This window comes from Diplotaxodon limnothrissa, linkage group LG10 (genome assembly GCF_057381915.1).
Source record: "Diplotaxodon limnothrissa isolate DT_005_m linkage group LG10, D_limnothrissa_male_GT1.1, whole genome shotgun sequence".
Classification (NCBI taxonomy): Eukaryota; Metazoa; Chordata; class Actinopteri; order Cichliformes; family Cichlidae; genus Diplotaxodon; species Diplotaxodon limnothrissa.
This window is the reverse complement of record NC_140605.1, coordinates 23,922,925-23,995,013: the sequence shown is the minus strand read 5'-3', so window position 1 is coordinate 23,995,013 and position 72,089 is coordinate 23,922,925. Positions and strand designations below refer to the sequence as shown.

Genomic DNA, 72,089 nt, shown 5'->3' with positions numbered 1-72,089 from the left:
GGTTTCTTTGACAAACTTTGAAAGCACTCGTGGATTAAATCAAATATTGTTTAAGTGTACACTGTCTCTATGACCTTGGTTCTTTAAACCCATCTCTGCAAATATTAAAAAATGTGAAAGGCTCACAAAAGAAAGTGAAGACTTTTGATGTCATCACAGAATACCTCCTGGAGCTGTTCCATTTGCTTGGATGGAACAAATTTGTCAATAATGTGACAGCTCTCAGTGGGACTTTCTTGGGAAACTGGTAATTCTTTGGGTTTGGATCGCTCAACATTTTTATCACAGAAACAAATGTGGGTATAAAACACTGTTTGTTTGTTTTCTCTACAGAGACTACAAAGTCAGTCCCCCAATCTCAAATATGAGGAACTATAACCGTGATGACATCATTGTCACTGGCCTAATTTTAGGGCATATTTCTTAAGGTTAATAACTATTAGAAATGTATTTCAGACAAGGTATTACTTGTCACATTTAATGATTTTATGGTGAAATCAATATTCAGTGTCATTACACGGCATGGCTCTGTGGATGCTTTCACGCAAGGTACAGTTAATACAGTGTATTATGTGTAATTTAGAAAGCAATATAAGTTTAAGAGGTGTTTATTACAATAATGTGACAGTTTATTATGCTGGACTGTCTATATATTTGTGCAAAGTAGCACTGATTTGAACAGTCAGTGTTCTGCCTGGATTTTTTAACGGTACAGTTAGTATTTTTTTCAGGTTATTTAATAGAAACAAGAATACTGTGCTCATAAGTAAACATATAATAGCATGTAATAACATCTTCCAAAAAAAAAAAAAACAGATGCATTCCCATAAACTTATAATTACGTTATTAAAAATACATAAGAGCGGGTTTGTGGTTTGTGAAAGCCACCAAGTTCCCTCACCATATTTGAATACAGTGGCCAGGAAGGACATCTTTCTTCCAACTAATGGGGTCTTACATATGTGGCTAGAGACCAAATAAGTAGTACCCAAAGGCAGAGGAGAGAACATATGTGCTTGCTTGCTGTGGAGGGACATTTAAATTTGTGCTTGCGCCATCAGAATCAAGATATGAAGGTTCATACCTAAGTTTTATCAGTGGAGAAAGAGTCCCCCTGATCAGCAAAATTAAAACGCAAAGGAAACAGGTAAAGCAACCGGCATCTTAATAAAATGTCATCATCTTCCTCTTCAAATCAAGCTTCAATCTCTTAAAGTCTCCTGAACAAACAAAAATGTGCATAAAAATGCTTATTTATTCTTAATATTTTCACACGTACTTATTGTTTGCAGATTAGATATGTGACCCTCCTGACAAAACCCAGCTTAACAACAACATTAGCTCGTTACAGTGTTGCCAAATCGCTATTGGCTGTCCTAAAAGTCTAGAAGTCAATGTCATCGCCCAATTTGCATAATTGGTCATGCTTATGTAATTGTAACCTGACATAAAGTAAGTAAAAAACACCCTAAATGCATTTAGAAAATATTTAGAACTACAAATGAAATTTATTTTAGCAATTATTGTGTTTTTTTTTAATGCCACAATTCCAACCTTCCTCCTTTATCGGGGGTTGGGACCGGCAAAAGAGAACTGAAACAGGCACTCTGGCAGACTTACTTGTGTGTGTGTGTGTTCTTAAGTAATTTAAAACATTGTCATCCACAAAAAGTAACAGTAAAAGCAGAACTGACTGCTCAGGGCAGGAGCGGCTTCACTCATGCACGATTCATTTGCAGTTTGGACTGTAGGTGTGAACATCTCCTGCTCTGACAGCAGCTGGGGGCAACTGCTGCAAGGACTATCTGCCGCCTGTAAGTGCTTTGGAACGGGCGAAGTGCCCACGGCAGCACCCGCTACTTGTTGAGAGTAAGAGGGATATGTGCTTTCACATCAAAAAGTCGTCATAAGTCTCCAATAACACTAGCAAAAGTCGCCAGATTTGTCGCTAGTCCCTTTTTAGAAAAAAAAAGTGGCTAAGGGGGTCTGAAAACTCGCTAAATGTAGCGATGTAGTTGCTAAATAGGCAACATTAGCTGGTTATAAGCTAACGTTAAGCAAGCTAATGTTAAACTTGCCTGTTGTAAAAATCACACTTTCCCTGTGATAAACAGTTTGATTACACTCACACAGCTTGAGAGTTTATTCACTAAGCATCAGCCTACAACAATCTTACATCCACCTGAAAAAAAGAAATAAGCAAATGCCAGGCGAACAACAGCTTACAATGGCAAAAATAGCAGAGCTTACTGCCAGTTAACCACAGCATCAACAACTCACCTCAGTATGGCTGTCATCGGTCAGAAGTGAACTTCTCTGACTCGTTGACTCATATGGACTCCTTTCACAAAATTTTACAACCTCTTCCAGAGTAATTAAATGTGGATGCTTCTCACAGCAAACACAGCCGTACACAGAAAAGGAAAAACTCATGGACTGGTCCAAACAGTAGTAGCTACAGCTGAGTCTAAATGTATTTGTTTTTGAACTCTCTTGGCTAAATAAATATGTTTGTCCTATAGCAGCAAGGATTATGCTTACATTTAGAGGGGTAGGAAAACAGAACTCAATTCTACTGACATCTAGCAGGGAAAATTTTACACACTGTAAAAGAATAACATGTAATTTAAGAATAATATTTTTTTAAAACAAAAATTATTCGTACTTTATTTCCTCTCTAAATTATAATTATATAAGTATGCTTCAGCTTCCCAGATAAAAGCAGATGGCCTAGAGTTTAAACTCTTTGACACAGAAGTCAAAGTATGACAGCTGCAGTAATTCCAGGTATCATCCAGAAATCAATAACAAGTCTAATTTGTTTTCACTTCATATTGTTTTATTCCAGTTTTACCCATCATTTTTAATATTATCCCTTTTCTCATTTCCATGTTTTTATCATGACTAACCGCTGACAGATATGCCTTTCATATTACAAAAACCAGTTTTGTTCTTGGTGCATTTCTAAATAAAACTTCTCCAGCACACTTTACTTCTGTTAAAATTGGTGATATTTCTGTGTGAGGAAGCCAAGGATCTGAAGTCAAAGAGAAAAAAAACCCAAAAAAATATATGGTTACAGCTTTTCTGTCTGAGTTCATACACTAAGCAGGGTTGAGATCAGGGCTCCCGCCAGGCTCTTTTAAGTCTGCTGAGCAGAGAGATCGTTTTTCATAGACTTCTCACTGCTTGGTAGAGTAAAGATACAAAGACCTGCATTTGCTAGATTTAACGCCAGAATCTTAAGGGTGGTGTTGACATATACAAGTTGGTATCCATGACACTACAGGTTGTATAAATCCTTGAGGGTCTGCGCGTTGTTTAAAGACACCTGAACATTAAACAAAAACATTTATTATTTTCAAGGCTGTATTATAATTATTTAAAAAGAAAAAGTAACTACCACAAAATTAGTCACAGAGTATGTGTAATAAGAATGACAAACCCGTAAAAACATATGGGCCACAACTAAAGTTCCTCCAGCATTTTATTGCATTTTGGTATTCTGGGTTTTATAGCTCAGCCATTTATTGGCAGATTTTTACATGAAATGTTTGGTTGTTAGCAGACTACCTGCTAAGTGCAATTCATTTTTTTTGACAGTTGCAGGAAGGTAATTATCAGTGGTTGTTGTGAGTTACTTTGAGTCCTGCCGGCTGTGCACAATGGGTCAAAGTTTTATGTCCTTTGGCTGAACAACGTGTTATGTAAGCATCCCAATGGAGATGCAGAAAAGAGTGATGACCTTTGGACAAGGCCTTCTCCTGCACAATGAATTGAAATTAAAGATATTAAAAAACACAGGAGCAGATGCAACAGTTCGTCTTCACCACGTGGCTGGGGCCTGTCTGTGTTGAGTTTTGGATAATAGGATAAGTGGAAGAGGATGCATAGATGGCATTGTAAAACACTGAGGTATGCAAAGACGTACCACACTGACTAGACAAGGTAGGACCAAGATTCATAAAAGTAAATCTGTAGTTCTGAACTGGGCTCATTCTTTTATTCTCTGGCTCTTTTTTATTCTCCAAAAGGGATTGTTTTACACTAGTAATAACGTTTCCAGTCAAACCAGGTGTTATACTGAGCATTTCTTACAGGTAATAATGTATGATTAATCATTGCAATATATGTTAGGCACTCATATCTTTGGCTAAAATAACATTTATACTCTATGTGTGAAAGAATTTTAAATTCCAGTTAGGTTGGGACTCTTCAAAAGAACCATGTTGGCCAGAAATAACTGAAGATGTAGTTCTGTGCTCTGAGTCATAGCCTTTGGACATCATTGGGAAACCCTAATACTATCAGAATGCGACATAAACAATTTCCTTGAGAACCTGTTTCCCTGCTGTTTTCTTAACGGCTTAGGTGATGAGTTCTGTGTCTAGAAGGATGCAGAATGTATAGTAGTACAGAGGAAGTAAATAGGAAAAATGGCTCTTTTCCTGGTGTGGTGCTTTGGATGTCATTGAGACAAAAGAGTTTATGGCTGATGGTTGATGTGATGGTGAAGTGATTCCTAGGGACTTTCCATTTAGTTACAACGAGTGTCCTTGCGCTTTCCAAGTGCAAGGACACTCAGTAGGCTCCACTGGGGCTTTTTTCTATAGAAAACATAGCTTTTTTTAGCTATTTTATAAAAAGGACTCAAGATAACATACATTGATTTGCAGTAACATCTTTTGTTGGCACATGAAGTATAAATTTTAGTAAAGCAGAGAAGACCATTTGGAAGTGAACACTCCTGCAATTCTTTAAGTGGTGAACATCGTGATGTGACGGCAGCCACGGGAAGAAAGGAATTCCTCTATAAAGTTGTTCTCTGTAGCAATGAAAGTAGTGCTTGAATTCCCAGTGCATTAACATTCTGCCAGAGGAACAGCTAATCTTGATGGCAACTGTTGTGTAATGATAGGGAGATTTACTTTTGATAGAAAAATGCATCACACTGTAAGTACATCTCAAAGCAGATAAATACGCTGGCAGCTCCACATCTGTGTGTGTGTGTGTGTGTGTGTGTGTGTGTGTGTGTGTGTGTGTGTGTGTGTGTGTGTGTGTGTGTGTGTGTGTGTGTGTATGGGGGGAGGGAACATTTGTGTATTACAGCTTTCTAACACTTCCGCTCTCTCTCTCTCCTCTTTCTCTCTCTGGGTTTAGAATGAAGAGACAAATTCCTAATGGATGAACACAAAAATGTTCTAAAACCTCTCCGCATATCCCAATATCCTCCTGTTTTCACTTACTTGGCAGTGCTATGTAAGCAACTTGCAACACTTCCATTCTGGCATCCCTGTTTTTTTCCCCTTATATGCATCCGTAGTGTCTGCATCAGTGATTTTGGGTTCATATACAGTTTGTGTTTGATAAAGCTTTGACGAGAAGAGAACAAAAAAGCCTCCGAAATAATACGAGAACTGAAAGCAGGAACTCAATGTGATCTACCTTTGGGAGTGGAGATTATACCTGCTTAACGTCAAACTAACCAAATACCATACAAAGAGGCTATGATTTCAGCCAGCTGAATTTGCCCCGAATCACAGTGGAGAGGTTAGATGCTGGCATGAACGTCATAAATCACATTTCTGGGACATTTGTAAGGCTCATGGGCAGCAGATCATCGAATCTGCCCATTAGGGATACATAGCAAACTGAATTTCTAAATAACTATTATTGTTTGTTTAGTCTGGATCAGAACAATTGAGACAGAACAAAATAAGTTGTGTATTTGAACTTTTTTCAAGGTGGCAAAAAAAAAAACCCTGAAAACTTCAATAAAAGATATTGTTTATATTTTATTCACTGCCTCTCATCCCCTTTTGATTTCAAGATCATTTGCCAAACTCAGATGGTGTAGCCTTTCATATTTTCTTTTTTGGAAGAAAAACAACAAAAAGGCATTTTTTTTAGCACTAATTTTGCAGCTGCACCTGTATGTGGTTTGAGATGTATTCAATGCTCGCAGTATTGAATGCTCGCAGTATTGAATGCTCGCAGTATCTTTATCATTAGCCCAAAGGAGCTACCACGAATATATGAAGGCTGAAAGAATAAAATAATGGAAAAATGCATAGCTAATTCAGTCATGCCTTTTGCAGTGTGCAATAGTCCTCAAGTTTCAACATCGGGCTCCTTGAACATTTCCTTAATGAGGAGTGTCAGTCTGTGAGCTGCAGGCTAATTCAGTTGTCACTTAGTGAGAGGTAGGATACAACCTGGACAGGTCACCTACTCACAGGTGCCTTTAAAGTTCCAAGAAAGTCAATTTATTAAAGTCACGTTTCTTTCATCCAGAAAATACAGGCATGACACAATTTATGTGTTAAGAAAAAAACATCAGCAAGAAGGTAAAAGCAAACTGCAGAAAATCAAGAGGCCTGGAGATGTTCCTCTTAAGGGGGGCCCTCATTATATCAGCAGGGATCACTAAATGAAACAGCATGGCACGCTGATAGATGAAGGAGCAATTTCCTGTTGAGTTTTAGTAAAGACATATTTGAAAGAATATTGGACGTTGCCTTATAAAACACAAGCAAAATAAAGAGTGAATGTTAGTTTGAGTGGTCTCCAGTCTGGCCCCAATTCAGATGTGGTTTAAATTTTTAGTATTGTCAGACCACAGAGAGTGCTTTCTCGTGTTCATGTCCGAAAGTGCTCAGTATGGATGGATGTGTTTGCACATTTTCTAGGCTTAATAAACAGAATACCTATCTGGCCTTTTACTCTGGCTGTTTGTGGTGAGGGTGGTGGCTCTCACTTTATTTTAACTAGAATAAGTTTCAGATTTTGTTACGTGAAATTGACTTCTACTGTGTTTGGATTTTTTGCTTTTGATGTTACATCGTTTTGTCTTAATTGCCAGGTTGTTTCTAATATACAATAGTGGTTACAGTAGATCATTCTGTTCTCACAGCTTGATGTTAACCAAGTGGGGCTGTGACAGCATATGTGTGTATCTGTGTGTTCAGTGTTGCCATTATAGAAGACTATACCTCCCCCAGCTCTTATCTAAAGATGACACAACATATTATCACAGCCAGACTCACACATGTCACCCTGTCTGGATAGAGAATGGATGCCATTAAAGATGAGATCATTACTGAAATTTTTCAAGCAGACATGTAACTAAACTAAGCCTTCACATGCCAGTGCTGTCACTGTCCTAATGTACCCGTTTTATTATAGAAATAATGAAATGTGTATATTATAATACAGCATAACTGCGGTGACAGTTATGCTGTGTTATGAAAAAGGTCTACCAACTTTTGTTGCAGACCAAGCACACCCCCTATTGGCAATGGCAATGCCCAGCTGGACAATGTGCCCATGAAAGGCTTCATTAAATGACAAAAAGTCCAAGGCGTTAACCCAGCCTACAAACTCCACAGATCACAATCGGATTGAGTGTCTGTGAGGTGCGCCAGAATAAGCCTGATCCACGGAGGCCTTATTTTGCAACCCACAGTAAACAAAGGATCTGCTGCCAATGTGCCGATGCCAGAAACCCTCACAGTTTCAGATCCCAGATAGATAGACAGATGTCCTGTACTGCAACCTACATTGTTTTGACCAATAATTTCCATTTCAGTCTAAACCAAGTGTGTTAACTCAGATTTCAATGAATGTTACCAAATCATTGACTTTCTAAAGCATAAACAAACTTCTTGTTCAACTTCATGCAGGTGCAGTCTGCAAAGGATATGCTGTCTCTAGAGGAGTTGAGAAAATACCCAGTCAACAAGGACATGTAAGGTTAAGGTGTGGGCACCAAGATAATTTTACGAGTAGGCTTCTAGATTTGGTTGGTTATGAATAACCACATGACTATGATCAACAGCATTTTTTTTTGTCAAAAAATGATTATCTCCGTCTTGCTCACCTTTAAAATGAGGTGGTTAGTACACCATCTGATAACTTACTCATTTTTGAATGTCTGTATTGCAATCACAATCATCTGAGTAATTCTGTGCATGGCTGGAAGACTAGCCATTTTTGTTAGCATGTGGAGTAAAAAGAACAGGCTTGCTAACATGGGTGTGTGGAGCTCCAGTGCTAACTTAAGGCTGAGATAGACCTTAACCCACTGAGTCCTATTTGCCACCGGATAATCATAGAGTTGACATCAGACTGTTTAAGCTTCTGAATGATGGGGCTGGAGAGTGTTAAAAATGGTGTGGAAGGCAATAAAAGCAACTGAGCATAAGCTGCACTGTCCTCAAGATGTTGTAAAACCAAATGGATAATAGCAGAAACAGCATCTGTACCCCACCTCTGTCTATGAGTAAACCGCAGAGGGTCTAGTTTACTGTTCACACCTGATTTCAACACAGACACCATGCATTTCTCCAGGCATTTCATTGTCCAAGTGTTGACAGGTCAGAGGTATTTTAATTGCACAAGGGGGACCTAAACAATGTTAGGTAGCTATGTTTCATGTTGTGGAAGATGTGTGTAGCTGTAGCTGTTTAACACTTACTTTATGTGTTAATCAGGGTCCACATACTTGACAGTATGAGGTTACTAAATCATAACAGGACAAACACACCCAGATGAATAGGATTTTTTGAGGTAGGTCACTGCAGTGGAGACCAGGTGCATCACTGACACGAGGATGCACCAGTTTGGCTCAAATTTCTGCTGTGACTACTGAACCAAGTGGATCTAACCTGACATCTCTGCCTATGTGAGAGACAGTATAAAAAAAGAGATATTGGGATTTTAGCTGGCTTCCTTGCATCACCACAATAAATGTTTGAAATAAGTTAGTCAATATGTCTATTTTGTGTGCACTTAAAAAAAATCTAGTTTAATGTCTTCCAGTAGTGAAATAAATATCCGTCTGCCTTTGACTTAATTGACTGTTTAACTTTAGTGGCAGTTGGGTGTATCAGCATTTATCTAAATTACTACTTCCATCTAAACTAGATCAATACCTCCTTGTGCTGAACAGATTATCTGATGGTGACGTTTGGGCCAAGGCCCGCTAGGCCAGAGCCTATGACAGCTGGAGAACTGCATTAATATGACTGCAGAGGAAAGAGGGATACTGGTCCCTAGAGATGCTCTGTGTGTGTGTGTGTGTGTGTGTGTGTGTGTGTGTGTGTGTGTGTGTGTGTGTGTGTGTGTGTGTGTGTGTGTGCGCGTGCACATGAGCTGATAACAAATAACCTTAAACCCTTTTCTTTCAGGAGGATATCCCAGCTATCATAAGGAGAGAGCCAGGGTACACCCTGGAAAGGTTTCCAATCTGCCTTTGGCAAACAAACAATTAAATAAAAAATAAATAAAAATAAATAAATAAATAAAATAAAAATCCCTGTTTGGCTTCGGGGGATTTCTTCAGTACAGTTGAGTATGGTCAAACAAGTGTTCATCCAACTGATCATAGAAGAATCTAGGTGATTGCCAATTTATTCCACTTTGAGAAATGTTGCAGGGTTGATGAAGCATCTGCCAATTTATTTAAGGTGATTAGTCTACATGGAACTCCTCTTGCCACAAATAAACACATAATAATGTTTTCAAATCAGGTACACCTCATCTTCCATGCAGGTCACACTTGCCAGCTGCAATCAGTGCTGATTGCTGGAATCCAATTTTAATAACTAATACTTAAAAACTAGAATCAGACTTTAGGTGATTAACATTCTGGGTCAATGAGTGTATGGCAAAAAGAACAACAAAAATGACCATAGTTGACCATGACTGTAAACTAGGGCAGAAAAAAGGTGATATTGAATGCCTGAATACCTCTGGAATTAATATAAAGAGTGGAATTTGGAGTACCAGACTCCAGATGAATAGAGACAAAAGAATGTGAGGATAAAAATATTTTTACTTATTTGACTGTACAAACATGCAGTAAACTACTGCAGAAAAAAAACTCAGGTTAAAGATGCATACAAATAAAAGTTTCAGTAAAACCAGAATACAAAACATCGGTGATGAGAACATGTGGCTTCATCTTCCTGCCACCATTTCTGTCAGTTTCCCAAGAACCAGTTTAATTCTCTATGTTGTTGTGTTTTATTTTTTGAGTTCCTCTATCTTTGCTCTTCTGGATTAACATTTAAAAATAATTCAAACATTTTCTCGAAATGGCTGTTCTGGTCTATTTCTGTAGATGGTTGGGATATGGCACAGGGAGAAGAAAAGAGCTGTACTGCAGCGGAATCATTGATTTATGAGTCAGGAAGGGAAAGGCTACAGTTTTTGTATTTAGAATTATGATATTTTTCTTCTTAAGCTTCTTTTCAAGAATTCACTGAACTGTAGTTAGCAAAGATATTTCAACTTTGTTTTATTAATTTCAACAATGACATACAAAGTTAGCAACAGCTAAGTCCATCTTGATTTCAGAACAGTGGTATGTCCATTATACCCTCCAACCCCCCAACCCAAATTCTCCCCCTACCAGGTCTACAATAGACAAAACACTGCAGAAAACCAGTTTCTGCCCACACACACACACACACACACACACACACACACACAAAAACCCAAAAAATAAATTAAAAAAAAAACCAAAAAAAAAAAAAACCAACACCTCAGGACCCATACACATAACAAGCATAACCCCCAAAAAACAACAACAACCACAACTCCCCCCCCCTCCCCCCGCCCCGTAACCAAACAGACAAACAAAAACAAACAAAACAAAAACAGAGAAAACAATAACAGAGAAAGGACCAAGCAAAACAAAAGGAAAAACAAATAGATAAGGTATAAATAAGATTTAAAAAAAAACAAAAAAACATTATAATGTAGCTTCGCTCAGTTCACTGCAGACTCAGGAAGTAAAGTAATAGTGTCGACCAGCAAGAGAAATGATTTCCAGATTTTATTAAATTCCCTAATAGAACCTTTTAGAGAGAATCTAAGTTTTTCCAGCTTTAAGTTAAAGAGTACATCTCTCACCCAATGGTCATGAGTTGGGGGGTGGGGAAGCTTCCACTTCAACAGAATAAGCCTCCGGGCCAGTAAAGTGGTAAAGGCTAGGGCCTGTTTGAGGGGACCAGATAAGTTCAAGTCAGGAGGAATGCCAAAAATTGCAGAGAGTGGGTTAGGAAGGACAGTCTGGCCATATGCTTGGCTAAGTGTGTCGAATATATTCCTCCAAAATGCACTCAGTTTCGAACATGACCAAAACATGTGGACATGGTTGGCAGGCGATAGTCCACATCTGCTACAGGCATCACTGATGGTTGGATAGATTTTAGATAATTTTGCGTTTGTATAGTGTACTTTATAGACCACCTTGCACTGAATCAAAGCATGACGAGCACAAATTGAAGACGAGTGAATCAATTTCAAAGCACGATCCCACTGCTGTTCTGGCAGGGTTGTCTGAAGCTCTTCCTCCCATCTCAGCTTAATATGAGAAATGGATTTGGGGACCAAAGCATCTAGTATTTTATACAAGGCTGATATCAGTCTGTTTTGATGAGGGTTCGTCTGCAGGATGATATCCAGATTTGTTTCTTGAGGCCGATTGGGAAAGTGAGGGAACTGCGTTTTTACAAAATTTCTAGCCTGAAGATAGCGAAAAAAGTTGGAGTTAGGCAGGTCGTATTTGGACGATAGGTCAGCAAAAGATAGAAAGGTGTCCTGACTATACAAGTCCTTAACAGTCCTAAGTCCGTTATCTTTCCAACTACTAAAGGCCGCATCAGTGTTTGAAGGTGCAAAATTAAAATTTTTTGATAAAGGTGTTAGCAAAGACGGTCCAAGTAGCCCGAAGTATTTTCTGAACTGTCGCCAAATAGTTACTGTTTCCTTAGCTATTAGATTATCCCCAACAAGGGTTGGAGAAAAAGGGAGTGGTGAGCTGAGTATTGATGATAATGAGTAACAGCTAGATGCAGTTTCCATTTGTACCCAGGCTGTTACAGGGGGGTCGTTATGAACCCATTGTAAAAGTTTTTGTATGTTAGCTGCCCAATAGTAGTGTCTAAAATTGGGCAAACCAAGACCACCATCACTTTTAGAGGACTGAAGAATAGACTTGCAAATTCTAGCTTGTTTCCCTCCCCATATGAAATGTAACAGAATCTTTTCTAACTTGTCAAAAAATGCCTTGGTAAGAAAAATCGGGACATGTTGAAAAAGATACAAGAATTTTGGGAGGACACTCATCTTTATCAGGTAGTTAGCAAAGATATTGCATTAGCATACTTACACGAAGATACTGAAATGGATACCAAAGCATTATACATATCTCACCTAAAAAAACCTTCCCAGACTGGATTAAGATAAAGAAAGATATAATAAACATGTTTATTAGACATGTCAGCTTGCTAACTGAATACAAATATAACCTGCTGCATGTCATATAATCAATTTATGTACAAACATGCAACAACGCAAAGCAATCATTTTGGAAATAATAAATAAGTGTAAGATATTAATTTACCTGTGTTTACCTTTTTTTTCCTCTGTTATGTTTTCTGTTATCTGGGCCATGCAGCCAGTATTCATCTGACTTTAAGCAGCAACGAACTGACTGGATTTGTCCTTAGTGCTGATTGGTTGTTCTGTATGTAACGCAGACGCAACTGATAGAGCTGTCCGAGGTTCTGATAGAGTGATTTGCCTGGGCTCATGCCTGTAGCATATTAAACCATTCCAAGCAGATGTGTAAGACACCAAGAAACACACAATCATATCTCATCTCAATATATTAATACATTAGTGTAATTGTAATTATAACAGTCTAACACACACACACACACACACACACACACACACACACACACACATACATATATATATATATATATATATATATTCAAAACCTTAACTTGGTGCTTCCGCTTAGTGAAACCACGCATGTGTTGATCCGTGCTGCAGCAACGTGCATCAGTTCCTCTCTGACCCCAGTGTTAATCTGCATTCAGACTGAGGCTTCGCTGCCTTTCTTGGCTTCTCGATAGTGGAGCAGCTTATTTCTTGGGGCTTCGCTGTTTTGTACCAGTCTTGTAGGCCCCTGCCAGTGCTGTCGAAACGGCAACACACACGCACGAAGACGGGCGATACGAAACGAAGCTTTTCGACTCGCGTCGATTTTGTTTTGGCTGATTTCACACCGCCGCGCGCTCGCCTCCAGTCTCGATTTGCAGAACGGCTACTGCTAGCGTGCGTAATGTATCGCAGAGAGGAAACACAGTAAATAGACGGACACGTCCATCTGCAAGAAAGAGGAGACGAAGATGGTGATGATGGCTTCGCCAAAATCAGCCTTCAAATGCTCGATACCGATGGCGAAGCCTTCCCTCCCGCTGAAGCTGCTTTTCTGGGTGTTTATTGTCGTGAATCACTCTACAAGGTAAGATATTAACGCGTATTTTTCTCAAAACCACGACTGTGTTTCGGCCCGTTGGTCAGCATGTTTCAGATTTTTAACAGCAAATATAGCAGTGCCTCCATTCCAACACTGGCGTGCTATTAAGGGGATCCTGAGCCGTTGGGTAGCTGAGAGGATGTAGTTTTGTATTTAGGGGGAAAAACCGGAGCTTTCGGTGTACATGTGGCACGTTTAATTGCGGTTCCAGTTGAAGTGGAATATTGTTAATAATATTAAAATTGCCTCAGCGATACACGCATGCACATTGTATGTGTGCTACACCCTGTGTATCAATGTGTTGTTGGTGTTTTTAATTTAAAAAAAATCCTCACAAAGATCTACAGATTGAATATTTGGCTTTGAAAAGCGAATAACAGTGATACACATTTATACGACGATACCAGTGTCTCCCTCCCAATCTGCCCCGCGTTAGATGTAGCATAGTGGCAGGCTAAGTTGAGTGAAGCTAAGGCTACATTTAGTCTGTTAAGCTGTCTTCAAGTATATTCTAAGAGTCAAAGCCTTGTTATGAACGCACTGGCCGGAGGAGGTCGAAATGGAATAGAGGCCACATGAAAACAATCGGTTGTTATAAAGGCAAACTTGAGGATAAAGAGGGAACCTTTCCTCCCACGTATTTGAAATAAAAAAATAAGCATTTCAAAATGGCAGACAATCACACAGAGAATATAAATATGAAGGCACAATAAGGAAATGGACAGCACATATGCACTGATCCTTGCCCAACACAGGCACACAACCAAAAACACCTGACATTTCTGCTTTAACTGTGGGCCGAAATTGTGTTTGTTACAAAGACAATGAAAGAGAAGAAAGAAAGCTGTGTGGCTGCTCCTGTGACGACTTCATCCCTGTATAGTGAGATAAGAATACTGGAGAGCAAGGGGATGGTTAGGCTCCTCGCATCGGTTTCCTCTTGTGCTGCTGGAGGGTGAAAAATGGAGGCAGATAAATCAACCGACGTTCAATCACCGTCATGCTGGTCAAAACCTTGGGGCTCCTTGCCCAGATCTACATTGTTAGGCCTGTGTATTTCTAATTGTCTGGAAAAGTAAAGTGGTGTATACAATGCACTTGAGTAAATGCTGCTAATCAATATGTGACCATATGCAGACACCTGTGCGGAGGTCACACTTAAAGTATGACTCAAACTATTTTAGAAGTTTCGGTCCTATGTATGGCATAATGATTAAAATGCATCCACTGACAGGAAGTAATTTATGATTCATGTATGAAAGCTCTTTTATAAGACATCAAGGTCTTTGCATGCATTCAGTATTTTGTGCTACTTTGTGACTCATTGACATTTACTATGTGTAGTGATGTCAGACTGCATCACAATACGTTAACCCAGTCAGTTACTCAGGTAGTGCAGTCAATTACTGTCACAGATCAAATTTTGCAGAACACCCTCAAGCAGAAGAAGGGGGAATTTGGTTGCAGATTCTTTGGTATTTTCTTCTATGCGTGGGTAGGTAGGTGTCAGATCTATAACCAGGATCCACTAGAAGATTTTCAGGCGAGGGATCATGGGAAGAGGGCCTCGACATGATGGAGTGATGTCAGAATGAGCAAAGTCTGGTGGTACTTACATTATGTGCCATCCCAGATGATGATTTTGCAAACTCAAGCATGTTAGGTAGCAGATGAAATTCGTTACATAAGTCTAATTTATTTATTTGCTTTATATTTTTAACCTTCTAGCATCAGTATTTATTAACTTCCTGACCTCCCACTGAAGTTGGTGGGACTTAATTGATCCATTTTGTACAGAACAAATGTAACATTATATCTCACTCAATCCATTTTGTGTGAGTGCACTTAAGGCCTGAAGAAGAAGAATGCTTGGATTAACAAAGAAAGTTGATTAAGACGTTACGTTGATCTAATTCTTGGACTAGGTGTTGTCTAGCCAGCTAATCTAAAGAAACCCTGACTATGCTGAACTTGAATGCTTCAGTTCCCAAACACTTGGTAACAAAAGAAGATTTAATAGAAGGAAATGGTAAACACGGTCCTGTCTTAACTTTCTTTAAACATGTTGCTAGCATAGTCAAAATGACCTTATAGCTTTCAGTTACATTTTAGAAAAATGGAAAGAATATATAAGATAACATTTATAATGCACACTGTGGTAATTTCTAAAGGCTTTCTGTGTTTCATTGTGGGACAAACATAAAAAGCTAGTGCCATTTATTCAGCACTGTGATTTCTAAGGCAACAAAAGCAAATTAAACTGTAAGTTGAAAGATATATTGATGCTGTCTGTTTATTCAACTAGCGCCTTTGTAGAGTTCAATTTCTGACTACAAAAATCTCTCAGGCAGACGTATTTTCTGTACATAGGATGTAATCTATGTCCATTCAATTTTTGAGCTGCTGTTAAGTATTAATAATATGGGAAACATTTCACTACACATTTTATGCTAATTGTATAAAGTAGCTGTTAGTATGTTAGTATGCCCATTGCAATTATCCCTATCTGCCACCGATTCTCATCAGTTTGTCGGTATTTTTAGACAGAATTCCATCGAATTGGAAACCTACAGGGAATTAAATGGTCTGCCAAACTGCCATACATCATCTGCTTCTTGTCACTTGGAAAGGGTCAGGAGTTTTGACAAACTGCCATGTATTCCATAATTAACATCATGTGAATTTGTGTCTTAGAATTCCTAAAAGTCAGTTCATAGCAAAGACATGTTGTCATTTTTATTTTATTTTATTTTTTCTGCCTATAGTGAAGACAGTTTGACAGGTCAGTAAAAGAAACAGGCAACACTCATGGTTACCTTTCTACAACTGAGAAACTCTGGTAGATATTGAAGTCAAAGAAATTTTGGAATAAAGGTGGGAGGGCTTAAGTTGAAGCACTTTGGCCTCCTGTTGTTATAGACACACATATGTATTTACATATATATATACACATATATATATATTATATATATATATATATATATATATATATATATATATATATATAAATAAAACACCCAGCACGCCCCTGCGGGCGGTTTATCCTTCAAGCTCGGGTCCTCTACCAGAGGCCTGGGAGCTTGAGGGTCCTGCGCAGTATCTTAGCTGTTCCCAGGACTGCGCTCTTCTGGACAGAGATCTCCGATGTTGTTCCTGGGATCTGCTGGAGCCACTCGCCTAGCTTGGGAGTCACCGCACCTAGTGCTCCGATATATATATACACATATACATATATATATATATATATATATATATATATATATATATATATATATACTCACTTTTAAAGAGTCTAAATTAATAGATTTTGGCGCTTTAAGTCTCAGTCATACAGGCCTAGAGACCATGTGACAACCTCTGGTTGCTAGGGAAAAATGTGTCTTGGCAAGTGGTTGCTGGAGGTTGCTAAGTGAAATTGGTCTCAAAGACACAAAGAGGGTGCTGTACCAAAAAGCTTCTTGTAATTAGTGTGGTCACCTGTAGTTTGCATTCAGCTGCAACACAAGTTGAAAAAATGAGCAGCTTTTATTTGGAAGATTAATTCTATTTATCGTTTGAGTAACAAAAATGCAATTGCGTCGTGGTTTTCAGTGTAGCGTGATATACCTCAGTGGACTAGAAAAATAAACATTTAGTGTCTTGGCCAGCGTGACTCAGGCCTTAGCTGTTGGTTTCACAGACAGACAGCAACAATCACAGTCACAGAATACAAATTTTTCCCGCTGTACTTGTGTTTGCCATGGAGCCAACAACTGGTTTCTAGGCCTGTGTGACTGGGATTTAACTTAATGTAAGTGAAATTATTACAGAAACGGCTCATTATATTCGCCCACTGATCAAAATCTATTAATATGCTCTAATCTTTGTAATGTGGTTTACAGTGGATTGGTCTGTAAATAGATTGGTTGTATTAGGATCCCAGAATGCAGTTAAGTAGAGCAGTTAAATCCTGGTAATTGGATGTTAATATTACAGCATGTGAGTAACACAACTTCAGTTGTTCATTTATTTAAATTTCCAGGTTGATTAAAGGAAAAACAAAATATAATATTTGAAACGTTTAGAGCCATATGATTTGTCAGTAAAATATCATTACTAACAAAATACAACTGTATATTTTTTCTTTCATTAAAGGTAGAGTCTGTGAAAAGTGTTGCATCAACAACATCATGTACAGAAGAGTTTGTTGTGTTGTTGCCAAAGGTGCAAGATAAATTTCATGTTGAGTAATAAGGATCATGAAGGTTCATTAGATCATGCTGCTTTATTGGCTGCAGTTTGGAACATATGTGGTAGAGTGATAAACTGGATGAGGTCGAAAGCTGCTTATACTGCTGATATTACTGATATTATTGTTCTTGGACCCTCTTGTGAATATGTGAAACTGCAGCAGAGGATACTTCACTATTGCTTTGCATGAAACTTGAGATGAGAATTTAATTGAAATTCCAATACTGTCGTTACCACAGTCAATACCAGCACAATTATTGAAGTGCACATGCATAAGTATGAACCCAGATATACACATGCAGCATGCATGTGCAGGCACTAACACGGGGCTCTCTGTGGACCTTCAGGTACAGAATTAATAGGCAAACCCTTAGATCTGCCTGTAGTGAGGAACACATGGCTCTTCCTTTGATCTACTCATATTTGGAACATTTCCATATACACAGAGATATTCTGTGAGATGAATACAGATGATTAAATTGCAGCAATCTGAAAAACTGCATACTCCATCTATCTATCTATCTATCTATCTATCTATCTATCTATCTATCTATCTATCTATCTATCTATGGTAGATATCCCATTCTTTTGTTTTGGTAATATATGGCTCTTAATGGTATCTAATGTAGGAGGACTGCTGTTCAAAACATTAGTCACACCCAACTGAAGAACACAAGAAAGCTATCAGTGCTTCTACCCTTGTGTTTTACCATGTTTTTTTCATTCTTTCTCATTCTTTACTATTTTATTCAGACATCTCCCCATCTAAAGCCTCGTTGAAAGCTCACAAATATTTCAAGGTTGCTTTTCTGGTCTGTTGGCCATCTCCTTGATCTAATCCAGCTGTTGCTAGAGGTGCCCAAGTGATCCTGATCTGTGATGGTATGAGGATTAGAGCCAAGAGAGGAAGTGTCCAACCATTTAGGTATCTTCTCATCTACTTTCTTATCTGAAACTCCCTGTTTTTTTTTTTACTAAATCAGTATGTATATATAAAAGGAAGTGTTGATAAATATTCAGACATAAAAATAAATTATTTAGACATAAGACCAGTAAAACATCATTAAAAGACACACATAAAAACAGAATAGGCTGAAGGCAAAAAAATTGTCTGAAATCAATTTTAGACCAAAATGTTTTTGTGTGCTTATTTTCAAAGCACTCGGCTTTAAAGCAGATTATATATGTTTCTTTGGGACCCTTTTGAACACCTAATATGATATAGGTCAAGTATGTATTTGTAGAGAAGCTAAAAGGTTTTTGTATAGTTTTGCTGCAGTATTTACACAGATCTTCATTGACATTCTTATTGGCCTGCTAATCTCAGGAAAACCTGACCACCAAACTGCATTTCTTTATGTATTCTTTTCCTTCATGAACAAAAACCTTCTGGAGGGCAGTCCAACCACTGATTGCATAATGAACTGCTGTCTTGGTAAATCACACACTAATTACATACAGATTGTGCTCACACAAATTGAATGAAAAGATGTAGTGCAAATTTAGCTTGTGCTTGTATGCCTATAAATCTGCCCTGTGATCTCTTTCACCAACATCCCTCTTCTCTGTTCTTCTCTGTTCTTCTCTGTATGTTACTTACATATCTTCATCTTGCCCACTGGCAGTAAAAATCTTATCTTTTATTTTAAAAATGCGTGTTAATGAAAGGTCTTTTGAAGTATAGGATGTTGTAAGCTCATTAATTGTCCCTTTTATATTACATTAAGACTGCTTTTGTTTTAGTAATATAATTTACCAGGATCATACTTTGGTGTTGGATAGAAGGGAAAGCATTTACAGCTCAAGTGTGGTGGTATATGTGATATATGTGATAAGTCTGAGGTGAGAAAGTAAACTCTGGAAAAATGTCCTGTCCTCACATATATTTGGGCTCCTTAAAACCAGCTTTTCTGACAGATTCCCTTGTTTGAATTTATTCATTGTTTCTATAGAATCACTGACCTGAAAATTAAAGGAGAGTTTTAGCTGTTACTGGAAAAAAATACAGCAAAAGCACACACAAATCTTACACGTACTTACATTTAAAAAGAAAATATTTTGCAGATGGTATTATCGTTGGTATTACTAATACTAACAAGGTTGCTAACTATCAAACTGCAATATTTTAAACATGAACATCATGTCTTGATAGGGACAGAGTGTGAACAAGGCTTCCAGGAAGACTAAATAAATGATTAAAGCCAGTGCCACACGGGATTGTAGCTGTCATATACTTTTATATATTATCTTAGCTGCACATATCTGTATGACCCTCGCTTCATCTTGAGGTCACAATTAATATTTTTTTCCAACAAGACTGAGAACAGCAAAATTATGGCAAAAGCAGATCTGCATTTATGAATGCGTTCATACAAATTCAATTCTTTTCACATCAGATATCAGAAAGCAAGCAGTCTGTTTGTACTCCGAGTTATCTGATCTAAATGCATCAAATGATTGAACTGTAAATACCGGCAGGCTGCTCATCAAAAACTGCCTTAAAATATCAAATATATTCAAAATATCTCATAAGGGTATTGAAAATATATGTCTATAGAAATATGTTTTTCCAAATAGTAAGTGAGCTAACAGATTTTACAGTGAGAACAAATGAAACTGAATGTCATGAAAGTTTAAGAAATGAGGCATTTGCCTACACGGAGGACACGCCTTGTATTTGTTCTTTTATTTAACTATGCAAGTACTTTGTTACACAAAAAATACCAGGAACGAAAAAAAAATATTAAATCAATCCTTTAATCTTTAAAATACCTTTCTCTTTCTGTCTTTCTCACCTAAAGATTTCTGCTTTAAAAAAAAACCCACATGGGAAACCACTGGGAAAGAATCTACTTTGTATCCCTTCAAAAGAATTTGCTGATTATATGCATTTTTTTACTCTCTCCCTTGCAGCTCCGTCCAGAGTGATGACGATGATGAGGTGTCTAACAAGACGTGGGTGCTGACTCCCAAAGTGTATGAGAGTGATGTCACACACATCCTAAACAGCCTACTAGATGGATATGACAACAAACTCAGACCTGACATCGGAGGTGGGCGCTGATTTTTCACAGATAATATGTTTAGTCACAGAATCATAAAGATATCTGGCAAAATTTGTAATTAGAGCTATTCAACAACGAGTCAACAGTACTTAGGCTTAGGTTTTGGGTTAAGAGTTATAATAAAAGTGACTTGTGTTACACTGATGTTACTGTAGACCGAAATGTATAACCTACTGAACCAGGTCTAGATTTGTAAGAGTGGTTGCACAAAGTTTCATTAACAATCCAGAAACAAAGACCTTTAAATGAAGCAGCTGGCAGTGTACTAAACACAAACCAGACAAACACACTTATAACCTCTGTTTAACAACAGAATTAGCCTTATGAATCATTGAATACATAATTCATAATAAAAAAAATAGATTTAGATGTAGTTATAATTATTAAGTCAATTTTCAGTAAAACAAAGCATTCATTTTCTGGTTCACTCATAAAAAGCACAGCCATTTCAAACATAATAAATAGATAATGAAAGTAAAACTTCCTCGCCATAGTCTTAAAATTTCAGTAGTCTTTAGAAATTGTGAAAAAACACTGTTGAAGCTTTATACCAGCTGTCTTTTTTTTCCGAGACCCTTACTTCTCGTAAAAAATGCACATGCATGCAGTACGGTCAGGGAAACTGTCACCATCCTGCAAGTCTGTAGACAGCTATCTTACTCTCTGGAGTCTGACAGACAGCTGAGCAGGACTCCTTGTCTGCAGAAGCCTATCACGTCCATCTGCAAGACCAGATAAGGGAGATACTCAGTACCTTTGAATACTTGATTAATGTGTCAGTGGTTTCCTGGGAAACTCAGTTAAAGTCAGAAATAGTGTTTAAGTGACATAGTGTCAAATAATAAAGCTGCACCAGTCTACATGGTACTATAAAAATTTGCTTGCTCACCCACTATAATATTCATACACATTTGGCACTGTCCAGTGCTGTATTCAGGCAAAAAATGACAAGGATAGTTTATAAAAATCCTTTACTACTTACTTCTCTGCTTTGTGAAAGCTTATACCATCGTTAAGCAATTTTGTTGCAACAAAAGGCCATAGTCCATTGTGACAGATGGAATACAGCACCAGAAAGATTTTGACCTAATTTCAATCATAACTTTATTAAGCATGACTAATGAATTGACCTAAATGATAAATTTATTCTGCGCATGAATGTAGCAGAGTAATGTTGATGTAGCATCAGCAACAAATCCTTTACATTAGTCTGTATTCATGTTTTCCTGTATACGATGTACATTATTATACGTATTTTACAGTATATTTAATACCACCTATAAAGTGACAGGTTTTATGAGGGATGGTCATTATTCTTGATACTTTGAAAGTGGGTCTGTGCTATAAATTGAAGAGCAGCTTAGATGTGCTTTGAGGTGAAGCTGCAACCAAGAGAGCCGCTGCTTAGCTGGGCGGCTGACTGCCACAGTCTTAGCCATCATCTTCAAATGTTCTGTGATCTTGCTCTCTCAGCGCTAGTCTTCCAGCTGCCACCAAGTTACACATCTACACAGGGGATATAATTAACTGGCTGTACTGTCATCTGAGCCAACAACCAACCAGTCATACCAAGGCAAAGTGAAGTTTCTACTCCACTTCTCAGAGCTCTCAAAGTTGTGGATTTAGATTAATTGCTGATTGTGCCATAGCTTCCACCGGAAGTCCATCGTGATGCTGATTTAATTTTAATGGAACTAGAGTGTATTGTATATAAAGAATTGAAGCAATTGGACTGTGAGACAGAAAAAATGTTGTAAGACTCTTAGAGGTGATCAGGGTTTTTTAAAGATCCACTAATATGGAGAACAGAAGCAAGGACTTAGAGTTGTTGTACACTTAGTTAGATGATGTTAGGCTTAAGCTTTAAAATGGCTCGTGATGTCCATTAATAGTTTGTTAGCTAACTGAGTAGTGGATGGATTGGCTTGTTTTATATTGTTACTAGGAGGAAGTTTTGAATTTTAGGAAGACAATAAAACATTTCTTTTCATATCAATGATATATTTTAGGACTGGGCGATATCACCCAAAATTCATATCTCAATATTCTTTAGCTGGATGGCGATATATGATATATATCTCGATGTTTATTGAAGTTATGCAAAAAATAAAATGAGATGTACAGTATTTGATGGCATCCTTTGTTCTTAGACTCATATATACAGTAGTCTGGATGACCGCCATCTGCTTAAAGTTCTTTTTCTTCACATAAGTAAACAAAAAGAAGAGAAAAACAAAACAAAACACACAAACGATGTTTTTTTAAAGCCATAAAGTAAAAACAAAAAGAGAGTTCTTAGTCACACTGTGTCCCAGATCTCACACAGGCACTTTTATTAACATACAGCGTAGATGTACATGAAAAAATTACTCAGAAATAAATTATCAGCATTTATTAAATAATAATGCTCCATAAATTAAATAAAACAATGTTGTTTTTGTGCATAACAAAAAGCTCACAATTGTGCAGTCAAAATCTAAATTAAAAGACACTGAGCATAGTAACAAAGACAGATTTTGCAGCTGCTCTGTTCCCAACTTCTAATGCGTGACTGACAGCCTGGAGTTTGAAATCCTCTTTGTAACCACGTCTCTGAACAGGTGCCATTTGTGGTCCTTAAACACACACAATACGGTAATATTACGTTGAAATACAGTACGTAGTACTCCACGAGGCTCCTGACTACGGCAGCTGTAATGCTCCAACAATCCATCAAGCGGTGCGGCTTCGTAGCTTACCAAAGTCGTACTAAAACATTTTTTGACAGATTGCTGAGCGCCTTGTACCACATAAAAGCGGTTCGCAGTCAGTAAGCACAACCAGAACTCATACATAAGGAGCACTGTCGAGTTTTGGGAAAATGAAAGGATTTTAGGCCGTGCAGCCTCGTGCATGGGGCTGAATGGCGTCAACGCGTGAGCGCTGTTAGCTCATTAGCTGATCTTGTTGTTGCCTGCAGGTGAAGCGATGGGGGAGGGGGAGTTACAAAAGTGGACGAAGGAGAGGCAAACTCGCGGCTCCACAAGTATAATTATAACCTGACATAGACTATATCGATATGAACAATATTGTCACATCTCATATCTCGTATAAAAATATATCGATATATTTAAAAACTCGATATATTGCCCAGTCCTAATATATTTTTTGTTAGTCCCAAAATTTGATGTTTTTTTTAAATTTATGATTATATATGTCCCTTATGATTTCATTGATATATCCCGCCCCACTTATTTACAGGTAACAATATTTGAGACCATTGCATATGTGTCTCATTGTTTTGCATGCATGTGTTTGTGTTCATTCGCGTGCAAACAATGTCAGTAGGGTGGGAGTGCAACACACATTTATGTTTGCCTTTGAGGGACATGGGAAATGGATGCAAACCTGCACTCACTTCCTCAGTCTCTCTCTCACACTCACTAAAGCTCCTACATCAAACCTTGAGGGTGGTTGAGTTTTAACCTGACTGTCCTCTAAGACATAGCAGCCAGTCATCCATGAAGATTAGATAGCAACATGTACAAGTTGATTCAGGCTACCTCAGAGGCTCTAGCAGAGAATGAATGTCCATTTGACACCAGCGTTCTTGTCTGGTCCCTGGCTGCCTAACTTGCTAACCCAGGAAAGGCAATTAGGCCACAATGGTAAAACATAAAAAGGTGGACAAGTGGTATAACTGCAGGTGCAAAAGAAGATAGATACATGCAAAACATGTGCATGCAAAGGTTTTCTTTGAAATGCATTATGCTTAATTAAAAATCAGACTTTGAACATTCATTGTAAAATTATGTAAAATATTTGTTTTGTGAAAAATGATATCAACAGTGAATACATAGAGAATGATTGTGTGGTTCTCAGAAACCAGTTTGATGTGGAAGTTGCCCATGTATTCTTAGTCTAAAGAAAGGAGGTCTGAACATTTATAACACTGAAATAATCTAGGTTCAACTCCTTGTTGTCAGCTAAGGAACCTGCAAAACCTTCAGGTTTTATAGGTTCTTTGAGTTCTTCCCATAGACTTTGATGTAAGGTTGGATGCATGTTGCATAGCTTCTGTGATGGATAGAATCATCTACCTTAAATAATGTATTATTGAGTACTCATGGTGTTTGTTTTTTCCCATTGGTTTGAAGAAGATGTTGCAAATTCAAAGCCTGACAAAGATCCACATCAAAATATTCAATTTTCAACAAACTTGGTGCTGACTGTGTAGATGACCTGTTTTCCAGGTGTGAATTAAACAACATGTTCATGTTTCTCCTCTCACTGCCATCTAACTGAACACTGATATTTTCCAAACACTTTCTATTCACACTTTCACAGCAAAGGGAATCGTCGCCTTCTTTTTCCCTTTGATGGTGACATATAAAACAATCTAACCCTTCTGGAAAATTTTGTGCTACCATATGAAAGATAATTTTTACCCTCTAAAATGTTTTTTCCTGTTCTTCATTGCAGTCAAGCCAACAGTGATCCACACAGACATGTTTGTCAACAGCATTGGACCAGTGAATGCCATCAATATGGTAAGTGAATACATTTTTATTGTTAATTATTGTGAAGCTGGTAGAGAGTGCTTTAGTATGCGTAAGTCTTTAGTGTCATTGTAGTCTAGCATTATGATTAAATTAAGTACATTTTATTTATCTCTAATAGTAAGAAATTAATAAATAAAGAAATATTGAGTTATAAAAGATTTTTATTTTAAATTTAATCAAGCAAATACAAAAGAGTTAACATATTGCAGTTGAACACCTCATATGTCTAAATAAGACAAAACATTATAACAGGTAACAATTTTGTGTTGCTCAGCATGCATGCCAGATCTCACGGCAGTATATTTGAATATGACTGTGTGCACTGGCAAATCCTGACATATTCTGGATTTGTACATGCCAAGAATTGCATCTGAGTCAACTGTCAAAGCTTTTTGTGTTTTGTTCAAGTAAATATACTTAATTTGTTATTTTCTTTGGGTCTGGTTTAAAGGCAAGGGCTTTTTTAAAAAAAATTTCTATCATATCTGTTATGATTGTGAATCACGAATTGCTGCTAAAACCATGATACCGTAGCTTTGCTAAATGTATTTCTGTTAACCAATAGCAGTAGTTCATGAATGTTTCTAATGCAGTTCAGTATTTTTGTTTGTTTGTTTGTTTGTTATGCTATATACAAAAGTTCTAAAACACTGGGACATCATAATGTTTTCTCAAAAAAAAAAAAATCTGTTCATTATTCAGTGTCATAAATCCTATAACAGCGGGGAAGATTGTGGCTATATTTCACATTCGGTGAGATATTGACTTCACACTAATCTTCAGTGGCCCTTTATTTAATCCGATATCACAATAAAGCGTGTAATAGACATGTCGGCCCACCGTGTCCATTTCACACTTTGCCTCTCCAAAACGTGAAATGTACATGCATGCAGAAGTTGCAGCTGAAGAAGATAATTTATTTCAAGCCAACATGAAAATAATCACAGGAAAGTGTTTAAACAGACATTATCCTAGCTTAATCGATTCTGGTGATTAAAGGACCCTGGAATGTACTTCATATGTTTTTACTCACTACAGATTTTGTGGCTTTAAATGTATTATTTCCCCATGATGGTAATGCAGTTTCTGCATGCAGTAATGCGACTTGTGCACGTGTGTCCATTTCACATTTTGGAGAGGCAAACCGTGAAATGCACGGTGGACCAGTGTGTGTCTATTACACATTTTGTCATAATACTGGGTTGCTATATTGCTTTTCCTTAAAGTTTGATACTGTTTACTGTGTGTGTGTGTGTGTTTGTGTTATAATGATATTTTTCTTATGATCTTATGTGAATTTAATGATAATACAGAATAAAACGAATAGAATTGTGTTTTTTTTTAAGTACTTTGTTACTTGCCAAGACAAGTCCGTCCAACATGAGACGCATTACTCTTACACAATTTCACATTTCTGTCAGCCAACATGTGTGGGAGAGCTTCTCAACTTCCAAAAATCCCTTTGCTGGATTCTTAGAAGGAAGTTAGAGTGGGAAAAAAAATGTTTGAAATGCTGAATGTTCACTGATTCATATTGGTGACCCCTTAATGCAGAAGTAACAACAAAGTAGGGAAGCGTGGTCTAGAAGGAGGAGATTGATCCTCCTTGTTATCATTTCATGACATGAGCAATCTGTTCTACACTGTGATGCCATTCCATTTTGGTAAGTAGCTAAAACACCCACTCCGCTCTGGCTAAAGTGATGGAAGAAGAGATGCAATGATGGTATCAGTTAGAAAATGTGTGCTTATACTCACATTAGGAAGTCTGCGACCATGCCTGGCTGTGCTTCTATGAAGAGGGCATTTTGACATGAAAGGTTGACTGATTGCCTCGCATTCATATGTAATACATGTGCTTGGGCCAGTCATTTCACACTATAACATGACAAATGTTGTTAGGTTGGTAGTTTTTCTGAGGAGCACAGAGTACTCTGATTGTACGGGGGTGTGAATCTTGGCATGAATACAGTTTTGATTTCTTATTTATGCAGTAGGAATCTAAGATGGCTAAGTAACAAGTTATAAGGGACAGTATAACAGTATAACAGATGGAAAGAGGTCAAGGTCTGAAAAATAAAAAGAATGAATGATACATTGCTGCTTTGTAGCCGCTGCACCTGAACATTTCTGAGCTGCTTTTAGAGCTGTTTGAATACTAAGAAGAATAAAAAGTTCCCAGGCCTTGAAAGATCCCAGACTATTTATGTTTATCATGCTCAGTGGGGCGCAGATGAAGATCCTCGAAGATCCTAAGTCATTCAGCCTTTCTCTTATCATTATATTTGTACTGTCTGTCTGTCCCTTGTGATAAAAAGGGCTGCTGAAAGGATGGGAATTCTGCCTTGTGAAAATGTTTTTCAAATCTCATTTGGAACTCTTTGGCAAGGATTTAGACTTTATTGTTGGGATAAGCTTTGTCGGAAAGTTAATGCCTCTATGGCCTCTTACACACAAATCCCCAGATTTTTTTCTCTCCTGCTGTACTTCACTTTGAACCTCAGCGCTGAGCCTATCCAAATAACAAAATAAATAACACAGAATGATAGCTCTCTCTTTCTCTCTATTTAATGTTTCACCTAACGCTACACCTGTCACGTTTCACCTATTGCTCTTCTTCTTCTCCCAGAGGTGTATTGCCTATGCTTTCCTCCATATAGTGCGTATGTTCCAACACAGCTGGCATAGTGTCACCGCACTGAATAGGAGACAGAAGGTTTTGTCAATGCCCAGGACAAAGTGCTGCCGAGGCAGCAGGTTATAAGGTTGGGTAATACTTCAGTCAAACAATGGGGGTTATTAATTGCCCCGTTGAACATTTAATTTTCAGGTTGAGGGCGTCAAGCTGGTCTTTTTTCAACAGTGCTCTTTAGCTGCGACAAAAGCACTTCCCGGCCTGAAAAGACACCATCTCCTTTAAGAAAATTGTATGCAAATGCATTTCAGCGTTAAGTTTCCTCTGGCATAGAAAAGTTCCCTCGAGACAGAAAAAAGTTCTCTTTGAGCCCACATTTTTAATTTGGTGTTATAGCATCTCACAGTTTGAAGCTGCATGTTGTTGACAGCGCTAGATGAAATCTTTTATCAGACCTTTATCTGTTGTGTAATGTGAAGCATGTTCAGTTTTTCTGAAGTAAAACTGAACACGACAGTTTGAGTGAAACTGCGTTTTGTGTCGTTAGGAATACACCATCGACATCTTTTTTGCTCAGACCTGGTACGACAGAAGATTAAAATTCAACAGCACAATGAAGGTTCTACGTCTCAACAGCAACATGGTTGGAAAAATATGGATCCCAGATACTTTCTTTCGCAACTCAAAGAAGGCCGATGCCCACTGGATCACCACACCCAATCGCATGCTCAGGATATGGAATGACGGCAGAATACTTTACACGCTGAGGTAAAACGTCAGTGATGCTGGAGCTTCTGATTTGCATGTTTCTCATTCATCTACAACTGACAGATTTATTAAAGTGAATTTTGGAATCTTTGACACCAGCTTAATTTTATCACACTGAATTATTTCTATTATTTCATAATTTATTTATCATTTGTACTTAGTGTTTCATTATTCTGAGTCTTTGGCATTTTGGATTTTGTTCTCTTAGTATTTTGTTATTTTCATTTCTCATTTTCATATGTTGCCTTTAAGCTTCCTAATATGCACAGAGGCCTTAACCTGCATGTAAGGACATTCTACATAAGTAATCTTTACACTGATTATCCTGAACACGCCTTGGGAAATTTTAGCTTCCTGCTTGTTATGGTTAACATTAATTAATGTACAGAAAAATCCATTGTGTTGAATGATTCAGAAAATTGCCTTTTGAGATGGAGGAACACCTGCTTTGGCATGCAGCTTAAAAAAAGCCTTTTAATTTTACATCAGCGTTCAATAGTTTAATTGCTTTAATTTGTCTCAAACCATATAACTCACAATGTTTCTGACTGTAAAACCATGAAACTAACGCATGCTATATGTAAAATAGGTTGATAGATCAAAAATAAATATTTGCACTGACACCACGATACATCAGTAGTGATAATAAGAGAGTAAGTGAAGTCTTCCGGACTCAATCGAGCTGTGATGGATGTTTCCCTATGCAGAACACTGCCTCTCCACTTCATTAATTTAGGGGACTCAGAACTTAACCACTGGTTGTTAATTAGGATGGCCGCTGTGATTCGGTGCACAATGATACAAGACAATAGAGAGTGCGTGGATGGGTAAAGTCATTTAAGGTTATTCTCTCATTAAGAGGAAGTTTAATGACTTCTCCTTCAAACTTCCTCAGGTGTGAAAAAGAACTGTAGCTGTAAAAAAATAAAAAATTTTGAAATTGTAATTAATAATTTCTTGTGTCGTTTATGATAAGGATTAGCGGTTGGTGTGAGCTACCCTTTTTGTAGAATTTTCACATAACAAAATAAAACCAATAATGCCAAAATGTACCAGACTTCGTCTGAAATGAACAATATGACATAAAACAAAACCCATCCCTGGTGACCTGGTGATTAGACTGAAAAATTTGGTTTTATATAGAGTATTGTACAACATATTGCATTTTTGTGTTCATGGAGCTAAATTTCATCTCTCTGCAGGTTGACCATCGATGCCGAGTGCCAGCTTAAACTGAACAACTTCCCTATGGATGAACACTCATGCCCCCTGGAGTTTTCAAGCTGTAAGTCTGACCATATGCTGAAACACTACTGATTTACCCCTCCCTGTCTTCGTCTTCTCAAACAAACACACACAAACGCAGCAAGGCCCTAAACACGTCACATGTGAGCAAAGACTAAATTTAAGCAGTGATTATCCAACAGACCAAATCAAGGAATTAACGCTGGAACCATTTAAGATTTTCATTGGGAGCACTCCAGTTACCTAAAAGAAGGCACATGAGTCATGTGTGTATTTATGTAAATAGGAAAGGAATTATGGATGTAGAATATGTAAAGTATGCTTTAATGTAACTGGTTAGGTCTAAGATTGGTAAAAAGCAACAACAGCCTTTCAATTGAAAGCAAGTGAAACCTTATGAATGTGTTAGAATGTGGAATAAATGAACAACAAGATTCAAAAAACCATTCAGGCATTTATTTATTCAAGCCAAAGGCACTATTCATTTATTTTCCTGAAACCTGTCAGTATTGTTCTAAAAGACATTTTAAAAAGTAACAAGTCCAAACGAGTTAGTCATTCCATGTTAGGACTGGACAGGGGTAAGTTATCTGCTGAAGTCACAGTGGATATATGGAGAGACACACCAGGGGATACTCTCCAGAGAAAATGATTCCTAAATAGCTCCACTTCACAAGAAAGCAGACCTAAAAACGGAACACAAGCCTTCATTTAAATTTGATGAAAGCTATGGATGTTTTTCAGAACTTTGATGTACAGTATGAGCTCAATCTCAGAAGCAGCAGATGGATTAGTGTGCCGCACTTTGCATTCACATTTTATGAACATTTTATGTGCCACAAAGCAACAAAGCATGGTCGATTTTCCAGCGCAACCTCTTTTGCGGCGATTTTGACTGTAGTCAGCCGAGATCAGGCCAAACTTTTTTGCTTCAGGACTTTTCAGACACACAGAGCAGAGTATATTGTTTCAGTTTGCTGTATATTGCATTTTAGTATTTGGATTACAGCGGCTTTTATGACAGCACAACTAGGCCCAAAGTGAATTCATAGGAGCATTATTGTTCCAGCTTATCAAAAGAAGTCTGAATCAATAATGTGTCCTGAATGCATTACCAGTAAAGATGAAGTCTGCCAGCCTCTGTGGCTGTAATGTGGGAAATGGGCAGCACCTTTCATCCCCCTGCTCCTCTAAGGTCAGACATTACTGGATGTCTGAGAGCACTTTAGTGATAAAATCATCGCAAGTTTGCTCTGAAAGCAGTTCATGTGCATTATTCAGACTACTCCCTCATCTGCTACACACAGCTCATCACTAGACTGAAGACTGTACTAGACTGAAATTTAAATAGAGCTGAAAGAACACCCAACTTTAACACCCATACTGAGGGACAGACTCTTACTGTGAGATGGTAAGAACACAAATTCGATACTCACATACATGATTTAATTATGAAAATGCATCTGTTTGTCTAAGTGACTCAGCTGTACTCTATTAAGATTGTTGTTATGATTTGTATAAAAGAGGATGTGCTGGAAGTAATAAAATTATAGAAATCCAACTTATCGCCAGCTACAGAGCTGTGTTGTAATCTTTGCTTTTAAGTGATGTTAGTGACAAAGACGTTTTCGCCCCACAGATGGACTGGATATTTTGTCAACATGTTGTGCTGGAGTCTGTTATATAATGTTTCTTTCATGAAACATTTTATTTGCAAGCTTGCCGACTTGGTGGACACGGATTACTCTAAAATAAAAGACAGCATAGCTATGCAGTCGAGTCTTGAGCTTCTCTCCTGCCTTTAATGAGTTTGAAGTAATCTCCATGTCCTCCCTTTTTCAGATGGCTACCCCAGGGAGGAGATTGTGTACAAGTGGAAAAGGAGCTCAGTGGAGGTTGGGGACATTCGCTCCTGGAGGCTCTACCAGTTCTCCTTTGTGGGCCTGAGGAACACCTCTGAGATTGTCAGGACTGTGTCTGGTAAGAAAATAAGCTGCTGAAAAATTCTAATTAAAACTCTCTTTTATTCAGTTAGGACAGTCAGGGTTTCTCTAGCATGTGAGGACTGCAAGTCAAGCACCCATCATAAATCATGATCAGTCTTTACCCAGCATAGGTAATCTCTCATGTGACGTGCAGTAGAATTTCATACATAAAAACCTTTGAATGCATCAGTGTTTTTATTTGGCGGACACATCTATACATCGTATTACCATAGAAAGTTAATCATTCCCACAGAACCACCACTCTTTGTCCTTGACTGATCTTTAACTAGTTACAGCACATGTGTTGGTAGCTGTTGCTGTCGGGTACAGCGTGAACATTTAGAGAGACAGAGGGATGATCCATCGTGGATTTTATTCATTTTTAGAGCCCACTGCTTCAAGTAAACTCCATAAGGGCTACCTATGGCTCGCTTCCCCTTCAAGATCGATAGACAGACGTTCAATAGAATTTTTTTGCTGCAGAGTGGGATGGCACTTTTCAGTTTTACACGAACTGGATAACAGTATTCAAAGATGGCATCTCATTCATCTCAGGGAATATCGCTCACTCAAGTTTTCTGTCAGTTCTCAGCATTTTTCACCATTCAACATTTTCATCCTGCTTGCATATTTTAGATATAAGATTGGAAATATCTATGGCTATATTTATATTCATAAGATGCCAGTGAGAGACTGATGTATTTAATGGTTGGCAGGGAAATGCGATCCTTGTGAATGCATTAATGCCTGCCACAGAGATTAACTTTAGACCAGAGAAAAGTTCCTTCTCATTAGATTAGCTGCTTTATCCAGAGGGACTGAAAGTTACAGTAAATGTCTGTTTTGTAAATGCAATTAAAACATTCTCTTGTAATCTCTAATGTTAAATTGCTTGGAAGGAAGGGCAGCAATTGCAGCGTCTATTTGCCCCAACTGTCAACTTTTAATTATATGTTTCTGAAAGAGTTATTTAAAAACATGGATGTACAAGTAGTTTTTAGCTTTAACTCCTGTTATATTCATTTAATTGAAGTCTGCTTGTCTTTATCATCGCTTGCAGATAGGACATCTAGTTTGGTATACTCAGTAGGCGTACAGCTTTACAGTTTTTAGAGTCCAGCAGTAAAAAAAGAAAAGTTGTAAAGTGAAACACCTAGTATGGCTGGTTTTAAATGCCCTTAAAATGTGGTTTATTGTTCTCTACCTTTTGTTGTTCTGTTTTTATTTATTTTTTCTTTCTTTTTGTAGGGTAGGTGCAGTTTATAGTGTTCATTTTAAAAGTTATAGAGCTAACATTAGAACAGTTTATAATGCCAGATGGTGGAGGTGGAATGCTCTCCTCTGACAAACAGTTAATTTGGAGGTTATATATTGTGTATTGTTTTTGAAGTGCTTGCTGGGGGAGTAAAAAGCTGTTACTGCTGTTAGGTAATCCATTATTCTCTAAATGTGACAAATAGAAACTGTGACAAAACACCGTGAAGCATCAGATCTTTTAAATGTTTTTTTTTGTCTTTCCTTTTGCCACATTCCTTTTGAACAAAATAAAATTACTTTCATAAAATAAGAATCATTTAATTATCTAACGGCATGCACACTGCTGTTGTAAATCTTTATTTTCAGCTTGTTCTGTGACATATACATACTTGCATGCACTCATATACAAAGTACCCACAGGAGTTACTGAATTCACCCAGCCATTGTATAATTTGCCACAGTTTAGCAGAATGTCACCAAGTGTTATGTGCATGCACACTCTCTGACACACAAAGCAGCATAAAGAGTATTCTGGTGTAAGTAGAGGATGTGCATCACAATGCCAAATGCTTAAACTGTATTTGTGTAAGATAATTTTAAAAAAAAGAAAGAAAAGTCTTTGGATTTATTTATTTTTTTTCGTTTTTAATGAATGAATGTTTAAAGTGACAACATGAAAAGGCAATCTATGTAAGAGGATGAGCTGTAGTGGAGAATTTTCAGAGTCCTCTGCCTCTCTCTCCTTTTGATCTGGGTTGTTATTTCCACAAACCGCCATCTGCTCTCTTGTCATAGCAGAGAACCTTGACTGTGGCTGAGAGACCTCTTGTCTCATTTTGCAGTCAGTTTGGGTATCTGACCTGCTTCAAGATTCGTGAACACAACATCTGTCTCAAAAAGCAGTCAGTTAGGGCATTATAATTACCCACTCATCTCAACTGTCACGCAATGCATAGCGCGGGACTAATACTTTATATGCTGCATCATATTCAGCCCTATTAAGCTTTCTGCTTAGGTTTGAAAATAATAATAATAATAACAATGATTCTAGAAATCTCCAAAGCTGGTGATCTAGTTGTTTCTGCATCATTCCCTTGATCGTTGCAGTTCTAAATCCACATCTTTGAAAGTAGATTTTAGAAAGTAGAGAGTCTGCTTTTTAATTCCACTGCAGTAAATTCAATAGAGAAGTCGTTTGATGTTCAATGCAGTGCATTACTTTTTCGCTAGACACTAAAAGTGAAGTCTCTCTAAAGTAATGTCTTGAATAAATATGATGTAGCCACCCATTGACTTTAAAACAGCACGAGTTCATTCAGGTTCAGTTCACCGAGGCGCAGCTTTTCAAGGTAGGGTCGGTAGAGCCTTTATGACTCTGGTTGTATGTTTGGGATCACTGTCACGCAGCAACATGAAACTTGCACACCTTCCTGATTGTACATGTCAAGTGCCTAAAAGCCTTTGCACAGTAATGCGTAATTTTATTCTGACTTTTGAATTTCATTATATAGCATTTCGTTTTTAATTTTCTCTTTTTTATTTTATCCAAAAATGCATTAAAATGTCACATATATATAATTATACATGTAGAATGTGACATTTATGTATTATATATAAATATAACTATACTAGTGTAATCCTTCTTATGGTTGAAAGATATCCTACAAATGATATATTTTGCCTTTTTTATGTCGTTTTTATGTCATGACGTTGTTTCTCTGGCGATTGCTGCATTTTCTAATTGCAGCAGTGGACTGCAGACTAAAGTGTAGTGAACAGGATGACTGCCCTTCAGTTGGATCGCCGCCAGCTAAAAAGATTATGTGTCTTTGCCCTCCCCGGTGGGTTATAGTTAGTTACAGTTATTCTTTTAAAACCTTATTTTAATTTCATTTCAAGCTCTGTGTTGAATCAGTTGAACTGAGTCGAAACAGGTCAGGTAAGGAAACAGAGGGACACATAATGGTAAGCTAAGCAGACAGGCATTCAGGTGAATTGGCCCATTCCAGACAATGATGACTGTAGCAAATAGCCAGAGGAAGAGATTGCCTCTCATTTTGTGGGACAATCCAATCTCTCCCAGGCTCAACTTGTCACAGCACTGTTCTCCCACACTAATGTATTTGCTTTTTTCCTGAGTATTATTTAAAAAATATATGAATAGATCATAAAAAAGTGCATTATTAAAGAATGATTGAGTGATATTGTAAGTGCAGGGGCTGGGGGCACATGACATCTGCAGTTGCATTGTATCATTTTATAAAGGCTATGTCTGTTTTTATTTGGTTTCTCTTCTGTCCCTCAGCCAGTGTCCAAAGGCTTGGTCTCTCAACTTGTCACGTCACATCAGGGCTCTCTGTATCGCCTGCAAGCCTATACCTGCATGTTCAAACACAAAGACACATGCATTTACATTCATGCACACACTCAAAGGGATACAAGGAAAAAATATTTTATTGTGACAAGCATGAAGGGTTAAAAGTAGACCAGTGGGCAGGATAGGGAAAAGATAGATGCAGAGGATTTGAATGTCAGACAGCCGAGGCACTACGGGCAAAGCTAACCTTACAGTTAACCCCTCAGTGACCTGGTTAAGCATGGTTCCAGAAGCTCCATTCACCCATCTGCCATGCTGGAGTTCAGTGATAATCAGAAGCGCAGATAAAAACAGCAAGTAAGGATGCTGAAGGTTGTTGAATGGGGGAAGGAGAAGACAACAAAATAGAGAGCAGTGAAGGGTGGAACGGAGTGGTGGTTGTAGCATTTATCTGTCTGCAGTAAAACATTATTGCAAAGAATCAATGATTCGCACATTTGCAAAGATCAGGTGCACAGGGATGCGAGGCTTTACTGTAGTTTGGAAGCTTGTGTCTTATTTAAAACATAACAAGATAAAGATATATTGTCGTATCGTGATTAATTGTTATATGCAGTGCGCGTGCAGGGAGTGGCTAAACAAGAGGGGTGTGGCAGTGTTGATACATTAGGGAAGCAAGTGTGTGAGAAGAGAGCGAGAGAACAGAGATAAATGTTGCGTTATGAGTAAAGATTTTTTTCTTTTAATCAAGAAATGATTTTTATTCCAGTTCTGCTAAATCACATCACCTGTGTGTTGCATTTACTTTAACTGTGAAATATCACCACAATAATATTTATAACCATAGTCAGAGAAATGAGCATATAAAGTCTCTTAGATGGGCAAGGTGTTTTTCCTTCCAAGCATAAAGGAAATCAATGCCATTAGCCGTCTTTCCTTTTTGCAGCTAACTTTACTTTCCTTAGTAGTGAATGTGAGACGTTCTGGGCCGGACATGAGGTGGTTAATTTCCTGTCCTTTTAGCTGAGCACAAATATATCCTTTGTGCATCAGCCAGTGGAACATATCTGTGTGTGTTTGACAGTATGAGTGCTTTGGTCCGTGCCTTTGTCCATGAATTATTGCATGTTTTTTTGTGTCCATTTGCTTGCATGCACATTTCAGCATGTGCTCCCAACTGGATATGAGCCTTTTTTTAATGTATTGGAAGCTATTCTTAGAGTGACCTTCCAAAAGCCATGCCGTGCAGTGCAGTGCTGTTGTCTGTGTGCGTCCGCCTGTGTGATTTAGGTTGAGTGGAGAAAGCCCAGGGACACATCAGTGGCCTTCTCCAGCTTACAGAGCTCCTCAGTTTGAAGATGATTCTTTGATGGGGCAAATCTGGAGGCATTGTGGTCGAGAGGAAGTGACTTAGAAAGAGGAAGCAGTCAGCAATGAAAATGCATGAAAACACACATGCACAAGAACACATATATACATTCATATACAGACAGTTGCTTTAAAGTGATAAGGGTTTCCGCTAATAGCATGACAAAGAAAATCAGTCTTGCATCTTTAGCCCTGTAGCTCTGTAAAAGGCATTCAACATCGATTCCTCAGGCACCCACAACTTGACAACTCGAAAATACAGGTTCACCGAAACAGATCCGAACTGTAAAATATTTTATGCTAAATTTGTTGTTTTCCCACGTCATCTGGACTTTTTTCTCCACCCTTCTCTCCATATTACATTTGAGTCATCTTACATACAGAACCCCCAAAAGTTTTTTTTTTTTAGAAGTTATTAATATTTTAGTTCTGTGTTGGGGGTAAATCACATTCAACAGGGTTTTATTTTTAAATATAGATAAAATTATTTTTTAAATATATTTTAAAGAAACATGACAAAGATGTGAAGATGTTGCATTGATGTCTTGCTATTCCAGATCAGGCAAGGTTATTCTTATGTCACATATAGGTTCAACTGCAGAAATTCAAGGCAATGTAAAGATGAAAAATGACCAAGTTTCATAGAAGCTTGTACAGTTGAGACAAGAATGCCTGTCACTGCCTGCCAGGGTTAATTAAAGAAAACATGGAATGAGACAAAAGGCAATAAAACTAACTAAATTGGGACTTTGAATCCCTGATCAAATAACACACAATATGATCCAGAATGCTGTATGAAATTATTTCACTTTATTTTACTTTCTAGTGGATAAGTTGGTGATGAAAAGCAAATCAGCATCATATATATATATATATATATATATATATATATATATATATATATATATATATATATATATATATATATATATATATATATATATGTATGTATATATATATATATATATATATATATATATATATATATATATATATATATGGCGATGGTTCTATCTAAGGCCTCAGTCAGCAAGTGGCTGCTGGAGGATGGTGGCAGTTGGTGTGAAATGGGTTGCCAAAGCAACAGTCACATAAGTCAGTGAAGTGACAACAGTTTGCTAGGAAAGATGTGTGTTCCTCGACAGGTCGGCAAGTAGTTGCTGGTTTGTAGGTGAAATTGATTGGAAAGAAGTGTAGAGTGCTGCTCCGATAATCTCATTGTGATTGCTTTGGTCACTACCAGATAGCAGCAGTCACCCACAGTTCGCATGCAAGATACCTACTTGTCTGCAAACATTTGCCAACTCCTCATTGAGCAGCTTTGAACTTGCAAAAATACAACACAAACCAGAACCTGATAACATGTGGTCACTGGCCAGTCTAGAGCGTGTGTGACTGAAGGCTTAGAGGTTTATAGTTTCTAAAGGGTTAAGAAGCACTGAAACAATCTATTATCCATGCTGTGACTCTGTTGCAGTACTAACGACTCTCCCTAATCCTCTCCTACCCCACCCCCTCTCACTGTGAGTTCTCCCTCTTGCTTCTGGTTGATGGGTGTGATGGGCAGGAGTGGGAGTGAAAATGCTCTGACTCAGCCAGAATTCTCCTTTTGTGAAGTCAAATACGAGTTCAGACTCCCCCCATCCCCTCCCCCATGCTCCATATACACATTCCATACACCTGCCCCATACACTAACAGTATTCATATTTACGAGTGTTGGCTCTATAGAGTCCCTCCGCCTCCAGCCCTTCTCCCTTGTGCACTCCTACAAAGAGATGATTTTTATTTTGGACCTGGCGTATTCCTGTGTCCTACTTTGTATGCATCCTCCCCTCCCCCTCTGTTTATCGCTCTCTTTCTTTCTGCCTTTCTCAGTCAACAGTCTAATAAGCCAGTAATTAACACCTGGAAAAAAAGATGAAAAAACAGGGAATGGGGATAGGCCATAGGAGAAGAGATTGCGTTGAGAAAATAAGACTCTTGTTTCCCTCCTCATTGATCACCTGCATGTAAAAGGCTGCCTGTGGGGACATGAAAGGAACGCAGATTTAGAAAAATAGATTTTTCTGTTTTTAAATCTGTCTGAGATTTTATATTGTCAGTCCAATCTGTGTTAGATATTTGTTATTTTGTGGTGGACAGACCATACAGAACACAGGGAGAAGAACTGAAGACAGTGAGTGATAGTAGCTGGCAGACAGAATAATGTTATCAAAGGCAGCACATTGCTTTGTCTATGCAGCCTGACAAAGTCTTAACATCTTAACATTAATACTTGAGTGTCACTGCCCTCTCACATTTTTAACTGCGTCTAGTGATGCCAAACGATGCTACAACACTAGTGTTATTCATTATTATTTTTTCTATTTAAAAGATTGAGCCAATACCAAAAGAAAACTATTAGTATAAATTATTATGAAGAGCAAAAAAAAAAGTCCATTGTAAGAGAAGATGTAGCATAGATAATGGATTAAGCATTAAACACAATACTTTCACCTTTGGAGCATTAATCTCAACATTCATGCACCGTTATTGTGCTCATTTTTCTTATGTGGTGGATGGAGAGACTGGGGGGTAGAATGCACATGCATGTGTACATGTGCGTGTGCACACACAAATGGATGTGCATGCAGGCACCCTTCCAGTTTGTCTCTCAGAGAGTGCTTTTATGGGAAAAAGGGCTATATATTTCTACCTTCTACAGTTTTAAGGCCAGGGCAATACAAAGTGATATTTTTAATCGATCGTTATGTGTAATGTAGTGGTATGGATGGCCAGAAACTTGCTTTAAATTTCATGTCCTGGGTCATCACAAAGAATTGTGGAGAAGGAGGGATTTTTAGCTATTTTGCAGCTATTACTAAATCCTAAATGTAAAAATGCAAATGAACTTCTGGGATCTCTTCTTGTGACCCGGTTTAGATGGATGCAGATGGTCTGGAGGCTAAAAGCAGCTCAAAGCAGTTCTGCTCTGTGGAGCAATTGTTCCTAGGGCAAGCCCCTCATTGCTCAATAAACTGTTATAAAGTTTCGTGCCAGAGCCCTAGTTATTCTTCCCAGTCAGCTTATTAGCCTTGGGTAATAATCTGCAACTTAGTGTTTCAAAGTAATTAGCCACAAGGCTAGATTTTTTGTGAAATACTCAGTGTCTGGCCAGTTAATATACACCATAAGAGGATAAAACTTACAGTTGCCATTAAACAGAGTAAGCAGACTCCCATGAATAATAATCATAGTGACACCGCATGGCACCTCACCCAAACTCTAAGCACCCACTTAACAGTTTTTTTTTCTGTTACTGTATCAAAACTCTTTAGTATCAATATGTCATATGTGGCATAAGATATTACAATACACATCCTTGGAAGGAGCATGTTATGCTAATAAGGCTAATACACACAAGCAGACCTATTACTGGTAAGGTTAACATAGGTTGCAGTGAAATTAAATCTCAAGTCACCCCAGCTTGGACTCTGTTTACAAAGAGGATTAACCTTCCTTTACATGAATATTTTAGCTTCAGTGAAACTATCCAAGAGGCGCAATGTACATGCAAGATAACTGGAATAATGTGCAAATCTAAGCACCCGGAGCACATTTGCCAAATAGATATATTCCAATAAAAATGCTGTTTTTAAGAAAGTTTTTTCATGCAAGATTTTTAGATTGTTAAGGTATTTAAGACAGCACCACTTAGACTGAGTATACATAAGCATAAATTAGTGTTATAGTTTTGGGCAATAAAGTTCATAAGCCAGATATAATTAATAATACTGAAAGCTTAAAACCAGTTATCTAAAGCTCTTATCTGTAATAGCCCAAAGCTATTGGCAATACAATGAGCACTGATTGTCTTGTCTCACAGAGTATTTCTCTGAGCTTATCCATCCAATATACATTTAAACATCCATATACTGTGGACCAGTATATTGTGCCATTATATCTGAAAATTCTTGCTATATATATATATATATATATATATATATATATATATATATATACATTTTATTTAATTTTTAATTTTCAGGCAGTCGATGATCCTTTAAACCTGACACTGCGATAACATAATATCTAGTAAATGCTGATTAACTGCTCTCAGTGTTTTCAGTCCAAAACTCAAGTAAATAACTGAATCCCTACTTGGACAAAAGCAAGGGGTTAGAATCTGCTCTGATCAGTGAGTCTGTTAAGAAATAAGGAAATTACAATTTCCAAATTTGTCAGTGTCATTTTATGTTCTGATATTTTAAAGCAAGTCTTAAATCTATTGCTGGCATTTCTAAAAGGGATCGGGAGGTACCTATAGATTTCTCTTCAGTTGAATATTTGATGACAAAATCTTAATGCTCTGATGTTTTTACACTTGATTGTTTCTTACTTATGCAAATATATGCTCTGCCACCATGTCCTTGAATTTTAGATTTAGCCGGAAAGCTTTCAGACACTCAGACATAAAAATAGTTTAGCTGCTGTTAATTATTTAAATTGAACAACTTGTTATTTTTGCTGTGTGTGTATATGTGTATGTGTGTGTGTGTGTACCAAAGCAAAACATAAAAGCTAAATCATAAATATGCGCTTTACTATATTACTGAGAACAGTTGCAAATATTCTCCGCTTTTTTTTCTTTCTGACTACATGTCTAGAAGTATCAAGTCAACAGTTCATTCGTGTGTGTTTTTAGACTTTACTTTCCTTTTTAAAATACAAATATGAAGCTAAACTGATTAGCTCCCCTTACTTACGGCTTCTGAAAAAGTCCTCTGTGATTATTAGCCGTGCTATCTCTGTTCTTGTCACCTTTTACCAGACGACTTGTTTATTTTGAATTGTAGTCAAACTGTTTTTTTTTGAAGAAGCACAAATAAGTCTTTCCACTAGTGTCGTGACTGTTGAGTGCGAATAAGTCCTGTCACCCAGCCAAAAGTGATTAAAACAGAAAATGAGACTCGGGGTGGTGGTGGTGGGGGGGGAAGCGATGCATTAAACACTGGAATAAAACGAGTGAGAGTTTGAACTTCAAGCTTATGTAATGAGTGTGAATCGCATCTCTACTCAGTGTGTGAATAAGAAATAATGAAGCCATTTTTAGACAAGGTAAGCTGGGAAACTGATAAAATGAGGGGAGACCAAGAAATAAGTGAGGAATGTCTTGTCCTTGTTTTTAATTATGTGATATGACAGAAATAAACTCACATGTTTTAGATGCCTTAAAGATTCTTTAGAGAAATACAATATTTTACGGGGTTTGAAAAAGGATGAAACATGAACAAGATGTTCTTCATAGCCTCAGATGAAATACTTTCTACACAAAAATGTGCAGCCCACACTGGAATACCAAATTGGCATGATAGGCAGCTGTCCCTTGACCTGCTGTGGCGATTTGATTAATTATAAATGTGTTTCGTACGAGCCACTGAAGCATAAATGAAAATGTAAAATTAAAACTGCGATAATGTAGCCTCTACATTTTCAGCTTAAGGCCTCATTTTAAATAGGGCCCTTGGGTAAATACCTTGAAAATCCTTGCTTAGTGTTTTAAGTTTTATTAATTTGTGTTACCTTTCCCTTTTCTTTTTCTTTTTTTTGCTAAACTGGCCAAATAATTATATGGAAAATAGGTTCGCCAGCTTCTGACTACCTGTCATAAATCCTACAAACAGTCTTGCTCTCAATAATTTGAGAGCTATTAGTGTGTCTGGGAGAGGGATAATCATCTGTCCCTGTCACAGTAAACACAATGTTAACAACAAGGCAATCAAACTGTGTAGACTCCTGCCTGGTGTTTAATCATGCTGCTGTGTTGCCGCAGTTACTCACCATGACAATGCGGTGCTTTTTTTAATCCTTTTTTTTTTCTTCTTTTTTTCTTTTCTTTTCCTGTGACATCATCTTGCCGCCCACTGTCGGGGAAGAATAGCTTCTGTAGGCTATGGAGGCAAAATGCAAAGGGATTGCAACTAGTTAATCACTTCTACATAACCTGTAGTCATGTCAGCGAAAGTGCTGCGTTAACATTGCCTGTTCGTCTTGTTGACCCTGGCAACCAGCCGTGGCTTTACGCTGGTCATTAACAAAACTCCTTTCTTTCTCACAAACGGACAATAGCATCTGCTGTCACCTCCGATATACATGACCCTTGACAGGAGAAGAGCTCAGTAAGACAGCCTGTCAGCAGCTCTGCAGTGTGTCTGGTTTGTCGGCTTTCACTGGATGGCCAGCATGTGCCTCAGGTCCTCCCTGCCCATCCATATCTACACCAATTTAAAGCCTGGCTGCCAGCAGAATGATATTCTCATATGACATTCTTTTTCCCCTAAGGTCAGCAATCCAGAATTAAAATGTTTCATTCTTTTGACCTACTGGGGCTATTTTATAATATTGTATGGTCACACTGATTGTGTATACTCGTGTATCAAACACATAACGATAGAGCAAATGTGTGTTTATAATAAAATGTATCTACTGTTACACCACAGTAGAAGGTTCATACTGGAAGACTGATCCTCTTTTTGTTTCTTGTGTGCGTCTAATTGTATCTAGTGTGTTGTCTCTGCGGCTTTTAACAATAAAGCAACACTCTTTTCTGATGAATGATCGTGCCTGCCGAGTTTTTATTGCTTTTTGTAGATTGCATCAGCTCGAAGTAAATCACTTTTGCCAAGAAAACGTGTGATCCTAATAAAAATAGGTGAAAACATATCTTAATGTAAACAATAGTTTTGAGCTTTTTGCTGCGTGGTTGATTTTTTTTTTTCCCCACGCAGCTGTCATCACCATTCATCATTCCTAAATTATAAACAGAAAAGGTTGGGCTGAATTGATAGTGGTGCAATTATGCAATAAGACTGGAAGGGTTGGCACGAATGTCAGTGAAAGAGTGGCAAAGAAAGGAGAAAGTGAGATTTGTGTGTTACTGGAGAAGTTAGAACATGACGTTGAACGCAATGATGAAGATGAATCAAAGACTTAGTGTATCACTGAACATGTGGATATTATTAGATGCACATGGAAAGTTGTGAGATCTAATAAATAGTATCACACCTGTATTATTATCGGTAGCATTAGCAGCGTTAGAAAGGGAACGCTTTCTAGAGACACTGTGAAGATAGAAAAAACCTCATGTGTTTGAGTTAAAATTAGTTTGAGCACCTCAGTTAGAGGGAGAGTGGACATAGATGTTTAGATGATTGACATTCCAGCTCCAGCGCAGTAGAATATAACCTCATGTACACACACACACACACACAAACACTGAGCTATATCAGAGAGTACACAAGTGGACAAGTATACAAAAACTGAGATATGCAGGAATGCTGGCAAAACCAAACTTTTGTTCTTCCAACAGCAACAAATGTAAAAAGGTACAAATATCAGAAATAATTGAACTTAAAGCATTAGTCTGGTTCTCCTTTGTTGATTTTTTTAAATGCTCCTACAAGATTTTCAAAAATCTCCATGCTGTGATACTAATTCAATTACTGTTGGATTAGATGCTCATTTGTAATTACAAACGTAAACAACATAGACAGTGTAAAAGATGGTCTTAGCTGTTGTAATGTCACCCACGGATTTCTGGTATTTAAGCATTGAGGTGAACATTTAGGAATGCAACATGTGACACCGCACACTCATTGGCTGCTGATGTGTGATTAGCCGTTAGCCAATGAGCGTGTGGATTCATACCACAGATAATTCTTCACACCACTGAATGACACTTTATGGGGGATCAAGTTTAAAATTCTCACACTATTATTCCCACTTTGATTCTCTGTCACAATGGGTTGAAAATATTTCTGTAACACTGATTTTGCATATATTTAATACAAGCATCACCTCTGTGTTTGCAATGTTCGGGACAAGGCTTACAAAGCGCTGCACAACAATATACCTGAGTGTTGTGACTTTAAATCTGAGGGACTAAATTTACTTACAGTTAAAGTACGTTGTGGCGTGATGAACTTAAACTAGCCAGGGAGCTGGAAGCCATTTTGTTTTGAGTGGACTAGAGACATGATTAACAAACTGCTGCAATACTACAGGGCTGTAATGGCAGACGTTCTGATACTAACACATCGCGCTGCCAGAATAAAGGGCATCGGTCGATAACACCTCCTCAGAGTGTCTTTTTGGCAAGTGCTGCGGCCTGTAATGAAACCAGCAAACAGATGAAGAGAAGCATGGAGCAGAAGGGTCTTACACCAACCGACCTCACCCCTGTGGTGGAAACTCCATTATTGTTATGAGTCTGGGAAAATCTGAAGGAGGCTTTGTGCTGCTGACAAAGCTGAAATAAGCGTATAAACTGGAGGCTTCTCAGCTGTCAAGGGTCTCGGTTTTGGGCCCCTGCTAATGTAATATTAATAAAAACAAAACACTGAGCCGCCTGACCCCTGAGAGCAGCCTTTGTGTCTCTCCTGTAATCTTACAAATCCAGTCAGTGCACTGTAATATCTCGTGCACCTGCCTGCATCGATAGAAAACACACATGGCGATATGAACAGTTATAGTTGTGCTGCTGGGGTTATTACACAGTGCTTATTTGATGACGCCATCGATGGCCAGGTGAATGAAAGGGGTGTGTGCTGGAATACATCACGAAGATTTGGCCCTTGTGCAGTTGCTATGAGGTCTGTGGCGATATACAGCCTGCGCATGGCCGCAGACATAATAAACACTGACAGCCTCCTCGCTTTCTCTCTCTGTCTCTCATTAATGGAAAAATACACAGATGTTGGCTGTTTTCCACTGCAGTATGTGTTGTGTGCCCTTTCTCATGAGAGAAATTATTAGCCAGCTGTTCATTCCCCAGCTGCATAGGCTATGGTGTGCCATGGGTGCTTAAACACACACACACGCGCACGGAGATATATCAGAGAGTATATTCCTGCCCCACAGGTTACAAGCCATAGCGAGAGGCCAGGGGAGGTTCTTGACACAGTTAATTGTGTGATGTTAATCAATTAGCAGACATCTGACTGAGCTGGAGGCCAGCAGCGAACTGTCATTAGACTCCCAGAAACAGACAGGTGCATTGGTAGACAGCAAAAAAAAAAAAGGACAGTAGCTATTGGCAAGTAAAGCTGTGTTGTAAAGCTGAGGCAACGTGTGTGTTTGTGCGTGTTCCAACATGACTGTCTTTCTATTTAGATGATCATGATCAATTCAACCTCATTACAGGATGTTAGATTCACATTTGAAAAGTGTGTGTGTGAACATTTGTGCATTTGCGAGTCCTCGCATGTTTGGCACGCATGCTTAGCATGCATTTTAAACAGGCAGGCTAGATCATCCATATTGTCGGGGTCAGGTCTTTCTGGGCTCAGCTAACCTCAACCTTTTAACACCCAACATCTGCTTGAGTCAGCTAGCCAGCCCAGGGATGGCTCATCATCAGCTGGACGGTGGTGTTCATGTTCCGGCTAAATACTGGCAGGAGACAAGCGTTTGTGTTTGTGCATCCAAGCAAGTCCAGCTTCAGCTCTCTGAATCGCTCTGTTCCATTTTAGATCTCAGGTTGCCTTGGGCAGACATGCAGTCAAGACTGTGGTTACACAACATTAAGTATTGAAGACCTAACAGTTTGTCTAATCTATGCTTGGTGTTTCTGTCTTGACAGCATTCTTTGAGCTGCCTTCTTCATAAGCAGACAGTGTGAAATTGCTTAACTCGCACTGGTCCTACAGTACTTCTGTATGTACTGTGAATCAGTTCTTGATACTAATCACTCTTCTCAGTTCTGCATATTTTACACTACATGATAACATAAATAACGCACACAGTAAACTGTATGCTTCGTGTGTTATCTTCCTGATGCCTTGTTATACATTTCCATGCTCTCACTCTTTTTACCCTCTTCTTGTATTGTATGTCTGTCCAGGAGACTATGTGGTGCTGACTGTGTACTTTGATCTGAGCAGGAGAATGGGTTACTTTACAATCCAAACGTACATCCCATGCACACTTATTGTTGTCCTCTCCTGGGTCTCATTTTGGATCAACAAGGATGCAGTGCCTGCCAGGACATCATTAGGTAAGGAAAAAAAACATGATGTCATTGCTGCCTCTGACTGTTTAAAGCAAAAGTATGCAAGTTCATCAGCAAAGAAAAATGAATATGAATTAAATGTTTTTGCTTTTTTTGTTCTTTTATAGATATGTCTCCTTTGTGTAAAAATCACAAGGCTTTATCAGAATTGCTTTAATTCTTTTTTTTTCAATCAGTCCACTTAACCCTGACACAATCTTTGCTTTAATTACTCCCCCTGGTAAAACACATCTGACTTCTGTGGTGATTAGGCAGCACACTCATATTGTAAAACAGTCTGCTCAAGCTTCCCATTTCTTGTTGTTCTTTTCATTTTGTCTTCTCTTTTCACATACGCTGTTTCCAGTCAGGGGCAACACATCTGCTTAGGAATCTAGTGCATCTTGATTAGAAGAGCCTGTCCTAGCACATATGTTTGCACGCATGCCTTAATGAGGCATTAATTATGCAATGCAGAAAGGAAGATGCAGAGATGCCTCGTCAGCACAATAATAATGCAGGTGGCTTTCTCACAGAATGCAAAGAGGCACCCTGCATGTACCAAGGGGAGGGGGGAAAAGGAGAATTTCAAGAGAATTTTTCAGGTTTTGAACTTGCCCTAATGGACATTCTCAAAGGTTTTCTTGTGATGGAGTAAGAAAAAATATTCTTTTGTCAGCTTTTTTTAGACCCTCGAGGCTCCAAAACCTGACCTGAAGTCCATGTGGTGTGATTATTAGTATTAGAAGGAGTAACTTTATGTAAAATAATCCCTTCTGGCCAAAAATCCCCTTTCCACCTTCCTACCATCACTGCTTTGTCTGTCATTAATCTTTCTAAAAATAGGTTGTTTTCTTGTTTTTCAGCCTCTGGAGTCCAGACGTGATTTGCAGTTGTAGTAATAACACAGTTAATTCCCTGCTAAAATTATACCAAGAGGGAAATGTCTTAATTTCCTTTTTAAAACATGATGCAGAAGGTGCGTGGAGCCTGGTGGCTAGGAAGCAGATTAATTCAGATGACATAATTCATAATCCTTCAATGCCATCCAGAAATATATCAATTCACTCACAGTACTACAGTGTTAATCTTGGCGCAGACTGATATCCTTCAGGCCACATTAAATTTAGACATAAATCATCTTCTTTATATACGAAGCGAGTCCCCTAACACGTATGGTCTATTTAAAAGGGAGGAAGAAGGCGGGCTTGTTAGTTGCTTTTTTGTTGGTGTTTGGGGATTGTGATGGTGTTGTTGGTAATCTGCTGTGTATGTGTACTTACAAACACATTTCCTCGTCATGTGCCATCACTCTGCCTCCATCTACATCATCATTAGAGCCCAACAGAGTGAGTAAAAGGGTTAGCAGATGGTGGATATAGCAATGCAGTATGTCACTGTTGTGGTCAATTGCAGTTGAAATGTCATCCAGTAAGTAGCTATGTGGATCAAGGCAACAGTAAAACAGCTGCTCGCTATTCCCACATGGCTATTCCAGTGTTAAGAGCTAACAAATCAAAAGACACTTTTTTTTAGCCTTTTATACTGATACAATATACAGTGCATAGACATCATGCATATGAAGAGAGCATTTTTAAACATATAATAGGAACTTGGGATGTGCAAATTATACATAGCAAGAATAATCGAACTTGTAATCTGTCATTATTTAAAACTGGTCTGATTGTTTTCCTTTTTCCTGTTATTTTATTACCAGGCATTACCACAGTGCTGACCATGACCACATTGAGTACTATTGCCAGGAAATCTCTTCCAAAAGTTTCCTATGTGACAGCCATGGACCTCTTTGTGTCTGTCTGCTTCATTTTCGTCTTCGCCGCACTTATAGAGTACGGCACACTGCACTACTTTGTCAGCAACAGAAAGCCGAGTGCCAAAAAGGACAAGAAGAAGAAGAATCCGGTGGGTGTCTTTCCAAAACTAAACTGAACTTTTTTTTTTCATTTTTAATCATTAGGAGTTTCTCAACTATGGATCTTCGAATTAACAATGAGACCACAAATAACGTTTTAAAATTAAGTGTTTACTATTTCTGTGATGTGTATTTTAAATTATTAGTTAGATAAATGGTCAGATTATCACTTCACATGTTTTTTCCCCTCCCCCACTCTGTTACAGTACTGGAATAAGGTGCAAAAAAGCTCTACAGTGCTTAGAATTCCTAAGACAGTATTTTCCCAATGGCCGCCACCCCAAATTACTCAATGAGTAATGCAAGCAGGTCAAATCTTTCATAATCCTCTACACATCTGCTACAGTTGTAATTTAGATCCAGGTCACATGACAGTTGAGTTGCCTCATACTTTACAAGTCTTAAGCTCCCAAGAGATCATGCCAGCTCAGTTTAAGGACCATGATCTCTGACCTAATATTTTGGAGGATGTTTATGGTATATAGCAAAACTAGCAATTTTTCTCTAATCATTTAAAGTTGATTTGTGTAAGAGGAACAATTTTTAATTAAAAAAATGTTTAAATATACCTCTGGTGGTATTTACTTTATGGCAAGACAAAGTTCCAGCCATTTTTTGGGGGGGAAGGATAATAATTGTTTTAACAAGGCTTTTCAGTGAAAGATATTAGAGCTTAAATCAAGTACACCACCATGTGTTGATGAGAATCATTCAAATGAAAAGTGGTGAAAATTGAGGTGATCTAGCTGTAGGCTCTGTAACTAAGGTTTTGCATATAGTCAGAATGTCTTCCGGGTGAATAAAGGAATAATGAAGTGGAAGGTGTAGTGCTAGTTTGCTATTTCAGAGGGGAAGACCAAGTCAAGCAAAGAGAGGCTTTCTTTTTTTCTTCCATTTTAGTATTTCATTACTATTTGCTGTTTCAGCTACATGTGATATGACCCTTTGAAGAATTTGAAATATTCTCAGGAATTACAATTAAATAAACTACGTATAGTGACACCGACTACAAAGCTAGTGAAGTACTGTGTAATTAAAAACTTGAAGATACGATGAAGTCACAGTCGCAAGGAGTTTGTAAAGCTTGAATTAAAGTGGATGTAATGTTTTCCTAAGGCAGTGCTGGCCTAAGAAGCATGTAAAATACATGTATCCTACCATACATCTCCCCCTGTGTCCGTTCATAATATGTATGTCTCCTTGCAATATATATCCTCTCTTTCCATTTTGAGTTAAATAGTGCAGTATGTGTAATTATCACACATTTTCTTTGTGTTTCTCTTTATTTTTTATGGTTATTTTCTTAATTCTCTGTTTACATGTATTCTGTGTTTTTGTTCTGTTTTGTTTTGTCCTGTTGTGTTACTCTCTTTCAATTCCACATATTCTTTTTCTCCTGTTGGGACAAAAGCTCCTCCGGCTCTTTTCCTCAAAGGTATATTGCCTGTGTCTGACTGCATGTGTCTGCTGCATTTTGGCTCTCTGAGCCCCCAGTACCTCACTGCTTTTTTCTGTCTGTTCTAAAGCTGATACACCTCTCTATATTCCCTCTTTATCTACCTGCATTCTTACTGTACTCCTCCTCATTTACTAAATAGGTATCACAGATAGCATTAAAAAGGGCGCTCTGCAGTGCACAGTGCGGAGGCAGCCAGCCAGACATACTTGCAGTGTTTAAAATTCAAATAAGCATCCCACACATCCCATGTCAGGAAGAATGTAATATTCCAGGCTCAGTGTGGACTTAATTCTGGCTCCCTCTGTCCTGTTTCACTCTTTGTTGTTGTTGTTACCACAGCGAACTAGCAGCTGCTACAATAGCTTCCTCTTCTTTCCCTTCTTCTGCCAGTTAATCTATACCTGTGTGTTTGTTGGGCTTCTCAACCTGACGCTTCCTATAGAGTCAGCAGAGCCTTAACAGACTGAAATAGACAACCCATGCAGTGTGCTAGGTCTAAATTAAATTGGAAACCATTTAAAGGATTAACACACAGTGAGACAAACACCTAACAAGCGTCCAGGGTAGGCGAAAGCAAGCAAAGATTTAAATTTAGCTTAAACCACAAACTGCTGATACTTTTCTAGACTAAATAATTTAAAGTAAGATTAGTTAGATTTCCAGGAATCTAAATGTGTTGTTAAAAATCACCACTTGCAATGTGGAAACACTACTACAAATTATCAGCTTAAGCTAGATAAGCAGTATTAATCCTGAGTGTTTCTGAATCTTTTGTCTTCTCAGAGCGGTTGTCTCCTTTCAGTCGGTTAAAGCTGCAAATGCCACTGTGTTGGTTCTTTGTTTTTATTTCTTTATATCTTTTGCTAACACCGACTCAGCATTGCCCAGCTTGACCAGGCCATGCGGCGGGATGCTGTTAATGCTCCTTCTGCTTGAGCTTCCACTGCGCTTTCTTCAGTGCAACCAATCCCCCTTTGAGAATGGAGCCATAACCTGCTCTGCTAATCCCGTCATTAACTTCACATATGGTCCGTTAAGAGGACAAAATGCTGAAACTAACCTGTGCGTCATTTTGTTGTGGTTATGTATCCTTTTCAAAGGGTCAGCAGATTTTTGCACTAGTGCTGGGCAATTTCAGTTTCAGGGAATGAACATTATTTTGAGCTGTATTTTAAGCTTGTTTATGGTTGCATGCTTACAGCAGATAATGAGGTGTATTAAACTAAAACTGCATTTATATTATTCTTTTTTCTTTTGCAGTAAACATGCCTTTTCTATATACTATATTGAAAAGGAACAAAAGCAATAATGAGGCAGATGAAAACAAAAAGCATTCGCCGTTTTGAGATGGTTGTTAACTCATTAAAAGTGTTTATATTCTCACAAAACAGAATATGAATTTGTGTTGTAAACTATAATTGGAGTGTAAGTGCAGTCACTTATAGACTACACTGGCACTCCAAATATGGAGTGCAAAATTATAGATTATCGTCCCTGTTAGCTATCTATAGTCTCTCCATAATGGAGACAATATCTGAGAAATAATCTAAATCTTTAGTTTTTACAGTGGGAGAGCATACGAAATTCTTGGAGTACACTTAACTAACAGACTCCTTTTAAAGCATGAGGCTGACACCCTAGTTTATCAGCAAGGTCAAGGAAACTTTTGTCAAAGGGAAGAAAAGCATTTAATCTGCCAAGCAGCAAGACTTCCAATTTGTGCAAAGGTGACATGGCATTTGAAGATAAAGGCTAATGAAAATGGTCTATTTGAATACTAATTGTCTCTCTTTAGAATGACAGGACCAACAAGTGACTGATGTCACTGTCCTATTTTAGAAACCTTAACAAATGAAAGCCGTGTGCCCTGCAGTGGTGAGCACAGATTGAAAAGAGGGTTTATTTTAACCCATCTAGTTACAGAAAGAGTAGGTTGGAAAAATACTGAGCTTTGTGCTGCATAATTGCCAGCACATGCTTTCTCTTAGCTACATGATGCATCATAAGCCAGTTACAACATATCTCTTAAATGAATTTTCAGAAAAACATCCATTCTGTTCCAAAATCACTGAGTGTTAAAAAGATCTTTAAAATGTCACAGAACAAAATATGAATAATCATCTGCTTTCGTTGACATTTTGTAGGATTATTTAATGTAATGTTTTGAATGCAGAGCATCACAATAAGAAATGGAGGGCCCATTGCCCAGCACTAGCTTTGTATAGCTGGCAAGTAAAGCAGTATGGACCACTGTACTAAAATTTAACTGATTGCTTCAGCTGCCTATTACACCCTAGCCCAAAGGTGTAATTTGCATCATGGGTTCCATGGGGATAGACCCTTTGTCATTTTAAGCCTCACTAATTACAACTACAGGTGGTAGTTATAGGTCTATTTGTATTTCTTGACGCTAAAAGGGTCCATTGGCAAGTTAAAGGTGCAAATTACATTCTGCTGACTAATGACTGAAAATGAAGAAGAAGACAAAAAATGGTAGCTCAAATGAGGTCCCTTGTTATGTCAGTGAAGTCTTCATTAGAGCTTTCTCAGGTTCTGGTGGCTAATTGCGTCATTTTGTCCTGTTAAATGCAGACACCCACGGTGGACATCCGTCCGCGCTCGGCCACTGCCATTCAGATGAATAACGCCACGCACATGCAGGAGCGAGACGAGGAGTACGGCTATGAATGTCTGGATGGAAAGGACTGCACTAGCTTCTTCTGTTGTTTCGAGGACTGTCGCTCCGGAGCCTGGCGGCACGGCAGGTTGCACATTCGCATCGCCAAGATAGACTCTTATGCACGCATCTTTTTCCCCACTGCATTTGCTCTCTTCAACCTGGTCTACTGGGTCTCCTATCTCTATCTCTAGGCGCAGGTGTGTATCCAGCCTTATCATACAGTCCATTACATTCTACATATGCTCTGCGCCAATGAGTGACTTTATGGAGGAGGGGACCCACTGAAATACCCAGAGATTTGATTATAGCATTTCTTCTATTTCTTTTGTTTTAATCCAATTAAATCTCGTTTATTTTATCAAAGAACTCTGACAGACATTGCAAATGTTGTAGCATTACATTTAACTGGTGTGAAAAGGTTTATAGATGTGTTGAGGAACTATGGATTGTGTAAGAGATCAAACAAAGTTTTGTTTCATTTTCACCACTTTATTTTTGAATTAGAAATTTGAAAGATACGTCTCAATGGGGGGTTTACCAGTTGTTTTATTAGATAAAAGATCATTTCGCAAGAACCAATTAGTAATTCAATAACAGCAGTTTGGATCATGTCAGATCAAGTATTCATCAGAAAAAGTCAATAGGTTTCAGAGGACAATTAAAAAGAAGATCAGAGTGCTTTGCAGAAATCAAAGTGATATCGATGTGTTTTTATAAATGATTATTACTAAATCAAAACAAAAAGAGTGTGACCAGTTTATGGTGAGTAATAATACATAACATCTTTTGCATTGACTGTACTTTTAATTATGTTCATACTTCTTTGTTCACTTACTAAAAAACAAAATCCAAAGCACTTTAACAGAGCTGTTAGACACTGACATGAGAATATTACTTTTTTTTTTTTCAAATTTATTTGTTTAGTGTGGTCAAAGTGTGGTGATGCTGTTTATGGACTTCTACTGTACAGACACTGTATATATTTTACTATTGCATAGTGGTTTACATTTATTGCATGCACCTTTCGGGCCAAAAAGCAACTTATTTTATGGTCTTCTACTGTTGGCTATGGAAAATAAGAAAACAAGCACTAATAATCATTCAGGATACTCTTCTTTTTTTATGAAAATTCAGAAAGTGACACAGTGAAAATGTTAAGTTGAGGAATCCCTCACGATTACAGGTGGGAGGATCATCCCAGGGCAGAAAACTGGTTTAGTCAATTACCTTGCAGCCACTAGCTTACACTTCATCCCTTTCTCCGGTTGCTGTAAAAGTGCATATTTGCAACATGACACCATGCTATTGTGTTTTTAGTTATGGAAGTTTGTCAGAGTGGTAACTGCAGCAGGATATTCAGAGCCTGAGTTTTACTTTTGAGGATACTTCAACTAATCTACAGACAGCTGTAGGGCATTGTGCAATCTTTGCAGTTAAAGGTTCATTCTCTTTGTTATTCTGCTAAGATTACAAGAAGAAAACGAGGCTTTTATTCAAGCGTAAGAACAGATGTAACCTTTTTTTTTTTTATCAAGCATTTCATTTCCTGTGTCTTTGAGAAGAATCACATTGAGAATGTATCTCATTCGTAGTGGGAAGAGATATTCAAAAGGCTGAGAAGAAGTCTGGTATTGTTTCAGTATTTATTTTTTTTCTTCCATTAATCAAATGTCTGAATGTATAGAGAGCAGAAAATAAATGAAACATTTCTGAACTGTAAATGCTATGTATGATACAGTACAATCCACTTTACAGATCCCTTACAGCAGGCACCAGTATGCAACTAATGGAGAGCTCACTGATTGTGTACATAAATTATGAATAAAAAACTGGTCAAGCCCTTGGGATATTTTGTAAAGGGTATATATTTTGTCATTTCAGCATTGCTATTATATCAACGTAAAGTATATCACACCTATTATATTATGGTTTTACCAACCATGTAGAATATTTGGGGGAATTGGGGTATTTATTTATTTATCCATTGCTGGCATTTATTTATTTCTTGAAAGAAAATGCATTTTATGCTCATATAGCCCCTGAAAAGAAACGCAGAGTGCTGTCATTTATATCAAAGATACATTTTTGTTTAGTGTGTCAATGGAGCTTGAGCTTATTTATCTTGTGTTTTGTTGTGATCAGTGTACACTACTCTCACAAAAGCCTGTCAATCTGTTATATTTGTTAAATTAGTGGCTTGCAGCATTACCTGTTGTGCATCTTCTGAGTAGTAGACTTTATTTAATGAAAAATATATATATAAATATACAAAAACAGTTCCCAAGCCACCAGAAGAAGAACATTTGCTTGTCTAAATGACTATTAATTGCGTTCACTTTTCCAGCCATCTCATTGGTTTGCTTTGGTCTTGACATCTGAAATAAATAAAGCATCTCTGGTTATACAAATATATGTATTTACCAGATAATGTCATATTTCTTACAGTTCTTTCCCTTTTGTATTAAATGGTTGTCCTGTTGTGTTACAAAGCTACCACCCAGTAGTCTGAATCTGTCTTCAGTGTATACATATGCTATTTCTCACATCTTTAGGGTTTCCAAGTGTGTCAGTAGCAATGTAAACTGGTCCTCATCAGTGTTTGTTTAAAGAAGTGTAATGGAGTGACTACATCTTATAAAGTGCCAAACTGACACACACTGAATAGAGAATATCTAACTTTAATATCATCATATACTACTTTGTAAAAGAAAAGACATGATAAAAGATGAGGGTTTTCTTTAAAAAAAAAAAAAATGCTGCCCTGCGGGATGGATTAGCAGGTGCCCTGGATTTCTTTTTTTTTTTTAGTTCAAATTTGACATGATGCAGAACCAAAATCATCAGCTATGCTCGAATGAACATGAAACTAATAAAAACGATCAAGGTAAAATGGAAATTACTTGACTGTGTGACGTACCTTATTAATGCCGATGAGAGCGTGTGCTGAGGTTAAAAATATATATATTATGAAATATTTTTCTTTCCATAATAGATGCTTGTTGATTGATTTCTGTTGTTTGTGTGTGCTCTACAGAAAATGTAGAGATAGAAAATTGTGTGGGAGGTACTCAAGTGTGTTTATTCTCAGTAGCGTGCATGCTGAACATGTTTGAGGTTTAAAAGGGACGTTTCAAAGAATTGGGACTCGCTCATCTGCAGGTGAATCCTTAATCCTTTGCTTGCATTGACATGGACACTTAACACTGTACTTCTTTTTGATGTGATTTTATTTCTTTTGGGACCCACAAATGAGACATATATGTGAACAGCACATGTTGATATTTTCTAATGTGTGTATTTTGTCAAACTGCAGAAAAGAAAATAAGCGCTGGAATCACAGAGCCCAGTAAAAGGTATTCTAAGGCTAAACACATTTCACACGATTCTCCATACATACAGTATAATAGTTGTCTCTCATCTATGTAAATTTGGTTATTGTATAAAATGGGCACTGATCAATTCTGTTAGGATCTGCATAATAAATTATATATGTGAAGATAAAAGTCCTTTTCATAAGAAAATTGCACATAGCTGTGGAATTTTACAATAAAATGGTCGCATTTATCAGTGTGTACAGGTTCATTTATTATTATTATCATTATTATTATTATTATCATTAATGCTGTTGTTGTTGTTATTATTGTGGGGTGTACAGTGGTCAGTGTGTTCCCCTGCCCCTGCTTGAATACTCTGCCTTCCTCACACAGTTTATATATTGGGGTTAATTATCCTGTAATAACAACAGAATTATTGAAGTAATCACTGAGCATCTGGATCATTCTTATCCAGTTTTTAAAAATTATTGTTACATTTCAGTCATCTCACATGGGTTTTTTCCACCAAGAATGGAGCCCTTGCTTTTGTAATTCTCTGACTGTACCAGCACTTTCAGTTACTGCCATCACCATTCACCTCTTGCAAGTATTTGGCAGTATCGTTTTCTCAGCTGTTCTCTAACAGCTTTTTGTGCTTAGGGAAATTTTGCACTTTCCTTTACACCTCGCATAAAGATGCTGCCATTGTTTCTTGGAAGCTTGCCTTTTAGTAAACAATCTTACCTTGTCTCTTTCTCGTGCTCTCTTTAATGCGCACACATGCAGTTTTAAAAGTGCTCTTGCAGAACACAAGGTTCATGTTTTTATGCATTTTGTGCCAAAACAGTAGAAACAGTGACACACTATCAGGTCGTGTATTGTTTATGCATTAAAAAAAAACAATTTCTACAGAGGCACTCATTGTTTGCAGTTCCATGCTTGGGTTGCATGTTTAATTTGCCCAAGTCCAGCTGAACCATGCTCGGGAGAACATTTTTCATGTGGGGCAGGGCAAGGTTCACATCACTGGGCCCAGCAACATCAAGCAGCACTCAATGGCAAAATAAGCAGTATTTTGCAGGGTTGCTTACTGCAAGTTACAATCAAGGCCAACAATATTGGACAATCACACCATTGTTGTAATTTTGACTCTGCATACCATGTAAGTGGATTTTAGTGGATGTGACTGAAGTAGAGCTTTAAGTTTTACATGAACTGTTTGGGAATTACAAGAGCTTTATTTATTAATTTTCAGAGGCTCAAAGGTAAGTCAAGATTTGACAAAAAAAAAGCAGTGTTGTGGCCAGGTGAAGCAGATGTAAGATCTGGAGTTGATTCCAAATTGTATTTGTCAGCTATTTGCTGTAACTCTCAACACGGGCTCTAAAGAGATATTGATTCAATTATCATTAAAGTGATAAAACAAAAAGAAACCCATGAGAGCAACCAGAACAACTTGGATAGTGGCCAAAATCAATAATCTGACATATTTTTAAAAAGAAGGAAAGCACCTGTCAGCTCAACAAAACTCAAGTCTGGGAAATCACAGAAGTTAAAATGATCATTGAAAAAATAATTTTCTTGGCTAACAAAACCTGTAGCCAAGTCTTATCATTGCCAGGTTATTAAAACGTAAATTACTCAAAAGTATTAAAAACAATCTGTATCTGTAAAATTATGTCACTTATATATTATATTATTATATTGATATTGATATTTGTATGACCACTAAAGCAAGTTCTGTCATCTTCAACAATGCTGTGGTGGCAATATAAGGGCAATATATTACAACAGTCCTGAAACTTAGACACCAGTTTGTTTTTTTTCCCACTCAGTTGTAAAAAACAAACAAACAAAAAACATTAACCTCCTAGGACCTGGCATCCACATTTGTGGACATCACATTTTGGGTTATTTAGACCAAAATACAAAATTTTGCACTACAAGGACCTGATATCCACTTACGAGGACATAATACTGCCACTGCTCTATCGAAATTTTAAACGAATGTCCTCATATGCGGCTCTCATTTTTCTTAGAAACAAAAATCAGGTTAAAAAAAAAAATCTGGTAATTCTTCGTTTTTACATTCATCGGGTCCCAATCAGCCCAAATATCAAAGAGAAATTAAAAATGCATGCTGTGGAAGAGTTCAGGTCTTAGGAGGTTAAACACTGTAATTTTTATTTCAACTGTGAATCTGTAAATTGCTCAGAAAAAAAAGGTTCACAACATATTTATCTCATCCATTGTGGACACATATTAACATATTTAATAATGGTCTATCCTCTACATCAAATGGCTGAACGAGATACTTCAAGTCAGTTGCATGGATAAGCATCCAGGCAAATTGTTATAATTCTAACAAAGGAGGTGGCTGATGCTTTAAGTTAAAAAACAACTAAGGGCATTTTGTATTAACATGCTTCATGTAAGCCTTACATAACCCCAACAGAAGCTTATTTTTTTTATTTAATGTGTCATTTTTTTCTTTTCTTTTTTTTTTACATAGTAGCACAGTGTGGTTTAGTCCAGTGTCTCTTCCTTCCAGGAAAGTGCACTTGAAACAGAGCAGCAGTTGGCTGCTGGGCCTCTGTGTTGGCACCTCTCTCTCTGGGCAGGGTGGCAGCTGCAAAGGACAGCAAGTGAATCCCTCTGATTATTACACAACCGTCTGCAATGTACCACAGCACCGTGCCATCATAGCTAGCCCTTTCATCAACTGAGGTACAAGCGCTTCAGTCAGTGCAGAGAAGGGAGTACAGGGAGTCCTGTATTAATAATGCAGCCTGCACATGGTTCACTTTTTAGGACTTCACCTCAGTGCTTTGATCCCTGTAAGATATCCAAAATATTAATATTTTGGCACAGATCTATGGGGGTTTTTTTAATGGAATTTTTTCTTTTTTAAAAAGGAGTTAGATTGTCTACTGATGGGTACCAAAAACTAGAAAATAAAGTAGTAAGTGTTTTCTGTAAAATTTTTAATAATCACATAATAATATATATATTTTTATTTGTTATTTAAGCTAAGATATATATTTCTTCAGGTGAAAATGTATGTTGTTTATGTAAAATTTAAAATATAAAGTTCATTATTGCTTTCCAAAAAACACTGTTTCCATTAGCCACAATACCACTTTTCTCTATCTGAAAAGTCAAAGTGCTCTACACAACTTGCACCCGTGTACTTTTTTATCTATGCTGTTTCCAAGTGCTTACTTAGTACTCATTCATCATCATCATCATCATCATCATCATCATCGTTTATTTGTATAGCACTTTAAGAACACACCAGGCAGACCAAAGTGCTGAACAACACAGATCAAAACAACAACCAAATTAAAAATACCATAAAATTCATACTCCGGTGGATGCATCGGAGAGCAACATGGAGTTAGCATCTAGCCCAAGAATATTTGGCATGCAGATTGGAGCAGACTGTGATTAAACTACCAACCTTCCGGTTAGTAGGTGACCTGCTCTATCACCTGAGCTACAGCCACCCCAATGACATATGACAAGGACCTACAGACACCCAAGCATGCAGAATAGTTGGCAACAACTTGTTAACAACTGATCAAGGAAAAATGAGTATTTCTCAACCTGTTGTGAATGTTTGCTGGCAGTCACTGCCTAATCAAGTGCTAAAGCCCCAATCCTGCAAGACCAGAGTCAGGTCAGTAGCCATGAGTCTTTACCTTCTCATCCTTTCTTACATTCCCAAAAAACTATGGTCAGTCACAGCAATCTGCTAGAGACCAAACAACAAGCAAAGAGGTTTTCAGTGCAGCACCGCATAACTCTTTGTAACCAGTTTCACTAAGTGAAAGCCAGCAACCTCCATCAGTGACTTGCCAACGAGTCAGGGATTGCATATTTTTCACATGAATTGTGACCATTTTGGTTTCTGGCAATCCCATGTCTAAGTCTACTGTGAAAATTCCTTACAGACAACTACATGCTGTTTTTGTTTTTTATGCTTTTTTTTTTTTTTTTCTAATAAGGCGATACTGACTTAGATGAAGTAATTAAAGGGCCACAATTTTAACGACAGAAATGTAAATTACCAAAAAGTTTTGAAAAATGTTAAACTCATTATAAAAGGAACCACTTCTTTACACTCATCTTTGTTTCTTGTTTCAAACACCACGGACATTCAGTTATAAAATATTGATTATCCATGAACCATTATTTAGAATATGCAAAGCATTTTTAAAAAAGATTATTATCTGCTTAGTTAAACTGTTAAAGCTTTCTTTGAGCATCTCGATTACTTAAAAGGGATGCCATGTGACAAAACAGAGGAATGCAACACAGAAAATTTAAAAAGGGAGTTCAAGTGAAAGGGCAACTACAGTTCTCTGGACCTTTGCTAATTAATATTATATTGGTCATATAATATTAATCATATTAACCATCTTCTGAAAGCGTAAATCAAGGGAATCGGATTTCAGTAATAGTTAAAGTAGTGACTTCTTTTCGAAAGCAGTGTTGAAAAAGCCGTGATGCTAAAGATACCACCACGTTATATCAATATATGACAGTCTTCATTAGACATGACATTCAGTGACTTTTGAACTACTGAATCAATGATGCTTGTTGGGATGTAAAATGTCAAGCTGAAAATAATATGACCTTTCACATTAATTTAGACTATGCTTCTTGCATTAGCACTGAGTGCTGGTTGGAGTGTTGTCTAATGCCTATGTATGTAATTTTCAACTGCATGTAGAATTTTTCAAATGTTTCTCTCTTATAATATGTATTTATCTATATGTATTAATTGGGTATGTATGTTTCTGCTGGTTTTCTTCATGCCTCATTAACAGCTCAACTGTAATCTGCTTGGGATTAGTAACACTCTGAGCAGGGTAACAGGGGAATGGTTGCATAACTTCTTCCTTTAGCCAAGACACTCAGTATAAACTGGGATTAATTGCCAAGGCTGACTGTCAAGATACTTCAATCCATTATCATCAAAGGCAGATCATGAATGTGATTTTAAATGCACTACATGCGCATAATGCACATGCATACAACTATTTACTAATTACTGACAGAAAGTGTGATACTGAGGTTGTCTTTTTACTTCATGAGTCTGTGAAAGTGGAAGCTTTCAGGTGGCTGGATCCTAACCCAGTCGCCCTAGGGCGAGAGGCAGAGTACACTGTGGAAAGGTCACCTATCTGTCACAGGGCTAATAAAACCATCTGGCTAATATTGTGTCATACTTGTCGCCAAAAAAGCTCTGACCCATTTAGGGGTCCTGTGGAATCTGGCTCCAGGATGATCCTTCAGGTTCTGCTGGTTAAGTCCGTGAGCTGGGCTCAGTCCCACAGATATTTGATCGGATTAGTAATTGGGGAGTTTGGAGGCCAGATCAATGGATGGGGCTCTTTGTCATGTTTTTTCAGTTGTTGCTGAGCTGTTTCTGGATAATGGTGGAGTACACTGTCTTGCTGGGAGTGGTCACTGTTGTCATACAGTGGCTTAATATTTCAAACACACTGTTTGTGATTGGTATATTTAGCTGCCACTACAACATCAACATGAATGCCAAACCCCAATATTTCCAAAGAGTACGTTGAATTTATACGTCTATCTTGGAACTGGTTAGTTACACAGCACTCATAATGGGGTGAGCAGCTGCTGGCACTGAAAGAAAGTGAAATGGTATAAACCATTAATAGGCTCAAAATATAGGTTAGGTTAGTTGTATTTGTATTTGTGGCTCATAATATTTTATCTCTGAGCAAATGAAATTTAAATTCAGTAAAATGGGAGGAGAGAGGAGAAAGGAGTGTGTGTGGAGTTCTAAAACAAGAACAACAACTATTAGTGCTGAATATGATGCTGAAAAGCTGTTTGTCATTCAAAAGGTCTCAAAACATACCCATCTAGGTGTTCAGAGAATCCCTGTTGTGTTTTCAGATTTGAAAAGCCTTATATTTTCAGCTGCTAATTAAGTCTCCAGGGACTCAGACTGAAGAAAAACAAACTGTATTGGAGCCACTTTTACCTTTAGATTGCCACTGTAATCATCTGAAGTGTATAGTGGCTGATGTTGTGTTAAAAGTGTGTATAAAATGTAATTCAATGGAGAGTTAAGAATTATAGTACTTGTTTTTCCACTTCTCCATTTGCTGAGTACAAATCTGACCCACATAGAAAGGCTTAAATCCTCTTCTCTTCAATGTGAGAGCAAACATCTAACACAGTATGACAACCTTGCACAATGTCTTTTTGTAGACAAGGTACATTTACTAGGATCTGAAAGCATCATAAAGCACAGACTTTATGGACAACTTACATTCAATGGTCCATGATGCTTAGAGCTGTACATTGTAGGCTTCCGATAGTTCTTCAGGAAATGTATCCATTGCTTTTATAGTCTGACCTTTAAGGAGCTTTGAAAAGATTCTGGGTTTGATTTCAAAGTTAATAGCAATTTAGATGAAGGCAGTAATTCTAAAAGTCTACATATGTTTTTTTAAAGCATAGAATATACATATACACCTCAGCCACTGGGAAATCATTGATATGGGAAATTATTGATACACCACTGGCTGTTAGCAAAGGGTAATAGGCTTTCTCAGGCAGGTAGATGTTTGGATAATAGTAGAGAAACGTGATGTGAAGATGTCAAGCAGATAAGCATGAATACATGGCCAGTTATTGTGCAAAGTCTTGCTATTTTGCGAGTTCAGAGTGTAAAGTTTAGTAATCAATATAAAGTGGTTGCAAGAAGGAATATTTTCTACTAATTTTTACCTATAGGTTTGGTGTACTGGGGAGCCAGAATAGAAGATATGTTGTTAGTATAGAAACCTGTTGACAGCACCAGAACTAACAACTAAGAACAAGAACAGTGACAACTAAGAACATGTTACACATTTTATGATCCTTCAAAGGTGTAACTTGAAGATAACATTTTTGTCAGTAGAAATTGCAGAACTCAATTCACCCACCCAGGATATGCACTCCTTAGCCTGTGGCAATTGTTAATGTTTTTTAGTAATTTTTGTGTCTATAACATACAAGTATCTTCCCTATAACATGCCCTTAAACCAGGGATGTCCAAATCCAGGCCTCAAGGGCCAGTGTCCTCCAGGTTTTTGATATCACCCTGGGTCAACACACCTAAATCAAATGATTAGTTCATTACCAGGCCTCTGGAGAACTTCAAGACATATTGAGGAGGTAATTTAGCCATTCAAATCAGCTGTGGTGGATCAAGGACACATCTAAAACCTGCAGGACACTGGTCCTTGAGGCCTGGAGTTGGACAATCCTGCCTTAAACCATTCAGTATTTACGTCATGTAAGATTTGCCAAAACAGACAAGCTACAGTTTTGGTCAGAAGTTTATATATATACTCATCATGGGCATGAATGTCATGGTAATTTTGACCTTTTAATGGTTTCCTTGAGAAGTTCATTTTCAAGGGTGGAAAGATGGTAAATCATCCATCTATAATGACTTTAACAAAAACAAGAATTGGATGCACAAGTTTGAATGTATTTTGAATTTTTTCTAATCCACAGAGGGTCAGAAGTATAAATACAGAACGCACTATAAATCGAAAATGAAACTAAAACTGGATTTGTATATTAATAAGCATTTTAGGCATTCATAAACACTTGTCAAAACAAGTCATATACAAGGAGAGCTATAGTATCATTGGCAGTGTGGTAAAAAGGCAAGAGTTAGAAAAATGACTTAAAAACAAAGTTCTAAAATTTAATTACAACACACAAGCAAGGAAGAACTTATTAATGCCTTCACTAAGTCATTACAAATTGATTCGCCAAGAAGTACTAAAAAAACCCCAAAGTCATTCAATTGTCTTTGTGGTAAATAATTGCACTTTTATACTAAACCGTAGAACTTCATGGACCAAGCATACTTATTCTGGTCCTTATTAATATGCTGGCCCTGCGGCAAAACAGAGCTGTAGGTGTAGACATGTTTAAATCTCTAATCTCTCACACTGACTGAGTTCTTCCCTGTGACTAAATCTGTGAAATTAGAACACGGTGTTGCTTTGGGTTACTTTGCAGATAAGAGTACAGTTGATGTTGATTAAAATGGCCTAGGAAGGTTCAGAGACATTCCTTATTTAGAAACTACTTTGCATTCCTTATAGAAATGCATTTTCATTTGTATGATAAAAGATTTAAGCGTGGTTCTTGTGATTTTAAATGACCTACTCTTCACTTACAGCACTAACACGGTAGCTCTCAGAATCCCCGTGGAGCAGCCACCTGTTCTAGTGGGGGGTTTTTTCCTTCCCATCTACAATACACACAATACCACTTCATCACCTGTAAAAAGACACAATTTGTTGGAGATCAAATGTGCTGTAACCATGAGACTTTTGACAGATGTTAACCCTATGGTTTGAAGATAAGTACCTTTTGTAGCTGCAATAGGAAATGTGGTGCACAAACCTTATTCAAAGTTTCCAAAGAGATTTGTCTTGCTAGCTGATTTATAGAAAATTCGATGCTGCCTTTTCAGTGAATCTCAAATTACACCTATTTTAATACTATACAATTCAACATTACCTTTAAATCTTTACATGATCGATCTCTCAGTATGTTCCTCTAACTGATGTTCAGTAGCCATGTCTTGGGTGCCAAAAACCAAGCAAGCACTGGTCACTTAACATATCCATATGGTGGCACACAGCTTGACGAAAGCATAATCCTGTCCATGGCACAGACTGTTTAATTGCTACTCCTCCCATGTCAACCATAGGACTGACTGTTTGATAATTGTGAAACCACTCTTAGGTCACAAAGCCAGACAAATCAGCTAGCTTTAATAATGCAATAAGGAACTAGGAGAATATTTGCAAAAGTAGATGCAAGTGCCAAAACTTGCATGTTTGACACATTAAGTTGAAACATTTTCAACAGCCACCAATTTTCAACATTTTTGATTTTTTTTATCTGTCGTTTTTATCTTAGGAAGCAACTATTTTATTAAAGAATTTCAAACTCTGAATAAAATCAAGAGGTTTTACTATTGATTGATATGCAATTTAAGTAAGACTATGTCATAGTCCTTCTTTTTATGCTTATTTAGCATAAAAATGTTTTTACAATGAAAGCTGCATACACAAACATATTTTTAATATGTCAACCCAGAGGCATGTGACACGGGTTCACCATCTCGCCCAAGAACACTTCAACATACATTGTGCATTGACTATATAACTATATATAGTTCATGCACGTGTGTGTGTGTGCATGTGTGTGTGTGTTATCTGCTAGACACAGATGTATGCAGCTTAATACGTCACTATGTGCATCTTATGTCAGCAATACCAACACTGAAAACTGGATTTCTCCTTCACCGTCAATGTCAGATTCAGTTTTGCCTTGCATGGTTATGCCCATAAGCTTTGAACTGAACAAGAACCCATTGCAGTTACACTACTACTGTGTTAAACATGAACTTCCTGTGGGCCATGGATTCCAAATGGAACTTAAAAAATATGAAGATAACACATATTGTACTTAACCCGTTTGTGCCCAGATTTTTTTCAGAGTTGTAAGGCATATCATTTTATCAGTTGAGTCCCTCTGAATCATGTTATGTATTTATTTTTTCCATTTTGTACTTTTTTTTGAAGAAAATAGCATTTTTATGACTGGCAACAATTGTTGCCAGTAGTCACACAGCTTGTCACTAGGTCAAATGTCACCTAATAATAATAATAGAGAAGTAATAATAATAATATAATAAGAACAAAATAATAATATAGTCATAATAAATAATAACAAAAAGGTGGAGCCTCAGGTTCCCCCTGTATAAAATTCAAAACATCAAACAATTTGAACTGATTTCTTTATTCTCAATTTTTTTATACTCAAAAACTCAACAAACATTTTTTTCTTAGAACCTCTAAAAACATATATACATATATAACATATTTCTTCCCATACATTCCATCATCTTTCATGCATGTTCTACTCAGTGTGGTACTTCTTGAAGCACTCCACATGTAGTGGCACATCACACTTTCCACACGCAAATGATGTGCGTCCGCCGCAGTTCTTGCATCGCTTGTACCTGCTACCAGTGTTGCAGGGCCAGTGGTTCAAATTATCAAACCTGGTGGCATCAGTTATCGCCACCGCCATTGAAGATCTTCTGCCCTGCCTACTTGGCTTTGTTCCATGGCGCAGGAGGAGGGTCTGGGCTACCAGCCTCTGGAAGGAGAGGAGATCCTTCTCCCCGCTTTTCCAGGACCTAAATGAATGACAAAACAAGCATGATAGATGCATGAATGTGCATCGTTTCATCCTTTCTACAACGTCATGCCCCATATGTAGAATGTTCTGTAAAAGCAATATCACACTTGAGTTTGTGATGTTGGTCTGGATATCATCACTGTTGCTCTTGTCGACCGAAGAGCACTAGCGATGACCTCGAGTCAAACATCACCAACTCGATTGTGATATCACTAAATAACATACAGCCTTGTGTACCTGTAATAGCACCAGCTGTTCACCATGGCACTGTTCAGGGCCCAGCTGAAGCATGGCCACCACCACTTCTTGGACCGGATGTTGACTCTGTAGCGGCTGACAAACTGGTCATGCAGGTCCACTCCTCCCATGTGTGTGTTGTAGTCCTGGATACACTTGGGCTGTCTGACCTTGTCCATAGTCCGCTTCTGTTTATTCCATCTCTTCGCCTCAGTTTCGGTGAACTCCCTCTCCATGTTCGACACCACGGTGACCACGCTGTTGTCATTCCACCTTACAATCAGCTTCTCTGCCTCAACCAGATACTCAGCATCTCCTCTGGGTGTCTTCTTGAAGGTCTGGGGTGCTGTGAAGGGAACGTTATGGAGCTGAGTTTGTCGCATCGTGCCACAGCTGCCATAGCCTCTCAGGGTCATCTCATCCACCAGGGACAGGGTTGTGAAGAGGTTGTCGTGGTAAAACTTGACTCCAGGTGGCACTTCAGCTTTCTCTGCCAGGCCAAGAACCACACTTGGACCCTGACCAAGTCCAGTTTCCACCAGATGTGTGTGGCTTCCTACATATGGCTCCATCTGATGGACAAACCCGGAGGAGGATGCTAAGCTCCATATTTTATACCCAAAACGAATAGGCTTCCCTCTAATAAACTGTTTGCACCCATGCCTAAAATGACTAAAAAAGGACTAAAATGAGCCATTGCACATCATTCTACAATTTTAAATAAGTAAATTAGGAGCAATCCTGCAGACAGTGTTTTCCTTTAGTTAGCGACATGCTATGTGCCCACTGGCAACTTTTGTTGCCACTCACAGAAATAAGCCCATGAACAAAAAAATATTTATCCTAGGTACAATTTTTTTGGGGAGGGTTACTCTAGAGACTTGAATGATTAAATAATTATAAATATGTTTGGGGGGAAAGTCATAAGAAATTTATGAAAATTACCTCTTTCCAGGATGATTTGCATCCGCCATGTCTTCAGCCAGAAAGAGCGGGAAGCAGATGATGTCATGCGATAGGAAGCACTTGGAAACGATTTTTTAAAAATCAAAACCTTTGTCTAAGTTGTCTACTAGCATATAAGTGGAAAAAGTTGCATTAGTACCTTTGAGATTTTTTATTGTGAGTCGAAAATGACAGTGATAAACTTTGGCAACAATTGTTGCCAGTGGGGCAAAACGGGTTAAAGATTCAGTCCTTCCTCCAAAACAAGAGCGTATAAGAGCAGTGTAAGTATATAGTAGAGTGACATGACACACTTTATAGCCCTTAAGGTTCAAATTTCATTTGATGAGTTTTAGGGATGTTGACAACAGGTTCATTTTTCTTTTCCAGTCTGCCATCGTAAGTGCCAGTGGCAAAGACATGAGTCCTAATTTAGACAGTTACATTAATATTGCACACACTCACACCATCTGCAAATACAGTGACAAGATCATATGGAGACCGTCTAAAACAGACAAATGCAAAATAAGCCTTGAAGCATATGTGAACAAAAATACTAACATGGTACGATGATGAAACATGCTGTGACAGGACAGCTTGAAAGATACACCACATACACATCAGATACACACACACAGACTATTCTACTGCTTGACTTACAGTACCTTCAGCAACTGCCATTCCTAATCTATCAATGGCGTAGATACGCTAAGCTGTCAGGTCTATGCTTGGTTCAGGGGATGTCCACACAAAGTGCTGTCAGTATTCTCCTGTATTTGCCAAATGCTAGTGAACAACATTTTCTGCAAAGGTTATTTAAAAAGCTGCTTCTAAACATTGTTTAATGTCTAAACATTGTTTAAGAAATATGAACCAATGAGGACTAGTCTAGCCACAGCTAGTGGGCAATTAGTTTTCCTTCATAAAAGAACAATAGCCAGGCTTCAAAAGTCTGTCACTACAGACTAGCAGCACAGTGGCTTAAATAAACTTAAATTAACTTTGACATGGAGGTCGAATTAAATTTAGTATGGTGTTTGTATTTCTGTCCATCTGTGTATACTCCCAAATGTGTATGTGTCTTACTGGTAGTTGGTACAGCCTACTTCTGGACTACGTTGCCCTTGACACTGCCTTTCCTCATATGACTGCACCTATCTGGACTCCCTGCGGTGATGTTGCTTCAGTGTGTGTCTTGTGGAGAAAACTGGATATCTGTCTCTCGCCACAGGGTTAAAGGTCCATGGTTGTGTGCCTAAGATATCCCCTCCACAGGCAGTTTATTCCCCCCAGGTTCCCTCCTGGTCCCACAGCCCAAAGCACACAGCTGAGTCACGCCTGCAGTGGAAGACAGACATGTGTGTGTGTGTGCGTGTGTGTCTGTCTGTCTGTCTAATGTATGCTATACTGTATATGTATATACCATAGATGTTCATACAAGTAATATGGTCATAAAGACAACAGGGTAAGCGAGTGTAACATCTTGCATGTATTCCTGCATAGTGAGTCACTGAAACTGGTGAGATTTTTCCTCCAGCTATTTGTGTTCCCAGTTGAATTTTCTCTGGCTCCCTCCACAGGGACCCATCCAGGAGGTATGCTGATCAGGTGCCTGAACCTCACAAGCTGACTCCTTTCAGATCAATTCAATAGAGCAGAAGTTCTATTATAATCTACTTAGAGAGGTCTGAGCTACTTACCCTGTGAGGAAAACTCATTTTAGCCTATTGTATGAGTTGCATCAGCCTTTTCATGGCACAAAGCTAGTCAAATGTATTTGCATGAATAAAAACTTGATCCATTGTTTTCCATGGCCAGGTCTGATTCACAGTTCTCCTAATTCAAAGGTTTGACAATTGGTCGAGCTGCATGCTCAGCTCTGTGGTATTAGCCTCCCCTAACAGCCCGAACAATATAATATCACAAAAAAACAATATCCAAGGCTTTACTTTAACCTTTAATCTCACTGGTTAAGTTTTCCGGGGAGGTTGCATTCAATAGAATTTAATTCATGTTAATATAGTTTCAGAATAGATGTGTACACCATCAGGGTTTTTAAATTTTCTTGTATGAAATGCACCAAATGCCTTTGTTGAAGTTTGAGCACCTTATGACCATAAATAAAGACATACATGTAACAAGTGTTATGGCAGCACTGTCCTGTCAGGGTCCATTATGAAATACTTTACTAGCACAAAAATCCATATAAAAAAAACAGATGAACATCATTAAAATCAAACATCATTTTCAGCAGAGTGGAGATTTGGCGCAAAATCTAAATTTTCCATTCCATAATATTCCAAAACCAGCAAACATAAAATAATAAATGTGTAGATACATAATACATGTATAAATAAATAAAAATGTATAGACAGGGGCATTTCCATGATGGAGGGTGGGGGAGTTGGGGTGACACCAGCCCCCAAGCCCTCTAAACTATAATTACCCCCCCTCTGGTGCTTCCACCACCAAAGCCATTGAACTAGAATATCATTAATCATATAATCCCCAACATCATTAGATGCGAGCATGGATGAGACCAGCAGGAATATAACTGAGTACATTTACACTTACCTTACTGTACTAAGGTTTAATGTATTTGCATTATGTTTGATTATTATCCACTATATTATAATAAAATTTTACTTTGTATAGTTAATAATTAACAGGAACACAGTGGATTGTAACTATATTATTGGGATTGTCTAAATGATTGGGAGTAACTACTACTGCTTCCGCCTGTCATAGTGTTTTGCGAAATACAGCAGTATATATGCATCACTGCTCATGTGTCCTCACTCACTCAGTTGATGATTGTTAGCGGAGTCATGTGTGGAGCTATTTCAGCTCCACAAGCAGCCAAGGCACAGTTTGTGACATGGTTTGTAACACATGTGGCAATGCCACAAAGCATCTCAAACACAAACAAAAGTAAATTGTAAAAATACAGAATATGATGAATTTATGATGAGGAGAACTGAAGGAGGAGATGGACAGGTGCTGCCAGGGCGAGACAAAGGTCGCTCGGGGAGTCCTTCGGTGCTGTAGGCAGCCACTATCCAGGTACAGAGGATGAAGATGTGGAGCTGTTTGCAATGTGTAGCACGGTTGCTGAATTTTGGAAAGTGACTTATGTCTAGGCTTAGGGTTTTTAGGGTTAGGAATTCACTGCATTCTTAAAAATGCAGAATCCCATTAGTTCAAATTATAGACATTTAGAGTGGATTATATAGGCTAGATATCTTTAAAATATACAGTGTAAGGCAGCCACTGTAGGCTTGAAAACATTTGTTCCTGATTGTTAATTGAATATTAATGTTTGTAATGTAGATACTGATATTTCAGGTTTTTTATTTCTGATTTAATTATAAATAATAATAATTCTTTATTATTAAACAAGAAGAACAAGAAGTTTTTTAATCATTATGAAAGTATAGTTTGAAATACACTACTTTTTATTTTTATTTTTCAAACACATTAATTTTTGTACAAAGTATTGGTATCAGATGAGTATCACTGATACCAGCCTGAATTTGTCTTTGAATCAGAAAGGAAATCAGTCATCACTACAATGTACTACTTAAGCTAGTTAAGTCAGATTATAACTTTCACCTTTACTTTTTCCACTTTACAAAACACGATTACTTTAATAGTCTTGGCCAGCTCCATTTTTCAATCTGCAGTAGGACACAAAATTGTACATGAGCATGAAAATCATGTTTTCTATATCAGTTTTCTACACTGAGTGTTTTTAGTGCCTACATGCCACCCCGTTTAAAAAAATCCTTAAAAAGCTCATGTGTAGAATATACTATAATACTGTGTGAATACAGTTTAAAAATTTGTATGGGTATATTGATGTTTCACCTCTGCTTTTGTCTGTCTAGACAAGTTAAAATCTGATTGATGATACCTCCATCAAGGTCAACAAGTCACTTGTGATTTCCCCTTTCCTTCTAACAGTAAAATCTTACATCGGATGTCATAGTAAAGAATGTTGTTTTCTTACTGATATAATCTTTTAATAAATATAATGTCAAAGTGCATGTTTTTCTGAGCACCATGATCAAAACTAAATGACTGTGTCAAGTCAGTGGGCATTGGCGAAAGGTCATGGGTTTAAAGTATTTTGTTTTTATTTAATTATTTAACCCCAACCTAAAAATAAATCCTTGGGCACAGTCCTTGGGTATCGGATGACCTTTAGTGGTATGCTTGAGAAGGCAGCACTGACTGATGATATTCTGCTAGATGTTATATGTTCGCTTTATCAAATTTGCTTTGATTTGTTTTTCACTTTTTTAAAATACTTTTATACCTGATTATTATACTACAGTGTTTGTTTGGCACTTAAAAAAGTAATACAAAAATCTTGAAATTAGAAAAGTGAAGAGAACCGGTTTGCAGTAGTCCAACTCTTTGGACCATCAATTCCGCTTGTCAGTTTGTGTGTCACAGTTTGTGTGTCACAGGAGGA

At 37.8% G+C, this 72,089-nt stretch overlaps 1 protein-coding gene across 1 annotated transcript; it reads left to right on the top strand.

Annotated features, from left to right (window-relative positions):
* The first annotated feature begins 13,208 nt into the window (after window positions 1-13,208).
* On the top strand, window positions 13,209-53,041 carry gabrg2 (gamma-aminobutyric acid type A receptor subunit gamma2). Its single transcript, XM_085363975.1, has 10 exons — window positions 13,209-13,324; window positions 20,483-20,622; window positions 25,096-25,163; window positions 28,358-28,578; window positions 29,781-29,863; window positions 31,666-31,803; window positions 46,632-46,784; window positions 48,496-48,701; window positions 50,123-50,146; window positions 52,763-53,041. Exons 1-10 carry the CDS (start codon window positions 13,209-13,211, stop codon window positions 53,039-53,041), a joined length of 1,428 nt encoding a protein of 475 aa, XP_085220101.1.
* Window positions 53,042-72,089: the final 19,048 nt, after the last annotated feature.

What these genes read in the sequence shown, in the direction of transcription:
- gabrg2 (XM_085363975.1), top strand. Translation starts at nt 13,209, where the DNA reads ATGGTGATGATGGCTTCGCCAAAATCAGCCTTCAAATGCTCGATACCG. An exon ending in ACTCAGACCTGACATCGGAG is followed by an intron (nt 20,623 to 25,095) that starts GTGGGCGCTGAT and finishes TCTTCATTGCAG; the next exon opens with TCAAGCCAACAGTGATCCAC. An exon ending in AGAATACTTTACACGCTGAG is followed by an intron (nt 28,579 to 29,780) that starts GTAAAACGTCAG and finishes ATCTCTCTGCAG; the next exon opens with GTTGACCATCGATGCCGAGT.